The sequence below is a fragment of the Abramis brama genome (genome assembly GCF_963993115.1).
Source record: "Abramis brama genome assembly, chromosome: 12".
Taxonomy (NCBI): Eukaryota; Metazoa; Chordata; class Actinopteri; order Cypriniformes; family Leuciscidae; genus Abramis; species Abramis brama.
Window position 1 is genome coordinate 25,945,820 of NC_139974.1, and position 72,089 is coordinate 26,017,908.

The 72,089-nt window shown below is 38.0% G+C and overlaps 2 protein-coding genes across 2 annotated transcripts; one reads left to right on the forward strand and one right to left on the reverse strand.

Annotated features, from left to right (window-relative positions):
* Positions 1-762: 762 nt before the first annotated feature.
* Positions 763-17,537, forward strand: slc25a32a (solute carrier family 25 member 32a). The gene is made up of 7 exons (XM_084130421.1): positions 763-1,179; positions 2,221-2,371; positions 5,383-5,468; positions 9,045-9,199; positions 12,389-12,502; positions 13,142-13,287; positions 16,587-17,537. The coding sequence occupies exons 1-7, from the start codon at positions 987-989 to the stop codon at positions 16,711-16,713; spliced, it is 972 nt and encodes a 323-aa protein (XP_083986547.1). The 5' UTR covers positions 763-986; the 3' UTR covers positions 16,714-17,537.
* A 2,241-nt stretch (positions 17,538-19,778) lies between these two features.
* On the reverse strand, positions 19,779-29,002 carry cthrc1a (collagen triple helix repeat containing 1a). Its single transcript, XM_084130422.1, has 4 exons — positions 28,621-29,002; positions 25,466-25,684; positions 21,891-22,107; positions 19,779-20,508 (listed from the first exon to the last, which is right to left on the reverse strand). The coding sequence occupies exons 1-4, from the start codon at positions 28,735-28,737 to the stop codon at positions 20,366-20,368; spliced, it is 696 nt and encodes a 231-aa protein (XP_083986548.1). The 5' UTR covers positions 28,738-29,002; the 3' UTR covers positions 19,779-20,365.
* Positions 29,003-72,089: the final 43,087 nt, after the last annotated feature.

Consider the following 72,089-nt stretch of genomic DNA (forward strand, 5'->3'; position numbering starts at 1 on the left):
CCAGACAAGATCTAGTGCAAATGCAGCTGAGACAGAGACAAGACCAAGACCTTCAAGAAATGGTCTCAAGACCTGTCTCAATTACTATAACACTACCACCAGATAGATAGTAATCAATGATCACTGACAATGGTTTTATAAGCAAAAGAGATGTACAGGTATAAAGACATTAATTCTCTTAACATGAGGTTCAAATACGGGATGCTTTTGTTTTAAATGAGTTCATCTGGTTATTTGCTACTTTTTCTTCTCTCCATTATCATCAATTAAGAAAAGTAATTTAATTTTCAACTTAAATTCATATGTAGCCTACCCTACAATTTAAAGCATAATTGTAGCCTATGTATTTATAACTCATTTTAAACATTGAATCATAATCCTTTAGGTCAGAACGCGGTCACAGGAAACATACATTTTTATTTCAGATTTATTTGTTTGTTTTTGGTTTTCATTTATTAATCATTCATTTATGAGTAACTTAGCCTATACTAGGCTATAGGTGTCGTATTAGAATAAAATACAAAACCGTATGTAGAGTACATTTACATATAAACATATAAATAGTAGGTTGTAATAAATATAGTGTAATAAGTCGTCGTTAAATATAGTCGCTCACGCTTAATCTCAAAACAAAGCACACATGTACAGATTTGTAGAGCCTGTGGAGTGGTCTGATCTTTGAATCACGTCATGTGACATGTGATGGAGATCCGCTGCTGCGATGCGTGTTGCTCCGCCCATTTATATGCGTCATCACGCTCTGTTATTTACCTTCTCTCACTGTGTAGAGGAGAGGAGGTCAGACGTTGAAAGAAATGATAGCGCACAGTAATGGCCCAGCGGTGGCTATTGAATTTAATAGGGGAATTGGTTACTTGACGACGTTTTTTCTTTAATAACGGGGTTAGTGTGTCGCTGTCTGCACGTACATTGTTTTTACTGCCTCTTGCGCACGCAGGGTGTCCGTCTTTAGTACGTAAACAAACATGACTGCTACCATTTCCAGGCAGAGAAATGCTGCAGTCGCTGCAGACTCTGGTTCTTCTTTTTCAATTACAGCAAGCCTCCTGCGACTCTCTAAACACATCAAATACGAAAATCTTGCAGCTGGACTCAGTGGGGGTGTTATTTCCACAATGGTGTTACACCCCCTGGATCTGATCAAAATCAGGTTTGCAGGTAACGTTAAGTAACGTACGTTCTCCTTATATAAAATTGCAGAGTGTGTCTCAAAACCTATAGAGCTGCCTATCTAGACAGCATGTTAGGGCATCATTAGGTGAATGCATTATTGGAAAAAAATACACTGTCTAGAAAAGCTTTTTAATTAAATTACAAAATGACACAACAACTGGTTATATGTTATAACAGAGCACATTCAGTAAATGAAAATAATATATTTAATTGATGAAATGTAATATAAATGTGTACATTTTTGGTCATTATTATTTCTACAAGTTTTAGGAACAGAGAACAAGGCACTTGCTTTTTCACTGAATAATAAAATTAATTCTTTTAAAATTAGATTATTAATGTTCCATCACTATTACAATTATTTCTAATAAATGAATGAAACATTTAGAATGTTAAGTTGGCATTAAATGGAACTTGCGATAGACTTTTCCCTATTGATCCATATATCTGAGTGAAATAGCTTAACAAGAAAAAATACAGGGCGGGACTAGATTTTGGATGGGGAATTGATTGGATCATTTTGGTTTGTTATTGCTGTGATCTCATGTGAGTGGCAGGTTGTCCCGCCCCCACATCGATAAACACGTCAGAGAAGAGATGTTGTCGCAATAGGGAGGGGAAGTTATTTTTATTAAACATTATGGAGACGTATGAATAAAAAAAATAAAAAAATGATGTGCACAGATCATTTATTTATAATAAATACTGCAGTATTCCAAAACAAGAATTGTCAATTTTGATTTCATGGTTACTTAACCCAGTTGTGCTTGTCATCAAAAAAGTGTTACTATACAAACATTATAGGAATAAACGAGCTGTTGATCCAGTTTCACAATCTCCCAAAAAAAGCATGCTCATGCTCAGTAGGTTTTGAGACAAAACACTAGAAAAACAAACACAGAGGCCACAACACATGTAGTTGTACTTTTGCACTGGCCTCAGTGCCTTTTTGAGGATATTTTTAGATAACATTGAAGCAGAAGTGGGAGTGTGTTATCCCCCCCCACTGTTTCTTACTCTTTCCAGTAAGTGATGGTTTGAAAATGCGACCCCAATACGATGGCATGGTGCACTGCATGAAGACTATCTGGAAGCTGGAAGGAATTAGAGGTCTCTATCAGGGTGTGACCCCCAACATCTGGGGGGCTGGGGCATCATGGGGCCTGTACTTCCTCTTGTAAGTAGTCGAAGTTGTGTTAAAAGGGAAGCACAGAATGGAATTTCCTGTTTAAATCTACTTCTAACTTCTGTATTCACTACCATTCAAATGCTTGAGTCAGTACCATTTAAAAAAAAAAAAGGAGTTAGTACCTTTATTCAGCAAAGATGCTTTGAATGGATCCAGAGTGACAGTAAAGATATTTATAATGCTACAAAAGATTTCTATTTCAAATGCTGTTGTTTTAAACTTTCTATTCCTCAAAGAATCCTGAAAAAACATATTGCATTTTCCACAAAAATATTATTAAACTGTTTTCAACACTGGTATCCAAATCATCATATTAGAAGGATTTCTGAAAGAACATGTGACACAGACGACTGGAGTAATGATGCTGAAAATTCTGCTTTGCCATCACAGGATATTGATATTATATTTGAATAATATTTCACAAGATTACTGTGTTGCTGTATTTTAATCAAATAAATGCTGCCTTGGTGAGCATGAGAGGCTTTAAAAACCTTTTAAAAAAAATTCAAATCCAAATCAAAACTTTAGATCAGTAGTGTAAACGGCATTGATATTGACTTATTTTCACCCCAAAAAATAAATAAAAATAGAAGTGAACTTTTTTTAAAAAAGCCATCAGGTTCACAGGCCAAAAAAAGAAGCAGCCAACAGTGCTTTGTCAGTTGATACTGTACGAGTTATGAAGATACTCCACAAAGTTATCTGACCTAATTACAGATCAGGATCTCTAGCAAACAAAGTGTGCATATGCCAGAACATTATATGGGTAGCAACACTGAAATATAAGTAGCAAGAGCCTTGTTGATTTGTTCTTTGTCCTTCAAAATCAGTTGAAAAGTACGCTCTAATATTAAGAGGAACTTTTCTCCTGTCAAGGTGTGTAAGAAAAATTAAGCAAGGTCATATTTCTCAGGAGGTAAAATCAGGCGATCTGACCATAAAAATAAATCTGAAAAGATTTAACTGCACAATCTTATATCCAGTGTAATCGGGTCCTTCTCAGCCCGGTCCGAGGGGCTTCAAAGTAGGGTCTTCTGGTGTGGGAGGCGGGCGCGCTAACAAGGATACTAAAGACCGTTTCCAGCACCAGTCACTAGAGCGCCTCTTGAGATCAGGGGAGTGAGGTTTACACGCACAGCTCTTATGTGCTCTTATGGCCTATGTCCGTTACACTCATCCACCTAAACCTCACTCCCATTCAGGTCACGGCACCAAATGTAACCTGTCCTACTCAACCCACTCCGAGCGGGATTCCAACCGGGGTCTCTGGTGTAGGGCTGTTGCGATAACCGCAATATTGTAGTACCACGCTACTGACAAGCCAACCACGGAGGAATGCAAGTAACCGCAGCAACCGCGATATTCACGTGTTTTCTTTTTTCATAAGGCTATACCCTTCTTGTTTTGAACTTTGTGTGTATTGAATGTTAAATAAGTTAATAATGATAACAAGACTGTTTATCATGGTGATTTGTACAGAGGCTTCATGGATTTGCACTTAAGCCTAAACAGACAGTGAATGAGAGAGATCGACTGAGCGCGTGCGATTACCTGCGTCTGTCTTTGAGGTTAAGTCATATATATTCGTGAAAAGGTTGCCGTGTCCAAGGAAAGTGAAATATTTGTCGTATCGCCCTTTTAACGGTTAAGGGTATTTATCATAAATGGTGTCAGCGGCATTCCACAGCGCAAGGAAGCCGAAAAAATATATATATATATATATATATTTCAGTGAGTCACACATTGAATCAATGCCATTGGTCTCTATTAAGTGAAGCATCAGCTTCAGCGTTACCCATGCAACGCATTGCTGGTTAGCTGAGCCTTGAAAAGTAGAGCTCAAAGTTAAAAATAATTAATACCTTGTTTCATTACATCTATCTTTTAATGAATCAGCGTTTTTGAACGTGTTCGTTGAATGAACGGTTTAATGACTCACTCAAAGACAATGCGTTGCCGTAACAATGTACTGCGTGCTGAGTGACAGCATTTCAATGCGCAGAGACTCTGTTTAGTTTCGGTTACATTAGTTACTGAAAATCTGCATGCTAAACACATCGTAACACTTATTTATATAGCAACAAATAAATATAAATAAATCCAAATAAATAAATGGCGATAATACCGCGCTATTGAGGCACTCAAAATTACAGCAAGGAAAATTCCTTCACCGCGACAGCCCTACTCTGGCGTTGGAGGCGGGCGTAAAGACCGCAGCCTCTTGTATCAGTCGCTAGAGCGCCTCTTGAGATCGGGGGAGTCAGGTTTACATGCACAGCTCTTACTGGCCTACGTCTGTTACACTCACCCCCTTAAACCTCACTCCCATCTGGGTCACGGGACCAAATGTAACCTGTCCTACTCGCCCATCTCCGAGTGGGATTCGAACCGGGGTCTCCGGCGTGGGAGGTGGGCGCTAAAGACCACAGCCTCTAGCATCATTCGCTAGAGCGCCTCTTGAGATCAGGGGAGTGAGGTTTACACACACAGCTCTTACTGGCCTTAGTCAGTTACACTCACCCACCTAAACTTTACTCCCATCCGGGTCACGGTACCAAATTTAGCCGGTCCCACTCAACCCACTCTGAGCTGGATTTGAACAGGGGTCTCAGGCATGGGAGGCGGGCGCTAAAGACAGCAGCCTCTAGTATCAGTCGCTAGAGCGGCTCTTGAGATCAGGGGAGTGAGGTTTACACGCACAGCTCTTACTGGCCTATGTCCGTTACACTCACCCCCCTAAACCTCACTCCCATCCAGGTCACGGCACCAGCAGGGGTTTAAATACAGCAGCATGGACCCAAAAATAAAAATTAAATGATGTGATTATTTACTCAAGTCATACAGGGAGTAAATTCCTCTTCCATGAATCCCCATGGGGATTCAATAACAATTATATAAAGGATGCTCATTTTACAGCATTGTAATGCACTGTACAATAGATATCCATGTGCTTTATGGCTCTCAGGAATTTAATGTGGTCCTTTTTCATCTTCCCACAGTTATAATGCTATTAAAGCGTACACACAGGAGGGACGGCAAACAGAGCTGAGTGCTGGCGAACACCTGGTGTCTGCAGCGGAGGCGGGTCAGTATGAGAAAAGAGCCACCTGTGAGCTTGACAAAACTAAACACAGCTAAATCTGTAGCTCAGTTATGAGACTGGAACAACTGGAATGTCAGAGGCCTTGGAGACTGTGTGTTCTTCTGTGCAAGCTGGCTCGTTCCTTTTATGGCTGTTATATCCCGTTCCTTTTGGCTGTGCCTTCCACTCTGTAACTACCAACTGTGAAATGAGTATGCTCCGTATATTAAAATATATACCAGGCTATATATCAAACCCAGACACTTTCTTAATTATAACTTGATTTTTACACAATGATAAGAAAACAAACAGGATGGAAATACCTGTAATTTGCTACTGCTCATTTACATCTCCTGAGGGCATCAAGTTCATTTTAATGCAAAATAACTTCAAGTTCGATATTGTGTTAACCACTTTTTAAAAAATGTTTTTTGGTAATGTGGATCAGTTTTCATTTTTATTTTTAACAGGATGGAATATTTTATTGACATAAACCAGATAATACCATAAATCTTTAAATCCACTTCTTCCTCGAGGATGTTGTCATTAAGGAAGGAAATGTTCCAAAATACTAACATATTGTGGACATATACACTCACCTAAAGGATTATTAGGAACACCTGTTCAATTTCTCATTAATGCAATTATCTAATCAACCAATCACATGGCAGTTGCTTCAATGCATTTAGGGGTGCGGTCCTGGTCAAGACAATCTCCTGAACTCCAAACTGAATGTCAGAATGGGAAAGAAAGGTGATTTAAGCAATTTTGAGCGTGGCATGGTTGTTTGTGCCAGACGGGCCGGTCTGAGTATTTCACAATCTGTTCAGTTACTGGGATTTTCACTCACAACCTTTTCTAGGGTTTACAAAGAATGGTGTGAAAAGGGAAAAACATCCAGTATGCGGCAGTCCTGTGGGCGAAAATGCCTTGTTGATGCTAGAGGTCAGAGGAGAATGGGCCGACTGATTCAAGCTGATAGAAGAGCAACTTTGACTGAAATAACCACTCTTTACAACCGAGGTATGCAGCAAAGCATTTGCGAAGCCACAACACACACAACCTTGAGGCGGATGGGCTACAACAGCAGAAGACCCCACCGGGTACCACTCATCTCCACTACAAATAGGAAAAAGAGGCTACAATTTGCACGAGCTCACCAAAATTGGACAGTTGAAGACTGGAAAAATGTTGCCTGGTCTGATGAGTCTCGATTTCTGTTGAGACATTCAGATGGTAGAGTCAGAATTTGGCGTAAACAGAATGAGAACATGGATCCATCATGCCTTATTACCACTGTGCAGGCTGGTGGTGGTGGTGTAATGGTGTGGGGATGTTTTCTTGGCACACTTTAGGCCCCTTAGTGCCAATTGGGCATCGTTTAAATGCCACGGCCTACCTGAGTATTGTTTCTGACCATGTCCATCCCTTTATGACCACCATGTACCCATCCTCTGATGGCTACTTCCAGCAGGATAATGCACCATGCCACAAAGCTCGAATCATTTCAAATTGGTTTCTTGAACATGACAATGAGTTCACTGTACTAAAATGGCCCCCACAGTCACCAGATCTCAACCCAATAGAGCATCTTTGGGATGTGGTGGAACGGGAGCTTCGTGCCCTGGATGTGCATCCCACAAATCTCCATCAACTGCAAGATGCTATCCTGTCAATATGGGCCAACATTTCTAAAGAATGCTTTCAGCACCTTGTTGAATCAATGCCACGTAGAATTAAGGCAGTTCTAAAGGCGAAAGGGGGTCAAACACAGTATTAGTATGGTGTTCCTAATAATCCTTTAGGTGAGTGTACATTAATAGCCAACTTAAAACAATATTCCCAAAAACTTTAGAGAAAGGGAAAATATTAAGAAGAAATTAATATTTCTTAATTTACCCTTTGCTAAGCTCTGCCTTGAAAAACGTGCTTGACCAATCCTACCTAAGCAAATGTTGCTTAGTTGCAATTAAACCGTTTGGGGTGAGTAAGCTTTTGTTGTTGTTTTGAAAAAAAATCAATACTTAACACTTTTATTCAGCAAGGATGCATTAAATTGACAGTAAAGGCATTGATGATGTTACAAAAGATTTGTATTTCAAATAAATGCTAATATTTTGAACATTTGTACTGACATATATTAGTAATTTAATAATTATTAGTAGTTATTAATAATTTAATTAAAACGAGTGAACAAATTATTAATTCCTGGTCACAGTATAAATATTTTTTTGTCCACATGTTATGTGCTAGGCTGCATAGTGTTTTTTTATTATTATTATTTATTATTAATAAATGCAGCCTTGGTGAGCATTAGAGACTTCTATCAAAAATCGTTTAAAAAAATCTTACCAACCCCAAACATTTAACGTTAGTTATAATTAAATATAATTCATATAATTATGAATGTGTGTTTGGATGGTTTTAAACCCAGTTTTACAAAAATTATCCTCAAGTATGGTAAAGTGTTGTTGCCAGGTCACTAACTTAAACTTAACATTAATTAAATCACGTATTGATTCAGGGAACAGCAGAGGAAATAGTAACTTAAGAGTTCAGAGTAGCATAGTAAACTACGTTCTCTTCACTCACACTAACGTTATCAGCTTTCAGTTGAGACTTCTCTGTTTTCAGTTGACTGAAGAATTGGCCTTGATTCTGATTTGCAGTCTCTGCAGATTTTAATCACATTAATGCGGCATTTGATTTCTTTGAAGAAATATGGTAAAAATGCTTTGCAATGCCACAGTTCATTCCAGCCCATGCAAGAATAATATGCAGTCAGTTTTGCCACATGAGCAATTTTACTGAAAATAATGCTGTTTCAGATAAATCTTCAAAGCCTTCATATCGTCTGTAAAGTGTGTCTTAGCGACTTTCCTTTAAAGTTAAACTGTATGTTGAATTAATTGTAGGGAAACCTGTTTCGGCCTCAGATTAAAAAACAGTAATTGCAACTTTATTTCAGGTAATTGCAACTTTGTATCTTGTAGTTGGGACTTTATATCTTGTAATTGGGACTTTATATCTCTTAATGTGATTTTATTTCCTATTTTAAACTTGCCTTATAATTATCTTGACTCACAATTAGTTTTTACTTGAAGGTTGGAATGGGCTTTAATATTTGATCCTGTATATTAAGATACACATAATGGGGATATGAAAATATATTACATAACAGGAATGACCAACCTCAAAACTGTTTTCTATGTGGATATGTTGAAACTGACAAAAAAAAATGTGGAAAATAGAGAGGCAGCAAAACTGTGGTCTCGGCTCAGGAAGTGAAACAATCATTCTTTTCCCCATTGCACACCAAAGAGTATTGAGGGAGAAAATAGTCCTACAATATCAGTACAATACAATGTTATCACTAACTAATAGGAAGTTAGCACACTTCAACTTTCACAATATTACCAAAACACATTCTAAATCAACCTCAGCCTGCATAAAATAATACGGGTCTGAATTATTATTCTGATTGGTCTCTTTTACACGTAAAAAGATCTCATACAGAGCACTAACAACGAATGACTTCGTTAAATGTTGGTGTGAAGGTCCCCTGTTCCATGTTTCCAGGCATTCTGACGCTTTGCCTCACCAACCCGGTCTGGGTGACAAAGACCCGGCTGGTGCTGCAGTACAATGCAGACCCGTCACGGAAGCAGTACAAGGGAATGATGGACGCCCTCGTGAAAATATACCGTCACGAGGGTATCCCAGGACTATACAGGGTACATCTACAGATTTTAAACTAACCTGAGATCCTGTTACAGGTGTAATAGAGCTTTCATGTGTGCTAATCTCAAGATTAAAGTCAACATGAAATCAAAATGTTACTGTCTTAAACCAGAGGTGTAAAGAGTACCTGAAAACCATACTTGAGTAAAAGTACAGATACTAAAAAATACTGAAAATAACTCCGTTACAAGTTACAAGTCACCAATTCCAATACGACTTAAAGGGATAGTTCGCCCAAAAATGAAAATTATGTCATCATTTACTCACCCTCAAGTTGTTTCAAACCTGTATGAATTTCTTTTTTCTGCTGAACACAAAAGAAGATATTTTGAAAAATGTTGGTAACCAAACAGTTGATGGACCCCATTGACTTCCATAGTATTTTTTTTTCCTACTATGGAAGTCAATGGGGTCCATCAACTGTTTGGTTACCGACATTTTTCAAAATATCTTCTTTTGTGTTCAGTAGAAAAAAGAAATTCATACAGGTTTGAAACAACTTGAGGGTGAGTAAATTATGACAGAATTTTCTTTTTTGGGCGAACTATCCCTTTAAGTAAAAGTCTTACACCCGGTTTTACAGACAAAGCTTAAGCCTAGTCCCAGACTAAAATGCATGTTTGAGTTGTTTGAAAGCAACATGCACTGACGTATCTTAAAATAAGTCAGTGCCATTGTTTTGTCACAAGATGCACACCAGTAATATTTTGTTTCTAAGGGATGTTTATAAAAGCTACTTAAATGTCCTAATTGAACTAAGGCCTAATCCTGGCTTAGTCTAAGCCCTGTCTGTGAAACCTCAAAATTGCAATAAATCAAGGTTGACACAACAGCCTCTTAAGCATCTACAAACACTCAATCTCAGTCAAGCTCAAGTGCTCAAAAAGAGAATAAGTAAACCAACATCCTTCAAAAAGGTCTCTTCAATATAACGGATAAATAAAATAATGTCAAAAGCCTACTTGCACTGGACACTGGTTTTGGCCTCATCGCCGGCTGCAGGCACGTCCTCATCTCATTTATAAAACACAACTATGCACAAGATATAGTATCTTCAATGCCCTGTGTATGGCTATATCACTTCTTTTTTAGCAGAAATAAACTGTAAAATATAACAAGTAATTGCATTCCTCATCACAAATGTATTGGAGTAAAGAGTACATGAAGAGTTCAGATGCAAAAACCTCTAAGTGCCATCTGAAATTTTCTTCTAGAATGATCATTTTTATCAAGATCGTATATTTAAGTTCAGTAATTTCACTTAAATGACAATTAATAGGTCATTTTCATTGCCATTTAAGTTAAATAACAACTTAAATATACAAGCTTGATAAAAATGATCATTCTAGAAGAAAATTTCAGATGGCACTTAGAGGCTTTTGCATCTGAACTCTTCACATATACTTATTAAAAAATATAATCAAGTAGAGAGTAAAAGTTGCTAATATCTTAGATACTCAGTAAAAGTAGCCAAAAAGAAGTGATGGTTAAAGTGTGCTGCCGAATGTAGTGACACGCATTTAAATTAAAAGATACTTTAGCATCATTTGTATTGAAACTTGGGTTACACTTTATTTTAAGGTTACTTAGTTACATTGTACTTATTCAAATAAGTACTGAGTAATATTAAATAACTACATGTACTTACTATAGAGTTACAGTTAGTGTTTAGTTTAGGGTTAGTTATTTGTAATTATCCACAATTTATTACTATAGTACATGTAGTAACGTGTAACTACGTCTCCTCAAAATAAAGTGTTACTGAAACGTGTATCATATGTTTTCAAATACATTTGTAATAATACTTTTGTGATGATGAGGTTGCAATTTAGTACATTTAAAATACAGTAACTTTAAATTAAATTTTGAATTACACTCTGCAGTTAAAATTATAATCAAGTATTTTACATGTGCTTTAGTATGTTAGTCAACACATCAAAATAAGTGTACTTTAAAGCACGGCAAAAATATTAAATCATAATGATTTATAATGTACTTTTAAGTAAAACTTTTAATTTGACATTAATACAAAGACTTGTTATATGTACAGTGCTATGCATAAGTTTAGACACCCATGCTAAAGTTGACTAAAAAGAGGAATAAAAAATCATCTTTTGGAAATTGAACTTAATGCCTTAATTAAAAAAATTAGGAAAAATCCAACCTTTAAGGACACCAATTTTCTTCGTGAATGAATAATGTATCGTAAATAAATAAATGTTCTTCCTTAAAATACAGGGTGCATAAGTCTGGACACCCCTATGTTAAATTCCCATAGAGGCAGGCAGATTTTTATTTTTATAGGCCAGTTACTTCATGGATCCAGGATACTATGCATCCTGATAAAGTTCCCTTGGCCTTTGGAATTAAAATAGCCCCACATCATCACATAGCCTTCACCATACCTAGAGATTGGCATGGAGTACTTTCCATAAGATCATCTCTCAATGCAAATCAAACCAGCTATTAGGCTAACTGACCTAAAACCATGCCAATCTCTAGGTATGGTGAAGGCATTAAGTTCAATTTCCAAAAGATGATTTTTTTATTCCTCTTTTTAGTCAACTTTAGCATGGGTGTCTACTTAAGTGTGTTAGGAAAACAGTCATGAAAGTGCACTCTCTTTAAGTACACTTAAGTGGCCTTTTATTTCATTAATATTATATTATCTGCAAGTCCAGTTTTTAAATTATACGTTTTGAAGCGCTTGAAGTGTGCATTCAATACAATTCAGCGCACTTCTTTTTCATGTGCAAAGAAAAACGTTTTTTTCTTAGTGTTTGTTTAATAACTTGGTCCCCTATTTTATTGAATATCATGTTTACTCTGATATAGTCACATTATGGACTTAAATGAGTTTCATGTTGACTTTAAAATAGTGGAGTGATCCATCCTGTTACTCTCTAACATTGTAGTTCTTTGTAGGGCCACAAGAGAGTGTGATTGAACTATATTTGAAGGATTGATACAGCTCTTAATCGGTGGTTCAAGTTAGCCCTAAATACAGTATATGCTAAAATCTTTGTGAGACACGCCAAATTGTCCTAACATTATTACATATTGAAGTGAAGTTCACTCTAGTTTAATTCTAGTCTAGTTTAGTTGCTCTTAAACTATGAGGGAACTGTGTGATTGTGGTTTTTTATGTTTGTGAGCCTCATTTTGTTGTTCTGCCACTGCAGGGTTTTGTGCCTGGGCTGGTGGGGACTTCCCATGCTGCATTGCAGTTTATGACCTATGAATGGCTAAAAAGAGAGCAGAACATATATAAGAAGATGCCGTCTGAATCCCTGCTGGTGAGGAAATAAAACCAGCCTTATGTTTTCAGGATACACTAAGAGGAACAGCATTGCATGACTTTCATATCTCAAATCTTTGTTTTTCTATACCTGTGGTAGATTTTGTTTGTAAGTACTGCCCAATTTCGACAGGAAAGGGTCATACGACTGTAAATTGTACAGTGCATTATGTACACACGCCGTTTTTGACCAATAAATTGAAATGGTCCAGTCCTTCATGATAACTAGAAATAAAAACATATTATAAATGAATGTTATAAATATTGCTAAAGCAATTTATAGCTGATTTAAATATTTTTGAGTCAAACAAAATATACATTATATATATTTCCATGACTTTTTCAGGTTTAAATATATAACGTATAAAATGTAACATTTTCAGACCTGGAAATCTTTTTAGAATAATAACGGCTAATAAAATCCCAAACTCTTGAGCTCCACCAGTGTCTTGAACTATAAATTCATTCATTTTATAAGGCAAAAAGGCACCAAATACAAAGAATGACCCGCACGATTATGTGGCTTTTGACTGTATTGTAACCTTTAAAAAGAGAGGTTTATGTGAACTGGAACCAGTAATGATCTTTGTTTCATGGATGTGAGTCAGTCTCTCCTTCCTGTCTGTCTCTGCTTCAGTCTCCACTGGAATACATCACCATGGCAGCCATTTCCAAAATATTTGCTGTAGCAGTGACCTACCCATATCAGGTGGTGCGCGCTCGCCTGCAGGACCAGCACAACAACTACAGTGGAATCGTGGATGTCATCAGGAGAACATGGAGGTATGAAATCACATGGCACATAAACGCTCTTCAAACTCCATCACAGAGCATTTAGAGATTGCCTTTACCAATATGCCCTGCCTCATCTCAGAAAAAAACATGTAACATAAAATTAAATTAAATTGGATCAATTCATTCTGAAAAAAATCTTTCACAATTCATTTGAATCCCTGCTGATGAGGAAATTAAATCAGCCTTATGTTTTCAGGATAGGAGGAGGGACAGCACAGCATGACTTCTATATTTTAAAACATTTTTGGTAACACTTTACAATAAGGTTCATTAGTTAACATTAGTTGATGTATTAACTAACATGAACTAACAATGAGCAATACATTACAGTATTTATTAATCTTTGTTAATGTTAGTTAATAAAAATCCAGCTGTTCATTGTTTGTTCATGTTAGTTCACGGTGTATTAACTAATGCTAACAAATAATAATAATAAATGCTGTAGAAGTATTGTTCATTCTTTGTTCATGTTAACTAAGGTAGTTAACTAATGTTAACTAATGAACCTTATTGTAAAGTGTTACCACTTTTTCAATACCTCTGGTAGAATTTGCAGCTTATTTTGGCCAAGTATGGCCTAATTTTGAAAGGATAAGCATATGACTGAAATTGTACTGTACAGTATCATGTATGCCCACTGTTTTTGACCAATAAATCGAAATGTTCCAGTCCTTCATGAGGTTTCACTTTAGTTTAGGGTCCAATTCTCACTATTAACTAGTTGCTTATTTGTATACATATTACTTGGATATTGGCTATTTATTAGTACTTATAAAGCAATTATTAATGCCATTAACCCCATTTATATTCAATATAGACATAATGACGAATTTAATTAAATGTTTAATACATTGTTTTGACATGTTGACATGTTTTTGACTCTCCATTATTAAATAAAGTAGGGTTAAAAAAAATATATTTATCTACAGTGAGGAAAATAAGTATTTGAACACCCTGCTATTTTGCAAGTTCTCCCACTTAGAAATCATGGAGGGGTCTGAAATTGTCATCGTAGGTGCATGTCCACTGTGAGAGACATAATCTAAAAAAATAAATAATCCAGAAATCACAATATATGATTTTTTGAACTAGATATATGAACTATTTATTTGTATGATACAGCTGCAAATAAGTATTTGAACACCTGAGAAAATCAATGTTAATATTTGGTACAGTAGCCTTTGTTTGCAATTACAGAGGTCAAACGTTTCCTGTAGTTTTTCACCAGGTTTGCACACACTGCAGGAGGGATTTTGGCCCACTCCTCCACACAGATCTTCTCTAGATCAGTCAGGTTTCTGGGCTGTCGCTGAGAAACACGGAGTTTGAGCTCCCTCCAAAGATTCTCTATTGGGTTTAGGTCTGGAGACTGGCTAGGCCACGCCAGAACCTTGATATGCTTCTTACAGAGCAACTCCTTGGTTATCCTGGCTGTGTGCTTCGGGTCATTGTCATGTTGGAAGACCCAGCCTCGACCCATCTTCAATGCTCTAACTGAGGGAAGGAGGTTGTTCCCCAAAATCTCGCAATACATGGCCCCGGTCATCCTCTCCTTAATACAGTGCAGTCGCCCTGTCCCATGTGCAGAAAAACACCCCCAAAGCATGATGCTACCACCCCCATGCTTCACAGTAGGGATGGTGTTCTTGGGATGGTACTCATCATTCTTCTTCCTCCAAACACGTTTAGTGGAATTATGACCAAAAAGTTCTATTTTGGTCTCATCTGACCACATGACTTTCTCCCATGACTCCTCTGGATCATCCAAATGGTCATTGGCAAACTTAAGACGGGCCTTGACATGTGCTGGTTTAAGCAGGGGAACCTTCCGTGCCATGCATGATTTCAAACCATGACGTCTTAGTGTATTACCAACAGTAACCTTGGAAACGGTGGTCCCAGCTCTTTTCAGGTCATTGACCAGCTCCTCCCGTGTAGTTCTGGGCTGATTTCTCACCTTTCTTAGGATCATTGAGACCCCATGAGGTGAGATCTTGCATGGAGCCCCAGTCCGAGGGAGATTGACAGTCATGTTTAGCTTCTTCCATTTTCTAATGATTGCTCCAACAGTGGACCTTTTTTCACCAAGCTGCTTGGCAATTTCCCCGTAGCCCTTTCCAGCCTTGTGGAGGTGTACAATTTTGTCTCTAGTGTCTTTGGACAGCTCTTTGGTCTTGGCCATGTTAGTAGTTGGATTCTTACTGATTGTATGGGGTGGACAGGTGTCTTTATGCAGCTAACGACCTCAAACAGGTGCATCTAATTTAGGATAATAAATGGAATGGAGGTGGACATTTTAAAGGCAGACTAACAGGTCTTTGAGGGTCAGAATTCTAGCTGATAGACAGGTGTTCAAATATATATTGTGATTTCTGGATTTTTTTTTTTTAGATTATGTCTCTCACAGTGGACATGCACCTACGATGACAATTTCAGACCCCTCCATGATTTCTAAGTGGGAGAACTTGCAAAATAGCATGGTGTTCAAATACTTATTTTCCTCACTGTATAGTACCATTCAAAGTTTGGGTTCAGTAAGATTTTTTTTAATGTTTTTGAAAGAAGTCTCTTATGCTCACCAAGGCTGCATTTATTTGATCACAAAAACAGTAAAAAAAAGTAATAATAATAATAAGACTGTGAAATATTACTATAATAAAAAAAATAAAAAAATAAAAAAAACCTTTCATTGATAAATTGAAAGTTTAAAAGATATATTTGAAATAGATTTTTTTTAACATTATAAGTGTCTTTACTGTCACTTTTGGTGAATTTAATGCATCATTCCTGAATAAAAGTATTAATTTCTCTTAAAACAAAAATCTTTTGGATGGTAGTGTATATGTCTCATTCTTTTTTTGTGCTAGATTAATACTTTGTTGACAGTGATTTCTAAAAGTCAGTGATTTTTAAGAGTATCCATGATAAAGACGATAAAGTAAATAAAGTATGAGAAAATCTTTTTTTAAATCTAGTTTAAAATACATGTGCCAAGTTCATAGAAATGTATTCATTTTGGTTTCTTCTAATTTTGAAAAAGAACATTTATTGACTCCAAAAATGTCATGTGGTGTAATCATTAAATTAAAATGATATTTTTCTTACAGCTTGAGTACATGTGAGAATACACATCTTAATGTGTATACTATGCATATGTATAATATGACTTTGATTTGGCATAGAACTATTTTTATATGTCATTTCTAATAACAATAATAATATCAATTGATCATTTTAAATAAATACAAGGGATTTAGCAAAACATGTTTGTGTTTGTCTCTCTCTAGCAACGAGGGGATCGAGGGCTTTTACAAAGGGATGATCCCCAACTTGGTGCGAGTCATTCCAGCGTGCTGCATCACCTTCTTGGTGTTCGAAAATGTGTCACGCTTACTTTTGGGCGAATATCACTAAACCTTCAGGAGTCACATGCGGGACCAAAACAACACAATATGCCAGGACTATGTATATGTGTTAGAGACGAGCAGGAATATGAAACATTTCCTGTTTAACTCTGAACTCAACAAAACTAGAATTTAGCGTGTGCACTGAATGAAAAAAAGAAAGTAGAGGTGCATATATATGAGATTTAAGAGTTGTTGTTTTGTCGAGTTTATTGAGAGAATTCATATTTGTCTCACAGATGTGTAAATATTGAACCACGAAAAAGTGTAATTTCAAGATTTGAATTGATTTCAAGTAGTCAATGGCAAGAACTGGTCTTGGAAAAGTGGATTCAAGCCATCCTGTGACAATGCAACCAAACACAGTGTTCACCAAACACAAAACTTAAGATGTTTGTCTTTTTTTACGATATTTTCACTAAACAGCTGCTATATTTGCTGAGCTATGCGAGAGAATGAACCCATTTACCTTTACCCATAAGCAGATCTCCGCTGGCTATAGTCCCTGGGTTGAAACTCAGTGGGCATGCTCAGGAAATGATGTAACGCTACAGGATAATGGCACACAGGCCTGGGAGAAACCGATACTTTGCTGGAGGACAGGAGCAGATTTTAACCAGATGTGTGTATGTAGATGACATCTACTGGAAGAGAGGAACGGTTTAACTGGAATGAAAGAAGAAATGTGAAAGAAAGAACTGTGTTAAGTAGCAACTGAGAGGCCATAGTGTATGTATATAGAAATGTGCTATTGTCAATGACGCACAAAGAAGAGCTGATGTATGTACAAGCCATTTTTACACATCTAATAAAGGAATATATGTAACAGACAAAGGACCCTGAGCTAATTGTACACACTATGTTTTTAATAAGAACCAACAGTGATCCTATAAACTATTTGGATACTTCTAAACTTTTTGGGCTTTTGACTTTTTTTAAAATGTCTTAATGTCATTGCATTCATTGCAAAATATCAAACCAATTGCAATTTACTCTCAAATACTGCTGGTGCAATCTGCCGTTGTGAAGAAGTGTGCTTGGTTGTATTGAATGTGCACTTGTAGTGTACTTAAAGAGATTATTAGACTATTAAGTACACTTGCACTTTGTAATAATGCCAAATTAATAGGTTTCATTTAAAATACATTTTAATGTAATTTACATGAAAATGTTAGTTCAGGCAAGAATAGTGAATAGAAGTAGATAGAATAAGAAAATAAGTAAATGCTGTATTAGTACTCAATTCAAGCGTGTAGAAATGAAAGCGTAAATATCAACGTTATAAAATTAAGTAAAGTTACTCAACTTTTCTGATTCTGGTGTTCCCATCATGCACTGGGCCTTGAATAATTAATTAGGTTGATTTTTCACTGTTTTCCAGCTGTATTTACACAGTTTTATCATTGCTTTTGTTGTTAGGATTTGTAACTTGCCATTTTGTGACATTTGGAGTTCATTTTCTACTCAAAATGACACATTCAAACACAAAAACGATCCATCAAATGTTACCATCATTGTCTACCAAGTAAAAGCGCAACCTCTGGTCCGTAGATATGGTGTCTCACACAATATCTATTGTATTAATTACTTAGATGTTTCTAAGTAAAGCATATACTTTAAAAGTGTGGTTCAATTCAATGTTATATTGTTTGAGTGAAATGTATTACAAAGGAAACTTCAACTAAATTGTTTTTACTAAACCTTTTATTAGCAAAGTTACTTATTTCCTTTGTTACTTTCTTAGTTAAGTAGAGTTTACTTAATTCCATATGTGAAATTTAAAAAAAAAATGCATGCAAAAACTAAAGAAAAATTAAGTACATTTTACTTATTGTTTTTTTTTCCGGTGTTCAGTGTTTTTTTGTGTGTGTGTGGTTTTTTTGCACTGATTTTCAATCATTTGGTGTTTTTTAGTTAATGTATCAATCAAGTCAGGTCTCAAGTGCACACTGGTGTCACAGCAGATTTACTCCATCATTAACTATCAACATGATCCACTAAACTTTGAAAACCACAGTGTCAAAGACAATACTAATTGTCTTTTTTTTTTGCCATCTTTAATGCAATGACTAATGCAATGACAGTCACTGACGCATTTCTAAGTTACTATAACGTTGTGGGTCAGTGTATCTTAACCTGCACTCTGATTTCTCTTTTATATTGAATTCTCAGCAGAACAACAGCTGCAAAACTACTTCAAAACCACACCAGACATTCCAAGCCTTAGTCATGCTACACAGTGCAGTTCACTGCATTTTCCCATCTACACCCCATTTTATGTGGTGCTTTTTGCTTTTTTTCATCAGATTTTTAAGCTAATTATCAAGCATTTGGTCTCAACTAGTTTTATTAACAAGCAGTTTAATGTATAAATGTGTTTTATTTTTTCAACATGTACTGTACGTATATGTGGAAAAAATGTGTATTAATGAGCAATATATTTTTACAGCAGTTAATAAAAATGTTCATATTCATGTTAGTTCACAGTGCATTAGCTAATGTCAAGTGATACAACTTTGGGTCTTAAAATGTATTAGTAAATGTTGAGATTAACATTAACTAAGAATAATAAATGCTGTAGAAGTGCAGTTCATTGTTACTTCATGTTAACTAATGTAGTTAACTAATGTTAACAAATGAAAACTTATTGTAAAGTGTTACCTTGGTTTTTAACATTTTTGAAAGAAGGCCCTTATGTTGCATTTATTTGATCAAGAATACATTAAAAACAGTAATATTGTGAAATATTGTTATAATAAAAAATAATATTAAATATCATAAAATGTAATTTATTCATGTGATGGCAAAGCTGATTTTTCAGCATCATTACTCCAGTCTTCAGTGTCACATGATCCTTCAGAAATCATTCTAATATTCTGAGTTGATATTTCTTATTGATCAATATTAAAAATAGGTGTGCTGCTTCAAATTTTTGTGGAAACCATAGAACATTTTTCATTATTATTTGTTTTTTTTTATCAATTTAATGCATCCTTGCTGAATAAAAGTATTAATTTCTGTAAAAAACAACTTTTGAAAAGTAGTATAGTACATTAAATAAATTGAGATTTGTTTCCACATTAAATTTTTTAATAATGAGGTGAAACATGACCCTGACTTTTCTTCATAGTTTTTGGTCATTAAAAAAAAAACAAAAAAAACAATGGATACAAAAATATGATGAGTTCTAGTCATACAGGCACAAAGAAGACCACTAAATAAATATTAGCAAAGCAAGGAACATCTTTGTTGGACTCTCTACATAAAAAAATGATGGCAATAACATGGTACAGTGATGACATCTTAGAGTAACAACATGGTACTGTTTCAATACCATATTCATTTACCATGATATTCACATAGTACAAGGTCCTTTTTCATCATTCAAATTTGTATCATGGTATTGTCCAAAGAACCATAGTACTAACATGATACTTATTTCTCTCTAATTGTCTGTACTATCTAAACTGAGCATACTGAATCCTTCTTAACTGAGCCGGAGAATCATAATCTAATACACGAGAGTTGCACAGACTCAAAGCAACACTATTAGCTTTAATTTGTCCAATTTCTATGAGGAAGGTCCTTTCTGTGAAAGGAACATGATGTGGCTGTCTTCTATTGCCATGGTGACAGCGACAGTGATCAGTTAGAAGGGATGCTCATTTTGGAAGCTCTTCAATGATCACCCTGGACACAGAGTTCCATCCTGTAGATGCGTCACCACGAGGGTAGTCGGCACAAGTGCCCACCCATATCCCAACATCCACCAGACCAGCCTGGATCCCATCACAGAGCCCCTCGACTGGCAGAAAAAACACAAGCAGTTGTTACAGAGGCGGACACAAATTTCTCTTGCATTTTTTTTGTCTTTAGTATTTATTTTTAATATTAATCAATTATATAAGCATAATGATTAAACATAATATTAAACCTAATTATAAACACACAAACACATATAGCACAAAAATTATTTAAGGAAAAAACTTATTTGAACTTACTAAAGAATAGATATTTTTTAAGTATTTTAACAAGTCACAATTTTTTTTAATTAAAATCACAGGTTAAATAGTGCTGTCAAGTTATTTACAAATAATGAATATCACACGTTGTATATATCCATCCAAACCGTTTTTAATTGGGATTAGAGAGAATTTCAACAAGACTCACAATTTTTATATTTTTTTATTTGTGATGTCTGTTAGGGCATATATTTCACTAGAATTGTTTTTGTGTGTGTGTGTGTGTGTGTGTGTGTGTGTGTGTGTGTGTGTGTGTGTGTGTGTGTGTGTGTGTGTGTGTGTGTGTGCGTGCGTGTCTGTGTGCACTGTGCAGTGTTCAGTTTTGTAAAATGAATTAAAATCGCTGTATATAGATAAGATGTATGCTGAGATGTGAGCTGGCGAGAAACCACAAAGAGCTCTCAAATTCCTCTGGTCTCTCTGTAATTGCAGCATAGATGGTTACGAAAACTGCCAAACTGCCTTCGACCACACAAAAGAATACTCAAAGGAATCCATGTGACAAAGAAATCTGCATGAGAGTCTTTTTCTGCGTTCAAAAATATGAAATGTGTACAATAGTGGATTATGGTTATGAAAGAATGGTATTTCAAACAGAATAGTTTTTTTTTTTAAACAGTTTGTGATCATTAGAAAGTGTCAGTCATGTGATTAATGAACGTGGTTAAAAAAATGAGTTTTAAATAAACAAATTCTTGTAAATACACAATATATGTGGAGTGTATGTTTTAATGGAATGTATATTTTGGTGGTGTAGCATCCATTTTATGTTTGCTATGTGCCATATTTTGGAAACCACAAAGCCATAAATAGATGTGAAATGTATATCTGCATAATTACAGAGTGTCTGAATCACTCATGCAGCCATAAACAAGTATAATGTTTAAAAATATTTTTATAACATCAAGCTTTTTATTTGAAAATTTAAGGGAATTAATTCATATATATTTAAGTAGTTAATTATAAGATCCAATATGAAATATGTTATTAATAATTTTATTGGCAACATTTTACAATATTTTAACATGTTAAGTTTCTTTTTAAGTGTCTAAGCAGTGTTTATCTTATTTGTCTATGTAAAATTTGTATTGACAAAAAATAAAAAATGACCTTATCTTGCAGATCAGATAAAACGTAAAGGATGCAGATAGTTTGTAAATGATACCTGTGGACGTCCTGTGTATGTTTATGGTGGAGTTGAGTTCAGGGCTGCCCTGGTCCAGGTAAATGATGGATTCTATGGGTAACGGTCCAGTGCATTCTGCCCCATTAAAGGTGAAGTACCAGCGCTGACAGCAGGCCGTCTTACACTTAAGCCTGAGCGAACCGCTGAACAGCACACGCAGAGCACTGTCTGGACGCTGCTTGGTGAATGTGCACTCCTGTGACAGAGAAATCAAGTCATTTTCCATTGTTAAATCACTGAATGAATGTCTGAAGAGGCAACCTATACAGTTGTGTTCAAAATAATAGCAGTCCAACATCACTAACCAGATCAATCACTGTTTTTGGTAGAAATTATAGGTTTCATGGTCCCTTTAACACATTCTGTTGACTATAAGTAGCGTCGCACCTACATGTCTACTAACTCTCATTAGAGTGTTAGTAGAGTATTAGTAGACTGGTAGGGTTAGGGTTAGAATAAGTTGACATGTAGTTGCAAAGTTACTTATAGTCAGTAGAATGTCTGTTGGAGGAGCATCACAATAAAGAGTTAGTAGATATTAAGCAGACACTCTACTAATACTCTAATGAAAGTTAGTTGACATGTAGTTGTAAAGCTACTTATAGTCAACAGAATGTTCAAAAGGGACCATCAAAATAAATTGTTACCAAATTATATTTCTACAAGGCAAATAATTTACTAGTAGGTGTAGAAGAGTAATAGAAAAACAACAGACCCAACAGTCATGACATGCATGCTGCTTATTCTGTGTAATTGAATCATAAGCTGAAAGGGGCGTGTTCAAAATAATAGCAGTGTGGAGTTCAATTAGTGAGGTTATTCATTCTGAAAAAACTGGTGTCAAACAAGTAGCCCTTATTTAAGGACAACGGGAGTACTGTACTGTACATGGTGGTTATAGTGCATTTCTCTCTGAAAATCAGAGTAAAAAGGCCATTCCAGACATTGTTATGAAGAACAGCACACTTTGATTAAAAAGTTGATTGGAGAGGGTCAAATATATAAAGAAGTGCAGAAAATGATAGGCTGCTCAGCTAAAATGATATCAAATGCTTTAAAATGGCAACCAAAACCAGAAAGAAAACTACCATTCGAATGGATCGAAGAATAGATAAAATGGCGCAGAATCAGCCAATGATCAGCTCCAGGGTGATCAAAGAAGATCTAAAGTTACCTGTGAGTACTGTTACAATTAGAAGACACCTATGTGAAGCCAAGCAATCGGCAAGAAGCCCCCGCAAAGTCCCACTGTTGAAACAATGACGTGCTAAAGAGGGTACAATTTGCCAAAGAACACATTGACTGGCCTAAAGAGAAATGGCGCAATATTTTGTGGACTGGTTAAAGCAAGATTGTTCTTTTTGGGTCTAGGGGCCGTAGAAAGTTTGTCAGACGACCCCCAAACAATGAATTCAAGCCACAGTACAGTGAAGCATGATGGCACAAGCATCATGATATGGGGATGTTTCTCATACTATGGTGTTGCGCCTATTTATCACATACAACAGATCATGTATCAGTTTGAGTACATCAAAATACTTAAAGAGGTCATGTTGCCTTATGCCGAAGAGGGAATGCCCTTGAAATGTGTGTTTCAATAAGAAAACGACCCCAAACACACCAGTAAGCAAGCAGCATCTTGGTTCCAGACCAACAAGATTAACATTATGGAGTGGCCAGCCCAATCCCCGGACCTTAATCCAACAGAAAACTTGTGGGGTGACATCAAAAATGCTGTTTTTGAGGCAAAAACCAAGAAATGCTGAAGAATTGTGGTATGTAGTGCAATCGTCCTGGGCTGGAATACCCGTTCACAGGTGCCAGAAGTTGGTCGACTCCAGGCAACACAGATGTGAAGCAGTTCTAAATATTAGTTCAGTGATTCACAAGAAAGCTAAATCTTCAAGCATTTTTCAGTATATACAGTAAATGTTTGACTTTGTAAAGAAAAATGCGTGTATTGAAATAAAAGTTATTATAAGGATTTTGAGCTTTACACACTAATTTAAACACACTGCTATTATTTTGAACACAACTGTATATGTCTATAATATAATATGTGTTATAGACTATTTTGGTTTGGCAACAATAGAGTGCTGCATGTATTAATGTAGGCTAAATCTCGGAAACAAATTTCAATTTACCACTTCCTGTTCCAGCGCCTTGAAGTCAATGGTTTTTTTAATGGATTTTTGGTAAAATGCCTGAAATGAGGTCTGTGTTTAATCCAAACTCAACATATTTTCACATGTTAGTCCATGACATAAAATACATCAGTAACACATCACTTGTAATTTTTTACAACTTTTACAGTACTTGTCTCGATAAAGGCAGTTGCTAACAAGTGTCTAAATGGGACTACAGAGGTTGTCTGGGACATTAAAACATCATCATGCTAGTCTGCTTTCACAGCCTTATTATATTTATGCAAACTATTCTAACTCAACTATGCTATTCTAAAATGTTTTTAAAGAAAGTCTGAAAGAGCTGTCGGAAGCTTAGTGATGGTGACGCTGAAGTCATGTGAATGTAGTGTGGTTTGTTTATTTTACTTTTAACTTCTGGTGATTGTATTTCAAAATCCCTCCAAAATGTATTCATTTGTGAAGATTATCATGATGAATCATAAACTTTTGTTGGTCACATTGGCTTTTGAATTATTGCAGACAATAAGCAATGAAAAAATCCTGTTGGGTTTTTGTTAGGGATGAGCTTGTTAAGCGCATTCCTTTTTCATGGACATCAGTGCATGGAAAGTTTGCAGTTCACTCAGATGTCAATGGGAAAGAAAGTAAAACAAGGCATGTATTATTAACGTTAACTGATGGGAGAGAGAGAGAGAGAGAGAGAGAGAGAGAGAGAGAGAGAGAGAGAGAGAGAGAGAGAGAGAGAGAGAGAGAGAGAGAGAGAGAGAGAGAGAGAGAGAGAGAGAGAGAGAGAGAGAGAGAGAGATGTATTGGGTAACTCTTTACAGTAAGGTCCCATCAGTTAATGTTAGTTAATGAATTATGCATTAGTAAATATTGAAATTAACATTAAATAAGATTAATAAACGCTTTAGAAGTATTTTTCATTGTTAGTTCATGTTAACCAGTGTACATGGTTAACAAATGGAACCTTATTGTTATTGTCAAGTTAATTATTTATGTTTTAAACTATTTATTAGCTCAAGAAAACCTTATGGTTTTTCAAACATATTGGTGGTCATTTGTTTGTTTTTTTGTTGATATACTCACACATTGATTATTGATTATTTATTCATTTTACCATCGAAATGTGACAGTCGTAAGCTTAAAGTTTGGCTGGCATAGCCCTGTTAGCCCCTTCTTATAGCTTTTTCACTAGCGAAGGTTTTCTGTTAATGTTATCGCAGGGCCATCAGCCAATCAGTGTTGTGATGATGTCATTTCCTGAGGCTCCAGAGTCATTAGTCACATACCATTTATGACTGGTTCAAAACAACATGGCAGCAAAACTGAGCACCCATGAGCAAAGTACATTCAGAGAATATAAAGGGAGCTGAATAGCTCTTCCTTTAAGAACATAATACTTACAGCTATTTTGCCTAGATCAATGCCGTAGTTTAATGAATTCCAAGCACACTGTTTGAAGTTAGGTTTCCAGGGATCATCAAACCTTTCTGTCACACACTCTCCCTTCTCGCCTTTAAGTCCATCTCTCCCAGGGATTCCTGGTGTTCCTGGAATGCCATTTATCCCCGGGTTCCCATCCCTGCCTTGCACTCCAGGTACACCCTGCATGCATGGCTGGTACTAATGACAAAAACATGAAGAAAAGAGGCATGGAACTATTTCAGTACTTTTCAGAGTCTTTTGGCTTGTTAATGAGGATGACAGTGATTCACCATGATGCACAGTCTGCTGTGGGTGGGAGAGCACCATGACCCTATTCTTGAAGACGGATACATTTGTGCCGAAATGGCAAAAACAATGAAAACATAAAATTGGATGAAGAACTTGTGTTAAATCCCCTGACCACAGTCACAGCCTGTTCACTTGATTCAAAGGGATAGTTCACCCAAAAATTACATTTTGTTATCATTTACTCAACCTCAAGTTGTTCCAAACCTGTATGAAATTCTTTCTTCTGCTGAACACAAAAGAAGACATTTTAAAGAGAAAGTCTATAACCAAACAGTTGATAGACCCCATTGACTTCCATAGTATTATTATTTTTTGCATACTATAGAAGTCATTGGGGCCCATCAACTGTTTGATTACTGACATTCTTCAAAATAACTTGAGTGTGAGTAAATGATGACAGAATTTTTATTTTTGGTTGAACTATCCCTTTAAGCTCTTACACAAGACATGAATATTTACAGGTATTCTGGCAGACTTTTGAAAATTTGGAGGATTTTTTCTTACACTGTAATCATATATTGCTGTTTGTTGAAATAATAACAATAAAATATCTGAATTAAGGCCTGTTCACACCAAAAACAATAACTATAAAGATAACTATAACAATAGCTATATTAGCATCCACACCAATGGACAATAACTTCTGTCTATTATAAGTTGTATGCAGTTAAGCTGTCTGCCGCTTTAAATGTTCAAGCTCCTTAAAATCAGGTGGATTCTGATTGGCTATAAATGTTTGTATCATCCATGAGCTAGAAAAAAAAAGTGCCTTTTTTTTTTATATAGTTGTGAAGTGGACTCTATTCTTATAAATGGTAGATGGTAATTCTGCTATTCTTATAAATTTTTATCATTGGTTATCGTCCTTGGTTTGAACTGGCCTTTAGTCTTTGTCAGATTTCTTGAGTTTTCATCCAGTGAGTAAATTGAATCCACTTTCTTGGGGTTTTTCAATAATGACAGTTCTCTATTGCCTTGTGGTGGTTTTTACAGACCAAGGCCAATTCTCACAGGTTTTATGGAATCATATGTATACACCAGTGGGACATAAAAAATCCAAATGAGTCTTAGTGGTGTGGTTTGTTTGCATCCGCTGATAAGAATGTGGAAAGTTTTGTGTTTGGTTAGATATTACTCGTTTGCGTTTTAAAGTTAGCCAACCAAAAGCATTTCAAAATTCACCAAGAAGTGTACTAAATGCAAAGGTCATCTTGATCACACTTGGCCATTGTGGAAATGAACATAATTTCAATATAAGCATCTGTCACCACTTTACCAAAGTCACTGCTCCAGCAGCTGAATGAATTAGATTAAATTAAATTAATTGAGTGAAACTCTTACCAGTGAATAAAGATAGGTTGATCTTGATTTGCAATTTTTAATTTATTTATTTATTCATTCATTCATTACATTTTGGACTGTTCAGTTCAGCAATTACACAGTATTCAGTATATTGTTATCACTGTTTTATTATATTATTATTATCATCATCATCTTATTATTAATTTGACTTTATTTATTTGCATATAGCCAAAGGTTTTCACTTGAAAGGTTTGTGTGTGGTTTGCAGACTACTGTTGGTCCATTAACCGTTATACATATTTTCATACATTCAGTAGGCTAGATTAAACTGTGTTCACGAAACAAATCTACCGCATGTAGCATTTTCTATAAAGAGTCACTTGAGGGTATGGCCATCGAGTAGTCAGAATTTTGCCGGATCTATTTGTTTCAATGAAACAGTTCAAAAAGCTGGTTGTTTTGAGACGATTTTTTTGACCGTTGATGTTTAATTACAGACAATAATTTTAGATTAGGTTAGGCCTACATATCATGCGTCAGCTGAGCTCTTGAGTTGTTTATGGGTACAACACGTCAACCACTTCTGGCTCCCATTCAAAGTTCTTACAGTCGAGTTCTTACAAACGCTTTGCGAAACGATTGAACTGAATGAATTCCGAATCAATAATGTAAACTTGGGTTAGTTAGTGATTCAAACATCACTACAAAGCCAACCCAGACAGCAACATTGCGTAGGCCCAGATTCCGGACCACATCTGGTACATGTGGATTCCATGCGTAGGCCTACCAGATGTGGGCCGGATCTGGACCAACACTATGTTGCTGTCTGGGAAGCCATTGTTCATTGTCATTGGGCTCTGTGTGTGCGTGTGTGTGTGTGTGTGTGTGTGTGTTTGTCTTGGTTTATATTACATTTTGGGGACCAAATGAAAAACCTGAGACCACCTAATGTATTAATAAACATACTAAATCATATTTTTTTGAAAATGTAAAAATGCAGAAAATTATCTGTGATGGGTAGGTAGGGGTAGGGGTAGGGGTAGGGAATAGAAGATACAGTTTGCAAAGTATAAAAATCATTACGTCTATGGTGAGTCCCCGAAACCGTGTGTGTGTGTGTGTGTGTGTCTGTGTGTTAGAGCAAAAAAAAAGCAACACGATACTAATTACCATAAATTATTTAATTATAAACATATTATCTGAATCCATTAATAGGCTGAATTCTGCCTTTCCCCATGAGCTTTAGCTTTTATTGAAATTTTCAATCAAACGTAATCAAACTAATCAAGTAACGGAGAAAAGAAAATCAAATTACAAGGGGGAAAAAGCCACTTTAACAATGACAATAATTTAGTATTTTATCCAAATGAAGTAGCTACTTCCATCTTGGCGAATCAGCCTGACTATTTGAAACACATTTTAAAAATTACAAGAGGGGGACACTAAAATATTTATCATGGTACGATGCATCTTCCCTATCTTTGACCTGGGTTTGCATTTCTTTAAAACGTATCTTAGCCTACCTTGTCAGTAAACTCCGCGTCTCTTTGCCGGGCGCTCCTTTCTTTAGCTTTTTCGGCGAAACAGAATGTCAAAGTTATCCAAAAGCAAATGAGAAGCTGAAGCAGTATTTTAACCATTATTGCTAAACTGCAGAGGTTTACAGTGTGCGCGCGCCTGCTCTGATCCAACTGTTGCCAACTAATAACTTTTTCTAAGAGAAGGAGACTATTCTGTCTTCCTGCAGGGGGCGCGTGACAACGAAGAAAGATCTATAGATCAGTGTTCAAACCTCGGGACTTGTATCATTGGAGATAGATATGTTGGCTATACTTAGATTTCGAGGATTAATATGAATGAAAATCCGCCCAAATAATCTCTGTTTTATGCATAGCTTCATCGTCTAATCACAAACGACTGTGATTGATCCTTCCAGACCAGCGATGAGAAAACTAACATGTACCACGTGGCAACACACCTAATGGCAAATAGCTCACTGACTCCACCCACCCATTGCTCAGATGTTAAGATCAAACAGCATTAGCCTATATCTATTCACACTGTAGTGTGACGACAGTAGTAGCATACTAGGCCTATTGGCTATCTATCACTATTTGCACTTGTGGAAACAATATGCTTGGTACAAACAACATCTACTTCTATTTACACCCAGTGTAAATAGCATCCTTTTTTCTTTTTTTTTACACAAAATGTAAATCTGACCATTCAGAATAAGTTAATTTATTTTAATTTTAACAGGAAGTGATTTAAAAATGTAACCTGGTTGTATCAAGTCATATAGCCAACATACACACATGAAAGTCATTAAGTATCAACCTAAAACCAGTACTTTAAAGTTTAGTATGTTTTTGAGGTAATAAAATGGCTTTGGTCTCTTAGGGTGACTTGTGAAACTCTTGTGTATGAGACTTTTCTGATTGGCTATTATGATTTAAAATATCACTCTTTAAGGTAAAAAAAAAAAAAAAATGAATAGTTGTTCCTGAACAAGTAGTCTATTCATTCAGTGAGGGGCCGTACGTTTCTTTTCCCTCTCTTGACCTGGAGGCACCACAGAGACAGGAACTGTAGGGGGTCTCAGACCACAGCTGAGGTATTTCCCTGTCAACATCCCGTAAGCCCGCCTCGTGCCATATGAAAACACAGACATTAGCCATATTAATAATGCTAACTGAGGAAATGGCAAACATTTGCCTCCAAGAGAATTCTGTCTCAATTTAGCCTTGAGATGTGACCATTAGAGAAATTTCAGTTAAATTTCAAACTTTCACTTCCAACCCAAGCAGCTTTCTGTTGCATATCTTATGTCCTGTAACTGGTCATTATTTAAAATTTTAAGCAAATGTAATAACTTTAATGCCTTTACTAGCTATTGTTATGTTGTTATTGTTAACTAAAACTTGCATAAAAACATTAAAGCTGAAATAAAATATAAACATTACATGAAAAAACTTACAATTAAAAAACTTAAAAAGTAGAAATGTTGCATTGCCAACTAATGTAAGATAAGTTGAAGTACATAAATAGACATTTAGAGAAAAAAAATGATACAGGGTTTACTATCCTTGTGAGGACGTGTGACACACACACACCAAAATATGGTGTAGACACACACACACTCACAAAACAGTTTTCAAGAATTAATGTTTTGTTACTCTTTTCTATAAGTATATCTCATTACTATTTTTTGAGGTAGATCATTAAATTTAAATGAACAATTTAACAGTTTAAATGACTAGTACCACTATATCTATTTCTACATGAACACAGAGAAAGGAACCAGTAGATGGCAGAAGTGCTTTATTATAAAACTCATCCTGTTCAAAAATGGCACACATCCACACCACTTATAAATTGCACTTTCAACGTGATAACTGTAACATCTCAGTAAGAAATCAAAAGTTAGGAGCAAAGCATACTACACCTGTACAGGCAACACTTCATTTAGACAAGTACATTGTTGTTTTATTATTATGGCTTTAAGACTGCATCACCTCCGCTAACAAAAATTCCCATTAAGTTATGAAACTTATTTCTGAATGATCTCTGAACGATCAAAATGTGCAATTTATTACATATTTAAAAAAATAAATAAAATAAAATCTTTCTTATAAAAATGTTACAGGAATATTCCATTTTTATCATTTTGCAAACATTATGAGAACGTTATGGAAATATAACCTTTTTTTTTTTATAGTAATAGTGTACTAACCATGTTTTTTGGCGCATTGATTACCAGTTTGTTTTACTACAAATACCATGGTTAAACTATGGTTAGTATAGCAAAACCATGGTTAATTAATGTGGTTACCATATAACCATAGTATTTTGGTTTTATTTGCAGTAAAACCATGGTGCATTTTCATAAGGGTTATTCTTTTAATGTTCTCTGAACTTTCTGGGGAAAAAATTTTTGTAACATTTAAAAAAGACATTTCAGAACACAATGTTCCATGAGCAATGTATAAATGACGTTTTTGCGCTAACATTTTGGGAACATCATGAAAGACTAGATAACTTTTTCTGTTAGCATTGCTGAATATTTGTTCATAACTTTGAGAGAATCTTGCCAGAAAGTTCTGAGAACGTTCCCTGTTAGCTGGGCTATTGCGCATATTTGTTGGATCTGACCAACAGAAAGCAACCACCCTAGCATAATGGTGTTGACTTATGCATTGGCAAACACCACTCATATTCTTTCTCAGAAAATAAAAAAAATCTGCTTTATAAATCACACTGCACATGAGCTATTAGTATGTATCGTGTGGTGTGTCCATGTGTCTAGCTCTATGAGCCAAACCTCTCCTGTCCACTGAATGACTCACAATAGGCAATTACAGAGTGGGAAGCCATTGCTTAAGAAAAGTACAGCCTTGTTGTAATATTGTTCTTATGCAACAAGTAGAGAACAGACAACTACATACTTTGCATTTAAATCAAAGGCACCCATTTTAGACAGCTTGTTAGTCTAATTACAAGCAAATACAGCCACCCTTACTTCAGTCTGCTGAAATTCAAAGCGACTTGGTTTGTTTAATTCAACGAAGGGGAAGCACAATAAGGATAATTAGAAAGTAAAAACAAAATGACATTAGTTCTTTTGTTATCACAGAGGAGAGGTGGAAAGTCTATCACTAGAGCAGAGTTTGTTAATTTGAGTAAATAGAATTACCGTAAAAAGAAATTAGAGGCAATTAAATAAGACAAAGCTCCTAGCGGCCTTTTTTTATTGTTCTTTTTTAATTAATATGATCAGTGCACTTATTTAGAGTTTGTTTGTTTCCAAACTCCTGCTGAGATTAAACCCTTTCAAGTCATTCGGAACTTCTCATATAATTGTGTTTTCCATGGAGAGGATTGACAACACAATTATAAGATGTTGATGACGTTGAAAATGCCATTTTATGCTGTTAGCCTAGTCTTACTTTGTTCTGCTCAGTGCAAAAGCATAGATAAAGTAAGGATTTTAACCATTAGAGACAATATTGTGGTGAACGTCTCAGGTTACTTGACTGTAACCCTGTTCCCTGAAAAAGTGGGAACGAAATGCTGTGTTGAGCACTATGTGAAATACATCTTTGTATGACCAGCTGGACCCCTCACAGTTGTGTAGTTTGTGCTCACAAACACGCGAAAGGTCTCAAAGATGAGCTTGTGATATTGACTCAAGGACGTGTGAGCCAGGAGTAGCCTGAGCATCCAAACTATAAAATCTTATGACTATGTGCAAATAAGACCAACACATCAAAAACCTGCTGCAGGGGGCACCCCCAGCCAAAGCTTGGGTGGAAGCAACCCCCCTAGTAGAATGAACCCTAATGCCTCAGGGCGAAGCTTGACCATGTGCCTCATAGGGAAGGACAATGGCATCCCTCACCCAATGTGAGATTGTTTGTTTGGTGGCAGCCGCCCCCTGTTACGGCCTCCATGACAAACAAATAGTTGCTCTGACCTACGCCACTGGCTAGTGCAGTGAACATAAGTCTGAAGAGCACAGACTTGGCACAGTCGTTGAGGTTTCTCCTGATCTTGCGTTGTGAACGGTGGAAGGCAGAAGGCTTCAAGAGTGACCAGATTTATGGTCGAGAAAGAAACCTTAGGCAAGTAGTCAGGATGAGGATGCAAAATTGCTTTCACCATCCCAGGGGCAAAGTATAAGCAGGATGGTGAGATAGACAGCGCCTGCAAATCCCCAATTATTTTTAGGGAGGTGGTAGCCGAAAGAAAAAACATTTTTATATATCATATTATTCATAAATAATAATAATAAAAAAATCGCCCACAGCTCTCCTTCTCTTAACACTACAAAGACAGTTCACCTATCAAAATAAACCACATAACATCTAGAATAAATGTATATCAATGCGCATTTCCCGCCAGTCCTGTGTAAACTACAATGGCAAGCAAGTTTTTTTAAAGATTTTTTTTAAGGTTTTTTTATCCAACGTTATCGTGAGATGCGGAGCGGAGCACGAGAACAATGGAGTCTGAAGTAGCTGCTCGCTTAAAAGATCTTGCTCGCCTCTCAATCGTCCAATTTCAAAACGATTTTCACAGAATGAATTTTGAGTTCGTAAGCTTTTGAATGAATCTATGATGATTACTAAAATATGTGATATGAAAATAAGGCAATAAAAAAAGAGAGCCAATCGTCCCGCTAGCAGGACGTGACAGTTAGTTAAACCTGTTTTTCTCAAAATTCCATTCCTGAAAATCATAGCGATCAGCCGACTTCAGATAACCATAACTTTTGTTAACGACAAACGATGAAAGAAATAAAAAAACAGATTCGGAAAGGGCTTGAAAACACCTTTAATATGGTATCAAAACCTGTAATAAGTAAAAAAAAATTATAAAAGGTTTTCCCAGATCGCATCACATATAGTCGAGCTGACGAGCCGCAGCTAGCGCTGATAAGATGATCAGTCACAATCAGTAGACACACCCACATGCACACACAGGGAGAGAGAATGAATCAATGAATCCATGGACCGTAACAGTTTCAGGATATTAACATTTGAATTCTCTCTTGTGAAATTAGCATCACCATTCGAGTCTCACCTCAGTATCATCCTACTCTACATCTCTTTCTCTTGACCCCACCTTCCACAGTTCCTCCTCTCTCTCATGCTGAGATCCCCTGAAATTTTATGTGTTTAATGTGAACAATTATCATACAACACTATACATGTTTGGTATCATTTGAAATGTCTCAGTGCGACTGGTACAAAGGTATCATCCCCACAGAAATAAACCAAAAGGTAATAAGGTGTTTAAGTCTTAGCAAATGTTTCCATGTGAAAGGAGTTTCTGCTTCGGTCTGAGTATATAAAGAAATGTCTCAAGAGGCTCAGGGCGATTTGTAATGAGATCGGCCCGTAATGCTGTGTCTTTCAGACACTCAGCATTATGTATTTATTACAGCATTGTACATCTTTTACTCTTTATCTCTGAGCATTTGATGTCATTGTATTGATTATCTTTGAACTGATTATGTAATTGGCATGACACATTTACCTGACATAATAAATTGTTACATTTGGATTTATTCTGACTTACTCTGAAATTAATAACTTTAGTAGATTACATTGTATCCATTGTTACTGCAAAGCTGCGTCAGATTAGTCCAGTTTTGAATGGAGCATAGGGCACACCAACTGCAATTTTAGAGTTCCGACTAATATTTGGCACTAATTCAAGTGTACTTGGGATGCAAAGACAAAAAGCTAATTTCCGTTTAGGACAGCGAAATGCTGCTTGACCAACCTAAATAGGGTGAGTCTTACCTCTGTTTAATGTAATGTTACTTTAGTTAAGTGTACGAGGGAAACCATGGCTTGACCAAACCAAAGCTATAATCAGAGAAGTAATATTGGTCGACTTATATATATAGTAGTGGTCATAACCTCTGTCTAAAGACAATGTTACTTAAATTCAGGTGTATACAACCAAGGGGGCTATACAAAATATCGACCGTCTAAGATATTAGCCAATTACCTCTGTTTAGTGACCCAAAACTGACGAGTTTGTGATCGTGGGCCCACATCATATGTACGGCCTGTGAGGACCCTGTGCGACTTTGGCACCCGAGTGAACGAGGATAATAAGAGTGAAGAGTTAAATAGAATAATCAAATGTGCTGCTAAACTATTAACCCTAACCCCTAACCCTAACCCTAACTAATTGGCAGTCTAACATAAATTTGAGGTTTTGATAATAGGAAATCAGATAAAAGCTTAATTGGAATCAAATTACTTTGCCACGCGGAAAAGACAGTAACACGCAGTAAACCTTCACCCACTTATCGAAACTGTTGTTGGACCGATTGGGCAGGCCTTACAAACAGTAATTGATTGGATCATAGTGTTTTGTTATTGCTGAGATCTAATGTGAGAGAGTTTGTCCTGTCCTCGTGTCAGAATATACATCATCACAGAAGAGAAGGGATGTTGTTGTGTTACGAAATTGCTGAGACTTGGTGAAAGATCCAAATGCAGTCTCATTTCAGAATAATACATAAGAGTAGTCAAGAACAGGCAACGGGTCAAAAACACATAATAGTCAGAATAATCCATATGACATGCAGAGTCCAAGAAACAGGCAAACAGGTTGTTACGACCGCGGCCATAACACAAGAGAGGACACAGACAACTCAGCTTGTACAATAGGGGTTTATTAACAAAATAACAGACATAACGATAGGAAAATGAACCGGGGTAAGACACAACAAGAGAGTGCACAGAACCGCCGCCGAACACCCCGCCCGCCACGCAGGTTTGGCCGCTTAGACTTCTTATGCCAAACATACAGGATCCACAGGTGCTGGCAATCAGTCCCTAATAAAACAAAGACACACATACTCGCCCCCTAGAGGACAAACCGATCATAACATGGAACAAATGAAACAAATTAATCACAAATACATAAATATGTAACACAGGTAATCAGGCAAATGAGGCAATCCAGGAAACAGGCAGAAGATAAAAAACAAAAAACAGGAAACCAAATTACAAACGCTCAATTGCAGTGGTAATACCAACAAGACTTCGGAAATTGTGAGTGCATGAGACGGCACTCCTCTTGACTCCTTTATCTCATCATGAACTATACTACCCATAACCCATTGCCTAGACTCATTATGGTTTAATTACTTCCACCTATGTGTCACAGGGCACTCCAACTGGTGGATGTAACATAGCCCCCCCTTTGAGGAGCAGATTCCAGATGCTCCAAAAACAAAAAGAAAAATCCAGGAGGGTGGTGGAGCGGAATGAGGGAGGGATGGAGGGCCAGGTCCGTGGAGTGGAAGCAGGACTGGAGACTGAGGTGGATCAGCAACAGGTTAGAAACGTCTTTCTTTGGCCCATACTGGAGAGGCAGGGAGTTCATAGACTGCCTCAATGACTGTGTTAGGGCAGACTACGAGTTCAAAGGAGAATTTACAAAATGGATGCTGCCGCCTTGGGAGGCTCTGTAGCGGTCACCGCTGGCTCAGGAGGAGCTGTAGCAGTGTGTGTGGCCCAAATACATAAAATAGCAACTGATATTAATGGAAATGCAGCCGATGGCTGTAAGACTTCTAGGACCACCTGACTTAGATGTGTTGAGACCAAATGACTTGGGACCACTGGATTCAAGTATGCTGAGACCAGAGAACTTGGGACCACTGGACTTGGATGCACTAAGACCACCAGGATGCCGGCCGCTCGGACCAACATCAGCGGTGGGTCCGCCACACTGGACGCCAGTGGGACAACCGTGGTTGCTTTGAGTTCGGTGGTCGTGACAACTGTACACTCTGGCATGGCTGCCATGACGGCTGGAGCTGGTGACAAGCAGCCCCCCACCAAAAAATACTTTTTGTCCATATAGTCTTGCAAACTATAATTAATTGCCCCTCCAGGGAGCCATGACTTTATAGGCTCATAGCCTATTGAGTCCATAGCTCATATATCCATATTGGTATCTGATGAGACAACATACAAAACCAGTGGACACATTGATGGACAGGTCTCTCTGATGGAGATGCAGTAACTGGTTGAGTGGGTCCATGATTGGTCTGGGTCTCAGTCGGCTGCTGCATCTGTACATGGCGAAATCTCCTGTTATGAAACTGCTCTGAGACTTGGTAAAAGATCCAAATGCTAGGGATGGCTGACACGAAACTGCCTTTTCTTCTTCTTCTTTCTTTATTTATAAAGGACAATTTAATACAACAACGGTTGCTCAAAGTGCTGTAAAAAGGAAAAGCTTTAGCATAAGTTCTGCCGGGAAGACTCAATTGTTACGTCACTTATTACCTTCTTATCTATCCAATCATGTTCTAATACTTGTAGTATAAAAGATCGGTACTTACACGTCTGAGTTCGCAGATGCTGACGCCTACATTCACCTCCATCCTCCCCACCACCACCAGGATGGTCCCTTCCCCTCCATCCTCCCCACCACCACCAGGATAGTCCCTTCCCATACCTCCCAGGGGGTCGGCTGCGCCCCTGCCTTCGTCTTCAGGCAGAAAATGCAGATTCCGTACCCTTGGATTGCGAGCTACGGACGGGGCCTACGCCAAATAACTTTATATAATAATTTCTGTCAGGACCACTACCGTCAAATACGATTGACAATTAGCATACAGTTTGGATTGGCGGTATGGTTCCGTTCTGGACGAGAACTCCCTGCGCATCCATGCAGCCTAGCATGGATAAGAGCAGGGAGAGCAGAAATAACCCCCCTTGGGGTAAACAGAACAGAACCAACATGAATGTTTGCAAATATATTTAATTCAAGATTTTAAGTACAACATAATTCGAGAATTTATTCTGATTCAAGGGGAATCAGAATGCCAAATCCTGACTGGGCGAGAGGAGGAGCTGGGGATGGAGGAGGGTAATTAGCTCCTGAGAAACGTGATAGCTGCTGATAATACTGAAGGAACTTATATGTATACGGTGATAGGCGTCAAATTCCTATAGGTAGATGTGGATCAGCTGAGAGTCAGCTGATGCGAGCTTGACTAACGTGACCTGCCAGAACTAACGCTACGCTTGATATTTGCTTGCTGGGCTGTTAATAAATGTAGACTTGTTACGGTATTTTGCCTCCCGAGTCTTTCTGGAAGAACTTAAATAAAGTACTAATCATACAAAGAACAAATAGTACAACAATAACATACATTCAAATACATAGACGTTTTTTTGACGCTTTGTTGAGATCCCGAAGCATAGATGTTTCGAAACACTGCTCCGAAGTGCGATTCAAAACACCCATGTCACGTGACTATGTCTAAATGAAGCTTCGGCGATATAGTGAAATTTATAGTGCGATTTGGTTAGTTATATTTAGGCTAGATTTCAGTGTATATTGACTGATAGGCTAGAGACAGTGACAGATAGGATAGATATAGTGTAGTGAGTGACATTAATATATAGACAGACAAACATATAACTACGTTGTGTGGTGAAGGTTGTTACAGCGTTGTCACAATGTTGACACTGAACCACCGTTCAGGGCCACATACTTAAGGTTGTGTCTAGGGTGACTGGACAACCACTGGATGACATGTGTACTCGCCCCTGCCCTGAAGCATAAAAATCAGCCTTTTAAATTTCAACCACCCCTTGGCCCGTCTCATTCTTCATCGAGCAATGATATACCAGAGAATCACGTTTAATTTACCTCAGCTAAATAAGATACGTAATTATTCAAACAAAACCTACAACTTCCTTGTCTAATGTGACATGTATTTGTTCAGTCTAACTGAAGGGACAGAATAACGTTAGCTGATAATTCATGGAGTTTGAATCTTGCGCCGCCCTACAACTTACTTCCGCTCAATTTTTATTTTCCTTCAGTACTCCGGTTGGGTTTTCGGTATATTCGTGGGTTTTCTCAGGCCAAATTTTTACCGGTCCAATCAGCGAGCAGAAGGAGAGGCTGAGAATGATGACGTTGAGGTCATGCTCTAGTTTGTTACGTCACGACCAAACGTTATCGATTGGTTGTGGCAGATTCAGAGTGGCTTTGGGCAGATCCAATAGTTTTAAACTTCAATAGAGTACCCGCCTTCAAGGAAGTTAACGCTTGTCAATGGAGAGTGGCCAGTACAAATGAAATGTACGAGTCTGGTAGGACCAGGCTACCTCTAATTCTTACCGTTAGGAAAAGTGTTGAACATCTTCTGGTCAGGTATGACAAATATTTGAACTTTATGCCAAAGTTATAACCCATAATGAAGCCAAAATTACTTTAATGATGAGTAATTCACATTTCAGCACTCCTTGAAAAGACAGCGACCTAGCGCGTAACTTACTTGTTGCACGTTAATTTTAATTTTAAATTTTTTTGGAAACGCACAGAGAAAAAAAATTTTTTGTAACCGCTCGCACACCTAGTTTTTCCTTTTGATTTGTCTGCTATTTAGTGTCATTCGTTTCTTTGCTCCTCTGGATTTGCTGATGTTTCCTGGACTGATTCTGGTTACCGAACTTTATCGCCCGGCTTTCGACTACCCTCCCGTCTCCATGTACAGAACCCGGTTTTGTTCAATGTTCTTTGCTTTTTGTATTTTATTTATTGTACTTAAAGGGATACTTCAGGATTTAGCTTTAAGCTTTGTATTAGTAGAAAACCTGTAGTATTTTCGAATTACCGTGCTTTCCACCCTCATATCCCCCTGAGACAAGAGATTTATGTATTTTTTGTCTGGAAAAAATCCTCCGATGACGCTAAATGATGATTTTTGCGTCATCGGAGGATTTTTTCCAGACAAAAAATACATAAATCTCTTGTAGGATATTTTGATAGGATATTTTGGCCAGAGGCTAAAGACTACAGCCAGTAGTAGGGGCTGTCCTGCATGTTTTCAACCCGCCCATAGAGGGTGGGATCTCACTCACAGAATGTACACATAGTGTCAGCCATCTTTCTTTGGAAGCTAAGCTAGCAGGCTCTTGTTCTGTGGAGAAAGCTGAGTAGTAGGGGTTACCATCCTCTTTTTCCCGGACATGTCCGGCCGTCAAGATCGTCCAAAATGTCCGGGATTCGGCTTTTGCTTTCTGCAGTCGCCATTCATTGTTTACATGCACACCTTTTGTTTCAATCTAACTGAATTCATTCCGATTCATTCACAGCCTCTCATCGTTCTCCCGCGGCTCTCAGCCTCATCCTGCTCGCCACAATAAACATAATGAATGGCGACTGTAGAACGCAAAAGCCGAATCCCAGACATTTTTGGCGATCTCGAAATCCCGGTCAGACTCGTCACAGAGACTAGTAGCCTAGCCTTGTTGTTTTAAACTGCGCTCTCTTACGATAGGCGTGGCTTGGGAGTGGCCTCCTAGGGCAGCGAAGCAAGTGCATTCTGGGAGTTGTTGTCTTTCATCCACATAAGCCAAAATTTTCTGGCTTTTCTCAGTCTAGAAAGCTCCAAATTCAAAAATAATTTCACATTTCTTCTACATTAATGACCCATTTTAAATACACATTCATCTTTCCAGAGGTGAAGTATTTTTGAGTATTTTTCCAGAGGTGAAGTTGCACTCGGCCAGACTGAGACACAACACACCGGAGAAAGCATCACACAACATGCTGGAAACTCAGGTAAACTCCCACTGCAACGTTACAATAATAGGCTACTTTTATCATTATTGCCACTGCAAGCACCACTTCACATTTTCTTCAGGAAATGTACATTCTAGGTTTGTAGATAAGGTTTCTCCATGATTCAAATGCCCTGCCGATGTTGATCCGTGTTTTCACCCGAAGTTCATCTGATTCACGTCTGGCCTTACGAGCTTCAGCAGAAAAAACTTTTTTTTGTTTTTTATCAATATGTGGAGTTTGTGTTGGAGTCTGTGTTGTGCTGGGAGCAGGTCGTTTCTTAGTGTTATCAGACATGTCATAAGTTGCATAAGTCATAAGTCCATGTCATAAGTTGCAGTGTCGTCACTGTTGACTGCAAAGTCAGTAGACGAGGCGAGAGGCTCGGGAGCGCGCATGCAGGTCACGTCACTGGATTTCACGGTAAATCCGACCCGGCACCTTCACATAAAAATAAGAATACTTGCTTTCCGAGGTAATAGCAAAACCCGCAAAGTGGATCATTTTAATGTGAGATTACAACCCCTTCACACACAGGCAATAAAAAAGGATTCATTTTAGTAGAAAAACTACATATAGCACCTTTAAAAGAAATTTGTATATTTATTATTTGTATTATTTATTTTGTTTTTTCTTTTTTTCACGAATTACTTTTGGAAGTGCAATTTGATTCCCATATGGAATTTTAATAAAGTTGAATTAACGTAACCTTCTGACATTTTTCTCTTCAGAGTGTACACTTGCAGGGGTTAATTATAATTAATTTACTGTTAGGCCCATTAAATAATAATAATAAGGATAAACAATATTTAAAATGTATATAATTATCTAACATCTGACTAATTAAAAAATGAACCTCAAAACATAACATGCTAAATGGGGGATATCTATATAGCATAAAGAAAATAAATTGTCAGAACGTCGTCTAGCAGTTGCTGATTTGTCACGAAACAACGTTCCTACAGCCCTGTCTGTGTCTTACAATTCGATGTTGTTACAATGTTGCACGTAGACAGCGACGCTGACATAGTAGAAATTCAATGTGCCACAGACGTTGCCACAACCGGTGGCGGCTGGTGAAAAATATCTTAGGTGGGGCTGTGCCATATTCAGTCAGTTTCAATAGTTTGGCAATCATGGGAGCCAGGTCTTCTAGCGTTGTGGCTCCCAGGTTGTGGAATGCTCTTCCTCAAGACATCCAAGCATCCACCCTTCTCATAAAAAATAAAATAAATAAATAAATTTAAATCACATTTTTTTTCTCTGAATATTACTCCTCAGCTCACAGTCTATAAATTCTACCTTATTATGTTGTTTGTTTGAATCCCTATTTGTTTTTATCTTTAACCTAACTTTGTAAGTGACCTCTGTATTACTTTCAGCCGTCTACAGTCACACCTTTTTCAGTAAGGGACAACACTTGCCCCCTTAAATCGATAATTCCAGTGCATTTTTTACCTTTACAAATACCTTTATAAAATTTAAAAAATTTATAAAAGATTTCAATAAAGAAAGGTTCAATAGAGATATAAAGAAATGATTGTAAAAACTAAGTGATGCTTTTAAATATTAAATTAAATCCGCCAGTAGGTGGCAGTAAGTCACTGTCTTTATGAGTGAGTCATTCATTCAGTAACGAAGCAAATGGCTGTAATTATCAGGGGGGCAATGTTCCGGTAAACATTGAAGCTTCCCCGGGCGCCGCCATTGATTAGCAGATCTGATAACCATCACCTGCTGTTAGCATTCCATTGACTCCCATTCATTTTGGCGTCACTTTGACAGCGAATAACTTTACATCTGAGGCGTTTAAAGACTCCATTTGTCCATTATTTATTTCTAAAGAAACACGAAAATGTATAAAAGGCTCCATTACCTTGTATCTTACGTTATGGCCCCGTAGAAGCCGTTTTTGTAAAAATAGGCTAACGATTGCGTCATAACCACGTCACTCTCTGTCGCACAGTAGAGATTACGGTATGGACAGGAGGAGAAGCTTGTGGGCATTTGGGGGGACGTGGAGGCAAAATGACAAAATAATTAATCAGAATACTTAGCAAAAGTTTCTCCTGCTCCTAGCTCATGGACAGCTCCTACTCGCACTCTCCGTCTCTGCAAGTTTCGGAAGGGAATGATTCAGATTTCTCTTGGCACAGCTACTAGAAGACAGACGGCTTGCTCACGTCACATCTACGTCGTCAATCTCAGTTTGAGTCTGCGCAGTACGCTCAACCATCAGGAAGTGAGTGCTTCTAATTGACTTCACTTTTCTCCGTTGAAACCTATGGGGTCGCTGTGTCCAGTTTATATACTGTCTATGGTAATTATGAATTAATCATTGACTCACAATTTTTTCAAAGCCAGATTCGTTCACAAACACTGCTGTGGCTTTCGTTGGAGCTATTATTTTGTTGCAAAAAATACGGACAATACCGCGTTTAAAATGAACATCACATAGTATTAATACCTATCGTTTGTTGAACTGTTGTATAAAATCAATGTCACATTTGAAATCGTGGATAGTCGTATAATGTGACCAACATTAAATACAGGAACTCACACAGGGTATGTTTTTGTATCGAAGAGAGTTTGAATCTTAAATCAATCTCTATGCACAGAGATCTGTGTATCTGTCTATATTTGTTCTTCGTGCTAGTATGTGCCAAATACCCACTTTCAAAAAGGTACATGGTCGAGAACGGCAATATAACGCGTTTTACCAAGACAGCATAATCTGAACGTAACCTATGCTCGCTGCTTGTGTGAATGCAGTCAGTTTTGACCGCAGAAGATGAGGTAATTTGATCGGATGTCACGTAGCCTATTTACAGCATTTTACGGTCTAGAAATACAGGCTCAGTTTTAATGTTATTTTAAGGTGGAGTAGAATTAAATGAACGGCTGCAACGGCAAAATTGTGTATATTGTGGGCCCTATAGTGCCCTCTATTGGCCAGCCGCCCCTGCCCACAACGTAGGCTAAATGTGTTTGCTGGGACTCTACAGGTTTTTAAAAAAGTTTAAGTCCATTTGCTAAAAAACATTTTTTTAATAAATAACCCTATAGTCTATGTTACATGATCATATTTTCTGCCATATAAACAGCATAGAAACCATAAAATAATTAGACCACCATTTAATTTACAGCCACTCTTTTGGTATTTTTATAATTAGTATTCACATAGTTGTTACATTCAATTTATTACCACACTTTGATATGTGAATTATATTATCAGAAAACTGAACATTTAGCGTTGCCAGGCTTTATTTGTACTTAATAGATAAAACAATGGCGCACTCAGGTTTATGGCTGCTATAAATTTGACCTGCCACAACAAGATGGCGCTGTTTTCGACACTCTTGATGCTTTGAATCTTTTCCTGGAACAATCAGGGGAAAGCCTCAGTGCTTCATGAGGCTTCATTTGCCCATGCCTAATGCAGAGTCCAAGAGACAGGCAAACGAGGCAATCCAGGAAACAGGCAGAAGATCCAAACCAAAGAAAAAGAAACCAAAATACAAACACTCATAATTGCAGTGGTAACAACAAGACTTCGCAAAGTGTGAGTAGAAACAGTGCTTATATAGGCCAACATTAACAAGCAAATGACACACAGGTGAAAGTAAACAAACCATAATGAGTCCAGGCAATGGGTTATGGGAAATGTAGTCGTGATGAGAATGTAGTCATGATGAGAAAAGTAGGCTAGTCGGGAGGAGTGCCACCTGATGGCGATCATGGGGCACTCCAGCTGGTTGATGTAACCTGTTGCAAGAGGAAGGGGAAGTTATTTTGAATAAAGATATACAAGGGCTTGTGAATAATAAATAAATAAACAACAATAATGATGTGCATAGATAAATCAATATTCATGCACATCATTGCATTAATCCATAAAAAAAGAATTTTGATTTCATGGAGACTTTAATTAGATTTAAGATTTTAGATTGTCCTGTGGATTTAGATAGTTATATTGTATTTATAATGTTGTCTAGTAGTAACACATTTGGGCTTTGCTGTGCTGTGCATTTCCCCGGTTTCTAAATCACATATAAACATAAGGGAACCTGATTCCTGGAAACAGGTAAATGTCCATGGTCTACTAGTTCTTTGGTAAGTTGTAAGGATCACTGTCAAGTTCAACTGCCTTAATTTACTGTCTTACTCCCCTGTGTGCATTTTCCCCTCTTAGCACAAGCGAAGTTGCTAGATGTTTGTATCCAAAATAAACCTATAAATCTATGTTCATCTTGCTGGCAAGTTACAGATATTTTTTCTCATTAATAGCTTAGGAAAGTGTCCTGGAATCATACCAGTCTTGGCACAAATGACTAAAGTTGGACCAAGGATGTGCAGTGCCAAAACTTCTGAATTCAGCAGTGGAAAAATCTAATTATAATTAGGACATAACCACAGTATATACAAGCCCTTAGTCTATTTGGCTTATCTTTCTTATACCTTCTAAAACTTTTTCAAAAATGCATGTGAACTTTTGGATTTGTTTCTCTGCAGAGGCTTTTCTGTCCCTGACATGTGCTTGTTGAGCAATAATCAGATCAGATCATGATTGTATTATCTCAGAGAGTGTGCCAGCTTGGCACATGCTCTGCATTTTACAAACTGCACAAGATTATACAATTTGCTTATATCAGCGCTTGAATCAGACATCATGACGTTATGTAGCAACTTATGTTTTCAAAGCACACAGCAGTTTCACATTTGAGATATGATAATTTATGTTTTGTCATGTCAGATGAACATTAATTAGTCAAAAATCGAAAACCGCAAAAAATTGAAACCTATCCAAATTTACTGAGGGTGCCCATGTCAAATTAGCATCATGGGTTAGACTACAATTTGATAAATGAACAGCTCTATTAAAGCTCCCCGTTGTGTTTGTGTACTCTTTTCTCACATGGAGTGGAGCAGGAAGCATGTTAATCAAGTGTTGAATTTAATTCTCTTGTAAATATGATTAATATAAATACTCATGTTTTATTTTAGGTATATTTGGCATATTAATGTAAGGCTGGAAGCTTACGCTGCTATTTTTGAACCAATAATCGGAACAGGCAGTTGAAGAATGACGTGTATTCAAAAATGTATCTGACTCCAATATAATTAATCTGACTCCATTAAAGTTGTTGTTATTCTTTAACCTCTTATTCTTTAAAGGTAAAGGTCTTTCTTAGAACTGATAGGAAAACGTAGGATTTAACCTGAACGTTTAGATAACAAAAGTTAGCTTTTTGCATAATTAGTGATAAAAGGAAAAATTCTCAAAGCCTTTAAAGCAGGCAAAGTTATTTATTAAGTTACATGTTTAAATATAGGCCTACCGACAGTAGAATGAAACAACATACTGTATAGAAAACTTAGTTGTAACAAATAATGCACTGTTGTGCAGACGAGGCCGTAAAAGCCTTTCTTGAAGTATGAGGTTACGCACCGGTGTGCGGGAGTGGCGGGGTTAAAGCCTTTCTCATAGATCAGCAGTTACCTTTCCTTCTTATACCCTGAGCAAAGTATTGTTAAACATGAGTGGAATACCAACACCGAAACTGACCAACAGGAAACCAAAGATGAGGCAAATGGGCGGTGATCAAGAGGGGGAGAAGAACGTGTTTAACCAATAGTACCTAGATTGTACATTAGAATACTTTAATATCTCTATTAAGTTCACCACCATTCATTTCAGTTTATAAGCTGTCAGATGAGACCAAACATGACATAGTTACATATTAGAACAAACTAGTAAATAAACCGTATTTAGTTGAACACATATGTCCTGTGGTTCAGGCATGTCATTGAGGTGCAAACGACTCTGTCTCTCCTGACAGAACCATCCTGTGCTTGGAGTGTCCCAACAGTACTCAATCAGCATAGTGATGAGGCATTAGCATACTGTGATGATGAAGGCTATTGTGCCACGTTTAATTCACATGTATACCTTTAAAATGCTTTTTGAAGTACTAGGGCAGTAAAGAGTTCTGCCCATATTTGCTCAGCCCTACATGAAGGTGCATGGTGAAATTTTGTGATTCCTCTAGGAATCCATGCAATTGAGAGTTTCACTTTCAAGTCCCAGAAAGGAAGTAAAGACATCATTAAAGTAATCCATGTGACTTTGTGCTTTACAATTTACCAGTTTATTTACAAATTATTTATCTCCAATGCGTGTTCACAAGGGTACCACAACGCATGTGTGCTGTGTTGACGCGAGAGCAGACATTTTTGCATGAATGCGTGTTGGAGATTAATATTTTGTATAATAAATATGGTGAATTATGTTTTTTTTATTATTGCTTTAATGAGGTCTTTTACCACCATTCTGGGGCTTGAAAGTGGTAGTTGTGTCAATTGAAGGGAAGGAAGCTCTCAGATTTCATTCAAAAGATCTTAATTTGTGTTCTGAAAATGAATGAATGTCGTATGGGTTTGGAATGACATAAGGGTGAGTAAATGATGATATAATTTTCATTTTTGGGTGAGCTAACCTCATTTCCTGCAGGTGGTGGAGTAACTTCTAATTAATCGGTTAGAGGTTGAATTAATGTCAAATTACTGCTGTATATAAAGAATATGGCATGAGGACCACTTCGCTATTTTTGTTCTTCGTGGTTTTGCTTTTTTCCATTGTTTGATTTCATCATGGGTTCCCTCTTATGTCACACACACCCAGGCTGCTAGAGCACATGTGCACTCTTCAAAACCTGCGCTTTCATTCTTTTCCATAATTCAGCCAGTTGTCGATATAGTTGAGCACCCTGATGCCCTGGAGCCTCAGCGGTGCTAGAGCTGCATCCATGCAGTAAATGTGCGAGGGGAGTAAGATAGGCCGAACAGAAGAACCCGAAATTGGTACGCCTCGCCCCCGAAAGCGAACCTCAGAAACTTCCTGTGAGATGGAAGGATGGAAATGTGGAAGTATGCGTCCTTTAGATCTATCGTGATAAACCAATCCTCGGATTGAATTTTGAGCCCTCTGCCTGTGTCAGCAGGTCCCTCCTGATGGGAATCTCCCATGGAGGGCTGTCCAGGAGTGATATTATGTCTGAGAACCATACTCGGCCCGGCCACAATGGGGCTACTAACAGTAGACTGACCCCATCGCGACAGACCCTCTCTAGAACTCCCGGGAGCAGAGCGATCAGGGGAAATGCGTACAGACGCAGCCTCGGCCATGTGTGAGGGAGAACCACAGTGGACAATGTGTCGTCTCTCAAGAAGCGAACAGATCCACTTCCACTGGGCCAAACCTCTGACATATTGACTCCACCACCTCGGGGTGGAGTCTCCATTCCCCAGGCCTCAGCCCCTGCCTCGACAGGATGTCTGCTCCCTGATTCTGATCCCCTGGGGTATGTTGCTCTGAGAGAACGAGAGAACGCCAACATTTCCAGGCAATTTATGTGCCAGGAGGAATGATGGTCCTGCCCATAGACCTCTCGTAAAGTGGCCGTCCATGACCGCGCCCCAGCCCGTAAGGAAGGCGTCTGTCGAAACAGCTTTCCGGTGACATGACGCTCCCAGCACGGGACCTTGGGACAGAAACCAAGCTTTTTTTCCACATTGATAGGGAACAAAGGCATCTGCGCGTAACCCTGATCATACAGAACGGTTTCCCCCTCGGGGAAAACCCCTTGATTTTCAATCAACACTGCAGGGCCCTCAAGTGCAGCAGGCCAAATGGAATGACGTTTGGACGCTGCTGCTATGAGCCCTAACACTCTCTGAAAATGTTTCACAGTGATGGCTTGGCCTAGCTTTATCCTGGTCACCATGGCCAGGATGGACTCAATCCGTGCAGGAAACAATTGTGCCCGCATCGTGATCGAGTCCCACACTACTCCCAGGAATGTGGTTCTCTGGGCTGGTGCCAACATGCTCTTTTTCGTGTTGAGTCTCAACCCCAGGCTCTGAATGTGGGCAAGGATGACATCTCAATGCCGAACTGCCAGCTCTTTTGACTGGGCCATAATAAGCCAGTCGTCAATATAATTTAGCACCCTGATACCCTGAAGCCTCAGCGGAGCTAGAGCTGCATCCATACATTTGGTAAATGTCCCAGGGGAGAGAGCTAGGCTGAATGGAAGAAACGGGTAACACTTTATTTTGATGCTCCCTTTTGAACATTCTGTTGACTAGAAGTAACTTTTCAACTACCTGTCAACTAACTCTCATTAGAGTATTAGTAGACTGTCTGCTTAATATCTGCTAACCCTCACAATGATGGTAACAAGCTGTAAGTCCGTAGAATGGACCTACATGTCAACTAACTCTCATTACAGTATTAGATTGTCTGCTTAATATCTGCTAACGCTTTATTGTGATGCTCCCCCAAAAGAAATTCTACTGACTATAAGTAACTTTGCAAGTACATGTCAACTTATTCTAACCCTACCAGTCTACCTATACTCTACTAACACTATAATAAGACTTAAAAGACATGTAAGTGTAACTTTACTTATAGTCAACAGAATGTGTTTAAGAGACCATCAAAATAAAATGAAACCTAAATATGTTCCTTGGTCCATTTATATAGTCTATGTGATAATGAGCTGATGAGTTGAATCAGGTGTGTTTGATTAGGGAGACAAAGAAAACGTGCAGTGTTGGGGGTACTCCAGGGGCACGTTCAAGTTCAAAATGGTGCGCAACGTTTTGCTACGGTTTCCGGGTTGAACGCCATGTTTCCTGGAAACGGCGTGCACCGGTGTGCAAGATACGTTTTCTTTGCACGGGTTTGAGATACGTTTTCTCTTGTTTGGTGGGTGTGTCAGAACTGCAGTCCAATCAGCAGCAACATGTATATAAAGCACGCGGTATTAAAGTGAACTGAACTCGCACAATGGGTTCAAGGAAAGTAATTTACAAATATGTTCGATGCAGCTCGGTATACGCAACAACTGAGGATATTAGAAGACATGTTTGTCATAAGTTTTATTGTAAAAATATAGGATATCAACATAATGATGTACAGTAGTTGTTTATATTTTTAGCTTCATTGCAAGTGTATGACATTTGGTATAGAAATAAACAATGGTAATTAAGTGCTTTTCCTAAAAATGAGAAAGAAAATACAGGGTATTAAAACAGTATGAACTACAAATAAAGTCAGTATGTGAGGCTAAATAGATGTGTTTTAGTCTGAATTAGGAAAGATGTGTGCTCCCATTTCAGTTTCAGCAATCCCTTCACTCGATTGGGATGTTCTCTTTTGTTCTGAGCGGCAAGTGCAGTAACTGTAACATCGGGCATATTTTGTAGTAGCCTATTAAACACATATTTATACCGACTTCATCAGGCTCCGAAAATTCTTCACAAAGAACACAAAGAATGGCCTTCTCAGCTGCCATAGTTGCAACTCTTGCGTCATCAGAACAGTGTGTTCAACGCATCACCGTTTCTGTTTAAAAAACGTTGTGCAACGTTTTGTCGGGGCTGAACGCAGCCCAGGACAGGTTTGGGAACCACTGGTCTACACAATAAAGAATATAAACTTTTAAACAAAGTGTTTAAAAATAACAACAATAATTTGTAATCCAATACTTACATTTAAAAGTATAATCTGGCATTTTCTCTCAAAAAAAATCCAGTCATCACTGGCTTTCACGAAATGTGGTAAAGAGAAACTCTCACAACGAGGAATACTTAAAGGAAACAGGTTTTATTATAAAATACTCCGAAACGGGATTAACGCAAGTAAAAAACACATTAAATCCCGGGACACACCAAGCCGACGGTCGGCCATCGGGCAGTTTTTGTGTGTCGGCCGACAGAGTTTTCTCAGTGTGTTCCGCACGGTTCCGCACAGTCGGCTGAAATCGGCTTTTTTTCAGCCGATTCGATATGTTGAATCGGCATCAGGCCGTCGGTGAGAGAGAGAACTCTGATTGGCTGTTCAGCTTAGGGAACGAGTCAGTGCACGAGAATAATAGCAAAACAACGAGCAAAGAAGTCAAAACGGCACAGATAGAAGGCTGTTCTAATGTTTTGTCATCTTACTTGAGTGTTCCTTGGCGAATATTTTAATATTAACATGAGCGGAGTGGAATAAAGAAAGTGTTTAGTAGGATTGATATTCAAAACGGTAAGCACACACTGCTTTGTTTATGGTTTGTGTATCTGCAGCCTGCAGCGTCAGTTTCCCTTTTTGAATGACGAATATAGATGAATATATCTTCAGAAATAGACAGTTCTCTCATTTACACGCAGGCGCAGAACGTGCATTCTAGCTGACAGTCGGCTATAGTTCTCTCGGTGTGTTCAAGTGTAGCTTTTTTTCCCCGACACAGGCAACGCGAGGCGACAACACAGTCGGCTTTCATCAGCGCTAGTTCTTTGGCGTCGGTTTGGTGTGTTCCAGGCTTTACATTGACAAGAACCAACAATGAACTGGAAGAGACAGGGGGTAAAAATACACAGGGAACGTAACTTGACAGCTGAACGTAATCTGTAACAAAGGAGACTAATTAGCAGGTGATCAAGACTGAACTGAAGCACATGAAACAAACACACAGGAATGAAATGAACATAAGACACAATGAAACTTGTTACACTGGCATGCAATAAATCTTGGGATAGGGTAGGCCTAGGGAAAGAAGGACACATTTGTAGGACATTCATACTAGAAGCCTTCGAATTTGGACAGCCTTTCGTCACACTGCTGTGACTGTTGTGCTTCGAATGCAGCATACGAAAGACTGAAAGACTCTGGATTGAAACACAGCTATTGAGTCAGCATATGTTTATTGCTTAGCTTATGGATTGCCAATTACGGTTAATGTTGACCAACTAGAAACTCCAAGTATCTCTTAAGGAGAAAAAAGCTTAAACTTTTTTTTTAAAGTCTGGTCAAGCTGGAATCACAACTGAGTTTTATGAGCCTTTTGATATTCATCTTCGAATCAGACTAATTTCGCTTGAATTATGTTGTACATTAAATTTTTGAACATTAATTATATCTGCAATACATTTATGTTGGTTCTGTTCTGTTTACCCTAAGGGGGGTTATGCACCCTATGCTAGGCTGCATGGATGGGCAGGGAGTTCTTGTCCAGAACAGAACCATACCGCCAATCCAAACTGTATGCTAATTGTCAATCATCTTTGATGATAGTGGTCCTGACAGAAATGAGACTGCACGAAACGTGAAATAGTTATGAATTGCCATGAGATGGTGTTGGAGGAAACTCAATTTAACAAGCTTATAAAAGCTTACAGAATAAGGTAAGAGAAAGCAATCTCTTGCAAGCAGTGTAAAATGTCCTACATTGCCAGATTGTAACTGGTTTAACTGGAAAGCAACCGTATCAGGACCAAAATCAGATGAAATTAAGATGCTTTGCTCAAGGGCACAATAACAACAGTCAGAAAAAGAGCTCATGGTGGGATTTCCTGTTCATGCGGTGCACTCATGCTCCATACCCACAAGCTCTAGCTTCAGAAGCCAATGCTTTATCAATTAGGGCCATTATTCACTGTCTCCATGCTGTTCTGACGTCCTCTTTTCCATGGCCAATTAGCCAAAACACAATTCCAACACATCACTGTATCCCACAGATTCTTCTCTCACAGACTGTTTTGCCACGGTCCATAAGCTCAGCAGAAACGTCACAGCCTCGACCACGGCCTTAGAATAGTTAATTAGCCCTTCTGTTGTCGAGAGAAATTTTGGCACAGCTAGCCGGGAAGAAACAGAATAGAGGGAGGAAAATGTTAATTCAGCTCTAGACGTTATGTTATGGTGCTTGCTGAGGCTTTGTGCTTTGAAGTATGATTGCTGTAGCTGTCTCACATCCATTAATGGAGCTCAAACTGTGTTCACATTTTTGTTGGGTTTGTGTTTGTCCTTGTAGGAAATGTACTTCTTCCACATCTTTCTTTAGTAAGGTATTTGTTTCATAAAATGTTTTGTGTTGTACTTGTTACAAGAATTGTTGAAAATTCTTTCATCATTTACTTCGTGCAGCTTTTCTCACATAACAGGGTGTGAATTACACAAGTTTTGGTATAGAGAACAGGCCAATGAAGGCTAGAGCACACAGACATTCAAAAGTCAGTTAATACTTTTATTCAGCAAGGATAAAAAAATTTAACAAATATGGCAGTAAATGCATTATAATGTTACCCTGGTAATCCAGAGTTCTCACGAGAGCACAAGTTGAATATGCTCAGCGAGTTACTCTGGTGTCGAATAATGATGCTCATTAAATATGCCCCTCGATCTGAGCTGCACCAATCACATCGGGTTATCTGATATAGGCGGGCCAGAGGCAAGCTAAACAGATGACGACAGCGCTGTGACGTCGAAGTCATTAGTAAACATTGCAAGATGGCTATGGATGAATACCAGTTGTTTGAAATGGCTTTGGCCGCTACAATGAACGAGTTAGACTTGGCTTTTTATCTAAAGCAGGAACAGAAGACGCCGCTCGAAACATTCCTTTGCAAGAAGGACGTTTTTGCTGTTTCGCTGACCGGATACGGTAAGACTATAATCAGAGAATGTCTAATAAGGTTAGCTCCGCTGGTAGCTGGGGTTTATTGTTGTGATTGGTCATAGTGTTATCCAATTGCGTGCAGCGAGATTTTCAAATGCACGCTTGGTGCCGCCCCTCGAGCTGGGCGATTTTCATTAGTCGACGCCAGACCATTCATTTTTTAGATTTAGGTCTGGATTTCCAGGCTATTATAATGTTTGAATGGTTTCTATTTTGAATAAAAACTGTTCTTTTGAACTTTCTGTTCATCAAAGATTCGTGAAAAATTTATCAGTTTCCACAAGCGTTTGAGACACCTAAAAACTAATTATTTTTTAAAGTCCATTTGGTGACACTAGTGGCACATAAGACACAGCTTTAAGATTAAACTGTCAAAAAAATCTGCCAACCATGAAATGCCACTTGTTAACTAAACCAAACACTTTCGCTTTCTACTGATAGCACTATGGAAGAGGATGTTTTTGGATCGTTTGAATGAATGAAGTTCTTTTACAAATAATTTACCTCAGAGGGACATGTAGTTAAGTCTGTGAAAGAAAAGCTATGGACAAAATGCCTACAAAAGACAGAAAAAATTAATCAGTTTGGGGAATAATCAGTCTGGAGCTCAGGTAATGGGCTTAAGGGAAACCATCTGTGTAACATTCAGGGTTAGCACTCAGTCCAGCCCTACATGGTTCTTACAGCATCTTCCATAAAATCAGCAGCTGTTCACGCAAGCTCTCAGCGTGGACAACCATATTATTATACATCATTGATCAAACTCGCATTGAGAGACTAAACAGAGCCAACACTCCTGAGTCCTTCACCATTTAAACTGCCTCATTCAGCTGTGTGAAGAGGGTTTGAGAGTCTTGCAGAACAACTGCTCATTCACAATATTAATTCAATATAAAAACAGTTATATAAAGGGTATATATCCATATACTGATGAGCCAAAACATTATGACCAGTCACAGGTGAAACGAATATCATTGATCATCTCATAACAAGGCCACATATTAAGGTCTGGGTAAAATAGATGGTCAGCAAACAATCAGTTCTCTTAATGTGTTGGATGCAGGAGAAATGTGCGGGAATAAAGATAGACTTTGACAAGGGCCAAATTGTTACGGCTAGGCAACTGGGTTAGAGTATCTCTAAAACGGCAAGGCTTGTGATTGCTCTTGGTCAGCAGTGGTGAGAATTTACCAACAGTGGTCTGAGGAGGGACAAACCAAAAAAACGACGACAGGGTGACCCTGGCGTCCAAATTCTCCAGATCTCAAATCAGTTGAGTATCTGTGGGATATGCTGGACCAACAAATTCAATACATGGTGACTCCATCTCCTAAATGACTTTGAGAAACTGCTGCTAACGTCTTCAGGGGTCTTGTAGAACCAACAGCATATTAGTCATAATGGTGGTCATAATGTTGTGGCTCCTTGGTGTGTGTGTGTGTGTGTGTGTGTGTGTGTGTGTGTGTGTGTGTGTGTGTGTGTGTGTGTGTGTGTGTGTATAAATAGATGGCAAAATGAAACTTGTATCCATATACTGTATATTTGTATTCCCACAAAATGTGGGTGGGGCTTAAACCAGGAGTTTGCCCAAATATATGAAATGCCAATTTTAAATCGACATTAGATGCAATACAAAAGTAAACGGAACGTATTAAATAGGGTATGCACACAGAAACGTCAAAAATGAAATAAACAGAAATAAAATATTAATACAGACCTCTTAAAGGTGACATATTATGCCCCTTTTCACAAGATGTAATATAAATCTATGGTGTCCCCAGAATGTGTCTGTGAAATTTCAGCACAAAATACCCCCCAGATCATTTATTATAGCTTGTCAAATTTGCCCCTTTTTGGGTTTGAACAAAAATGCTCCGTATTTGAGTGTGACCCTTTAAATGCTAATGAGCTGCTCCCCGCCTCTGTTCAGAATAGAATCGATCCTTTACATGAGCTTCGGATACAATAACAAAAAACGCGAGTAATCTCACTAATCCAAAATCTCAGAAATAACCGGTGTAGTGCAGCCTTACAGAGAGACTCAGGAAGAGGTTGCCGCTTTTAGACGCACATACCTGGACGTTTCTGAATGGTTAGTGAATAAATGTAGCTGTTGTGGAGTTTGATTCATATGTTGGGATATCCCGTTGAAAATAAAATTAATCTACTGCTCTCTTGTCTCATCTGAGGCTGAGATGCTAGTGTTCTGTGCTCGTCTGTGCAGCCAACGACAGAACAGTTTGCATGTTTTGCTCAAACTTTTGCCATCGCGTTAGAACTGGTTACACTGTTGTAAATCAAATGGCGGTGCCTTGGGTGGAAATGTGCAGATTAAGGGGCAGTAATATTATAATAAGATCCCCTTCCTACGTCAGAAGGGGAGCGAAATCTGATCGGCTTATTTTTTGACATGCTTGCAGAGAAAGGCTTACCAAAACAAAGTTACTGGGCTGATCAAGAATCTGAGCAAGATCTTGAATAATTATAACCCTGATGAGAAAGGGTTTAACCCTATAGCTTGAAAATTTCAAGTTGGCTGTTGTACATCTTGGCTAGGCTGGTCCACCATCTAGACCAGCACCTGACCATCAAAAAACAGTTTTTTAACCACCATAAGAATACATGCTGGGCTAAACTGCAGAAAAGTACCTTAAATTAATTGAAAGTCTTTGGGATGTGTTGGAGTAGACTTTACAGAGTGCTTGACTCTTGCATTGTCAATACAAGATCTTTACCAAAAATGGATGCACCTCTTGATGGAAATAAATGTTGTGATTATATTTTCAAGACAGTTGTAATGTTGATTTAAAAATCTCAGATGGAATAGTTTAAAGTGCAAGTTTCTCCCTCAGTTCATTCAAGCTGTCTTCTGTCAATTTTCAGTCATATAAACTGACAGATAGCCTCCTCTCTAACAGCCCCCTCCCCTTTCTAGCTCATCCATATTCATACAAAGCATATCATGGAAGTCTATGCACTGTAGCTCACCAGAAAACTGAGCTTTTTGTGCCTGGAATACCACACATTGAGTGCCACATCCTTTTTTGTTGTTGTTTAGTTTTAGGCACATTTTCGCTATAATTTGGTTTTATGCTAAATAAATAAATATTTCAAATTATATATATATAGCTTCTACTAGAATAGGGAAAGATCAAAATCTACATATCTGTTGAAACGTTGCAATAACACAACTGTAAATTTGCATATTAGTCCCCAAAATATGCAGAAAAAAAAGCATTTCCAGCCAAGTCCAGCTAATACGCATGCGCATGCAAGACAGAAAAACAAACAGATGATGTCTCAATAAAACAGGCAATTGGCCATATTGAGCATTACAATTTCACAGATTGGTTTTATATTAGTGAACGTTTCCTCCTTTTATGTCTCTGTTTGCATTCACAGACATATTTTAATCCATGGTAGATGTCAAATATGATCTGATGCCCCTGACACTATTTCAGTGTTGTTCAGAGGCTGACAGAAACTATACGCGAGAGGGACAGGGATGTTTTGGCACCGTTCATGCCAATGAAAGCGAGTCTGGCAATGAAGATACGCATGCTTGCATTTCTCACCCACATCACCTCAGTCTCTCCACTAGCACACTCTCTGTTAACACTGTTAAATTTGCCAACAAAGACCACTGAAGCAGAACAGCATAATGAATCATAGCCTACATAAGATTAACATTGTGTTGACGAGTAGCTGACTATTATCTGGACTAGTACAGACACAATTAAAAAGGGGGCACTTGGGAGCATATATAAACATAACAAATGATTTATCTGTGCAGATTATTATTATTGAATTTTAAATCCCCCTGTAGTCAATCATTTTATCTCTTAAAAAACTCATCTCTGATCACCAAAATGTCATATTTAAACTTTTTTTTTTCCTCTAAAAAAATTTCTTCATGCCTTAAAATAGCTTGAATGTAACTTTACACCCTTGCTTCATTTAGTATAATCGGATCCATGGATATGTTAATTAGCCCCGTCTCAACTCACTCACACCAGCTTAGAGACCCACTCGGTCAACGTGCTGAGGTAAACGCTGCAAAATGGTATCGCTCTTTACAACGTCGGACACATAAAAGTACCAAAAAGTATACTTTATTGTATTTGAAATATATTCCCTTTTTCAATAGTACATTGCAAATATACTAACAAAATGTTTACACAGGCATATACTTAAAGTATACTAAGTATACTTGAAGTTGTTCCACTTTAGTACACACAAAAGTACACTAAATACACTTAAAGTTATGCTTTACTACAATTTAATTACAACTAAAATATACATGTACTTTGTACAAAATTAGTTTTTTCAAAATAGCACACTTCAAGTTAACTAATCATTAACACACTTGAAGTATACTAAATTAGTCTGGCTGCAAGTATACAGTACTTAGCATTTATTTTTATTTTTTTACTATGTTATCAAACAGCTGTCAGCTAATAATGTGTAGATAATGTTACAACCATGTTCCTGTTCGTCATTTCAGAATCAGACAGCTGCCTTCTGGGATCAACATCCTTAGAAACGCTTTGAACAACTTAGAATGTCAGTGGAGAAAGGCATAGGGCCCTATTTTAACAATCTAAGCACATGGTCTTAAGCGCACAATCTGCATCAACTTTTGCTAGTTTAACGACAGGAAAAATGGTCGGCGTGCCCGGCGCATGGTCTAAAGGGTGGTCCCTATTCTCCTAATGAGTAATGGGTGTGTTTTGGGTTTAACGTGCAATAAACCAATCAGAGTCTCATCTCCCATTCCCTTTAAAAGCCAGTTGCGCTCGCGCCATGGCGGATTGCTGTTTACATGGCGGAATTTGCAAGCAGAAAGACTGAATGCTTCTCTAGCAAGGAAAGGAATCAGCTCGTGCGTGAGGTTAAAGTGCGCAAGCAGGCCATCTACGGGACAAGCAGGATTCCACCATATCTTTATGTACACAATTATAATCTTTTACATTGTAATCATTTTATTTTTAAAAGTTGGCATGTTTGTGTGCTGCTGCCCTGTGTGTGTAATAAGTAGAGTGTACGCATGTTGTGCACCTGTCTATAGGCTCACATTACTAATGTGCCCATTAAATAAAAAAATAATAATACTGCATCATTGACTTTAGACCTTAGTCTATTTCAGTTGCAACGCGCCAACAATGCGCCTGCACACACCTCATTTTCAGACCAGCATGCCCTTGGGCGCATGAATAGGTGCAAATGCATTTGCTATTTAAATAATGTGGCACAGGACGTGAAAATGACAGCGTCAGACTGAAACTAGCAAAAAACACTTTAATCAAAATACTATAACTTCCCTACCTCTTGCAGCGACATAACTTTTCTTCTCTGATGACGTGTTTAACTGCGTGAGGGCAGAACAACCTGTCACTTACATGAGATCACAGCAATAGCAATCAACAATGATACAATGTTCCAATAAATTCCTGATGGACAAAATCAAGTCTTCCCTACATTTTTTTCTTTTATTTTTATTTACTCGGATACACATTACAATAGGGAAGAAAAGTTTGGAAAAGATGCAATTTCCTTTTCAGGCTTATTTTAAGTAATTTTCTAATTGTATACATTTAATTTTTCAATTAAAATAATGTAAATGTAATATAGAAAATCTGTTTATAATTTATAACAATTAGGCATATTGTGTTGTATATTTTGTCCGTTTACACCTGCTGTCACAGTCATGTTCTGTTTCTGTTTAATGTTTTTACCATTTGCCTACCTGTTTGAGTTCTCATTAGTCTCCTTGGTTATTCTGTTCAGGTGTGTCCCAATTAGTTCCCCTTGTTTTCCTCTTGTATTTATACCCTGAGTTTCAGTAGAATAATGATAGATTCAATTAATCTAGAATTTTGGTAGCCATTTATTTAGTTTGATAAAACGCTTAATGTGTGACATGAACTACCATCTTTGTTTCTGAAGGTCCAATCGCCTTACAAAACAAAGATATTTGGGATTTCAATTCAGCAATATTTTTCAATTTGAAATGTTTTGTTCAGACAAATGTGTTTGACTAATTGGAACAATATTTTGGGGAATTATGTTGTTTTAACATTAAGTTTTATGTAGTAATTGACATTTCTTACAAGGAAAGTTCCTATGTAAACTGGAAAATATGTAGTTGTCCTTTATACACTGTAGGCCAATGTGTTTTTTTTGTTTTTTTTACTGTTTGTTTGCTTAAAGGTGCATTGTTCTTTCTTACTTTTGTGAAACATTAAAGAAGATATTCTGAGAAATGAATGTCCATACAATGAAAGTCATGAGGTCCAATGTTGTTTGGACCTCAACATTCTTCAAAATATTTTATTTTATGATCCACATAAGAAAGAAAGTCATTCAGGTTTGGTACGACGTGAGGGCGAGTATGACAGAATGTACATTTTTGGGTGAGCTATGAATATCTATGGCTTTAGCTCAAGGAAAACTAATGAAGTGAAATTCTCATGAAGCTATCCATTAGTTAAAACAAATTTGCACACAATTTCTGTACTTTTCGAAACAGCACCTCGGATGGCTTTTTGTTTTGAGCATCGGCACACTCAATGCAGCGTGTTGTAAATTTCTAATGCTCCTTCACCTGCAATCAACAGTAAGGTACAAATGTGGTCTTATCCAATTTTCGACCATGTTCTCAGTCAGGGATAATGGCAGTGGAGGAGTAAATTACTATGTTTATCTGCTCTGATGGAATAACTGCCCACGCTCTGCAACTGTAGGCAAGACTTTTTTTATTGTTAGCATGACCTCATCCTTGTAGAGAAAATTGAATTCTGTCCTATAAATGAATTTTGTTTATAATGCCTTGCTATGTTTTGTCACAAATGCCAAGTTCACTGTTTACTCTGTGTAATGGGGTGGCAATTTCAGTGTGCATACAGCTGCGCTGGTATGTGGATATTTACAAGGAAATCCTAGCTAAATTACTTTCTTATCTCTGTGGGCTTCTTTTTATAGTTGAAAGCCACTATGGGACGAAGTCTAGTGAGGTAATACTAAGTGCTCAGAGTATTCAGACAACTGGGTATGATGGCAGAGCCCTTGAAGTGGGCACTTTGGAATGAGCTGTTCATTTATGTTGCTGTTTGGAACACACTTGGCGAAGGGAGCAATGACAGACAACATATATTCCTCATTATCTTCACCTAGGGTATTCTCATGACAATGCAGCACGGTGTCCTTCAGCTGTTCTTACAACAGAATTTTCTTATTATTGCTGTTAACATAACTGGATATATGTATATGTATATATATATATATATATATATATATATATATATATATATATATATATATATATATATATATATATATGTATGTATGTATGTGTGTGTGTGTGTGAGAGAGAGAGTGTATTTCTCTGCTCTCAACTTTAAATCTGCCGTCTCATCTTTGGACCCTGCATTACCTAACGCATTTCTTATCTATGAAACTTATTTAAACAACATGACAAAAATGTGTGAAACAACTTGAATTGCTTTGTTTGTAAGTTAACTCGAACTCTCCCGCCACTTAGCTTTAAAATGAATCACGAGTATTCGCTGGGTCACTTGACCATAAATGATAAAGTGACTTCCTTGAAATGACCATTGCGTGTACCCTTCGCCAACGGCCTTGTGGAAGGACCCTTCGTGAAGGGATCCAGTTGTTCACTTTCGTTTGGAACGCCCCTACAAATACAAGCTTCCCGAAGTGCCCTTCAAGGGTGCAAAAATGCGTTTTGGAATTTGCCCTGCATGTTCATAAGCAGTCTATAAGGCACGTAGGCATACTGCTTCTTTACAAATTACATTACTACAATAACTACTGGCCTGACATGCATAATACAGTATTTTTAGTTGTTTTCGCAGATCCGTGTCAACAGGGATCGTTTTGAAAATGCTGTCGTCTGTACACAAAAATGCAAAGTTTCCCTTACTCTGCTATGTTTTCTAAGCTTGGAGCAGGTGTTTCTGGAGTTTCACCTTGGATTATAGATGTTTGCACAAACAAATGAAAAGGGTATGAGTAGGCTGACAGCTTATTGGTGCAAGTAAATGAAATGGCAGTTTTATGCTTGTGATAACTTTGAAAGCACATTTCAGTTCTGAGAATAAGCAAGCAGGTGTTGGTCGTTTGGGGTGTCATGGTCAGGGGGATACGAATGTCATGATATCATAATGAAGAAATAACATAAGAACATCTTAAGTCATTTGACATAATCTTTATTTCATTACAAAAATATTTTAACAAAACTGATTCACTAATTAATATTTGAAAAACATTTTTTTGCCAAATCAAAGTAGTGATATTTTTATGAACTTTTTACCTTGACCAATATATTTCAAATTTTAAATAATATTTATTATAAAAAAGATGCACTCTGTCACAGCCACGCCCACACTGAGCTGTCCCCCATCTGCCACACTCCGCTCTAGGTCACCAGATTTCTAATCATACACACCTGTGATTTCATTATCTCTCAATCATGGACTATATAAACCCATGCGTTACTCACCACCAGTGCCTGGTCTTGTCCATACTCCTGTGAGCAGACTCGCAGACGTCTTCCTGTTCCAGATCCTTACCTGATATTATGTTCATGTTGTTCTCCATGTGGGATTACCTCTGTGCACTCCTGTTTGGACTGTTTATTCCAGTGCTGTGTTCTCTCCCTTTCTCATGCTCTCTACTGTAAGAAATTGTAGTCTGCCTCAACCCAGATTCCACTCCAAAGTATGATTTGGAGAATGAGCTCATCCCCAAAATGGCTTAATTTTCATAGAGACATTTTGCCCTGGTTTCAGTAATATTAGAACAGTACCACCGGAATGATATTCAATCAGTTATAACGTGGGAGCAGCAGCAGGACATCATGAACCATCTTGTGACAAAGAGTTTGTGATAGTGATTACCAGTCAGATTAGGGTACAACAGGGCTAAAGGCACATGTAGCAACTCATAATGTAATAACTGCACATAAAGTAATAGGTATTACATTATTGTAACAAAATGCTCATAATGTAATAATTTTCTCAAAACGTAATAAAATCTTGAGGTTATAATGTAATATTTTTTACATTATGAGAAATTTATATTAGCTTTATTAGTTTCGTTTTCATAGACTTTTAGTTTTTCATTGATCACGTCTTACTTTTTTTGAGTTTTCCCACCACTCATCTGTTTCCATGGACACTAATCCTCATCACAACTGTTCGTCACTATTAGGGGCTGTTTACACAACACCATTTTCAACTAAAAACGTAAAACTTTTTATGCGTTTTGGCTGTTCGTTTACACGACAACAGCATTTTGGGTGCCTGAAAACGCAAACTTTTGAAAACGCGCTGTTCCTTCCTTCCATCTGCGGGAGGCTCACGCAAAGTCTCCGCGGTCGAGGGGTATGGTGGGCTGGGATTTGGGTCTGGCTGTGTCATGGATCTCATACCAATGCGTTCATAAAGTTTAGCATTTTATATCACAGTACTGTATTTAAGTCAATGGCAAAATATGGGATATGGGAAAATTAGATATTAGTCGGCATAACGCCTTGAATCTAACGAGACCACTTTGATGATTTTTGGACAAATCGTTCAGTATCTCCGGACCAGTAGGTGGCGCTGCGTCGAAACGCAGCATGCCGCCTCAGGTCATGCTTGTGATGACGTACCAAGTTTTGTCTGAATACGATAAAGCGTTGCGGACATACAGCCTGAAGACTAAAATTTCATCTTTGAATATAATTTCATTATTTTATATTATATATCTGTATTATTATTCTTTATTAGTATTCTTTTTTAGTTGTATTATCTTATGAAGTTTAAAATGCACGAGTTAGACTATAGATTGCATGGACACGTGTTTAAGGAACATATTTTAGACACAAGGAGGGTAGCTGGGAGGATTTTGTTTTCTGCTTAAAGGTATGTGATGATGATGATGATGATGATACTTCAAATGTGTACAGTTGGTATGCTTTTTGCAAGAAAATTAATGTTTCAACTGATGCAATTGTACCATTTGTATACCACTAATGCATTAATGTATACACAGAGGGATAGTGGATTGCGCCATGTGTAAGAATTAGGTATACATTCCATTTTTAAACATAAGCTATATGTTTTTGATACCTTAAAAGGAAGACGAAAGTTGCTCAGTTGTGTATTTAAGCTCAATCTTACTGTACTACAGCAGAGAAACACAGAAACGCATAGACCTGGCATGAATATAGCATCTTCTCAGAGTTTCTCTCCTGACATATAAGAATAAAGTTTTTTCTTGGCAAGATAACTGGTGTCTGGTCCTGTGAATCAAATAATAACGGGGAAAAGGCTTAAATCCAAGTCTACACAGCCTTAACCCTTGTATGGTGTTCATTTTTTATCAAAAGAAAAATGATACGATTAATTATTTTTTCAACCTCAGACTCATTGGCCTCGTCTCATTTTCTGTGAAGAACATATATCTGAACACATTTTCAATGACCACACACTGTACACCCCCCATGTGAGTAAAGGTCCTGTGTACCTTTACTCTGTCCTCCTCCTGTCAGGGCTTGCTGTTTGTGTGTGTGTGTGTTCTTGTATATGGTTTATGAGGACACAAATGTGTATAATGACATGGGTATTACAACGTAAACATGGTTTATGAGGACATCTGTGTCCTCATAAACCAAACGGCTTAAAAAAACATACTAAATGGTGATTTTTGAAATTCAAAAAAGGCCAAAAGTTTTCTGTGATTGGTAGGTTTAGGGGTAGGGTTAGTGTAGGGGGATAGATTATACAGTTTGTACATTAGAAAACCATTACGCCTATGGAGAGTCCCCGTAAACCACATATCCAAGTGAGTGTGTGTGTGTGCGTGCGTGTGTGTGAGTGTGTGCGTGCATGTGAGAGAGAGATTGTGTGTAAGTGTGAGAGAGTATGAGTGCAAAAGTAAGTTTTGTTTCTACCCCTGCCGTTCCCGCACAAGGTTGTAATTCTTAAATGTGATCTAACAAAGGTAAAGGGAAAATATTAACCATATATGCTGTTTATATTGCTTGTGATTGGGATGAAGTAAACATCTGTTGAGTATTTTAACATAAATCGTTTGATTATGTTGAATTAAAAACCCAAAAATGCAGCGGGTCCACCAGACCCACGAACACAAGCTAAATAACAAAAATATGAACGCCACACAAGGGTTAAGTCTGTTTTCGCAAGCGCTACATAAAATTAGTTTGTGCGGTATTCGAGAATGGTTTGACGAATCAACTTGAATTCCATTAAATTTTCGTGAAAATCGGAGCAACCGTCTAGGAGGAGTTCGAAAAAGTAAGTTTTTCTGAGAATTCAAAATGGCGGAAAAATTTCCATGACAGAAAATGATGCACTTTCAGTGCTTGGCCCCTAATTAATAAACACGAAAAAAACCTCAAACAGACATGACAACAGTAATATTATTGCGAATGTTCCTTGGGCGGAGATTTTGTCCTTCTAAAATATCTCTCAATCATACTGAAGCTTCTAATGTGGATTCCTATAAAGCAGATATTGATTTAAACTGATGCTTTTGTAAATTTAAAAGTGATATTGTTGTACTTGCATTGACTTAGTGTTCAGATAAATCAGTCTAGTTGTGTACATTTAGATTTAGATCAACTTGATTTGAATTTTATATTTGATTATACCAAAGAAAATGAAGAGAGGTATTCAGAAGGTAAATATAAACTAGCATCTGCCTCCTTCCCTTTCCCCTCTGACTGAGGTCAGGTGGGATGTGTTAGAGGCTTTCCATCATGCGCTTCCATCAGGTCCTGAAGCTGGACCTATGATGTTGTTTAGCAGTGTTTTATTATTTATATTCCTGCCCTATGATTGGTTCGGTACATGATACTGATTATGAGTGTTTTGGATATTGGGGTTTTAAGTTAAGCGTAGTCAGGACTCCTCTCATTCTAGAGAGCAATTTTTGCTGAGGCCTCCGCTCTCTGAATCCGCCTAGGCTGACACTACTGAGTCATTGGCTCTCAAGAACCTCCTTAATAAAACTAGTTAGGGCTCCTCTCGATTTTGTGAGTTATTATGTTGCCTCTTTTCAGACCTCAGTTTGAGCTGGGCCTCCGATGTGTTTGGCTCTATAGGCCTCCCTGGAGTGACTTCCAGCGGAAGCATATTAGGTCTCTCATTTTAGAGTTATTCTATAGAGACCTCCGCTCCCCAGAGCTCCGCTAGGATAGCAGTATTAGGTTATAGAGCTCCTAAAAAGGAGGCTCAAATCCTTGGTAAGCAGTCTTGGCATAGAACGTAGTTAGGCTTCCGCTCTTTTTAGAGAGTTGTCATGTTGAAGCCTCCACTCTTAGGAACTAGGTATGAACAATGGTGCTATGTTGTGTGGCTCTCTGTAAGTCTCCTTGGCGATCTGCTCTTAAAGGGTTAGTTCACCCAAAAATAAAAAATTCGGTTATTAATTACTCACCCCCATGTTGTTCCAAACCTGGAAGACCTTTGTTCATCTTCAGAACACAAATTAAGATATTTTTTATGAAATCCGAGAGCTTTCTGTCCCTCCATAGACTGGAACGTTGTTACCAATTTCAAGACCCCAAAAGGTAGTAAAGACATCGTTAAAATAGTCCATGTGACTGCAGTGGTTCAATCATAATGTTATTGTAAGGCCCGCTATATTGGTCCAATCTGCCGGTTCGCCAATGTACGGGGAAGGTATCACGTGTTCTGTCCTCACTCATGCAAAGTATTGGATGGTTAAATTTGTAATACATTAATCGTATGTATTTACTCGTTAATTCATCTGACTCCATAAATGAAAGGTTTTAATAATATCTGTGCCTCACTAAAAGTGAGCGAATGTTTGACTATTCCTTTTAACTATTAAATGAACAATATCAAGATTAGTTAGAATAATCACATGTAACAATTTATTATGTCAGGTAAATGTATCATGCCAATTTCATAATCAATTCAAAGATAATCGATACAAAACATCAAATGCTCTGGAATAGAGAGAAGATGCAAACCCAACTTTAAAGGTCCCATGACATGAAATTTTCACTTTCTGAGGTTTTTTAACATTAATATGAGTTCCCCTAGCCTGTATACGGTCCCCAAGTTTCTAGAAATTTCAATCGGTGTAAATCGAGCTTTTGCTATCTTTCTCTGCCTTTGAGAAAATGGAGGCTCATACGCGCTGATCTTGAATCTCCTCTTTAGGACGTCATAAGGAGGAAATGTTACCTCCCCTGTCTCTGCTTTGCCCGCCCAGAGAATATTTTCCGCCCATGAGAAAATGCGCTAGGAAGTAGGAACGCGCGCGCGCGATTTTAGTTTGTCCACGAGAGATATCATGGCTTTTGAGCGAGCGAAGCATAACAATTGCTCAATAATTGGATGTACAAATGAACACCGAAGGGTCAATACAGAGCTGGGCTTGCTGAACGTCTGAAACTAAAGTCTGGATCACTCTCTTTAACTCAGCTACACACACCTCGGACAAGTAAGTCAACTAATATAAGTGTGTTGCTTTACTGTTTATGGTTACCTAGATTGTTACACGTAGAATGTGGCTGTAACATTAGCTATGCAGTTTGTGTGTGTGAATACACACACTGTAACGCGAGTGTTGTACACTTCTTTGTTATTTGGATAACCGTTCTCCTGTTGGTTATATGGCGCGCGCGATATCCGCATTTCAAGATCACAGAGCTTGATGTAATTGTAATAAGATAAATACAGACGTTACAGATCTCTCATGAAAAGGCAACAGTAGGTTCGCGTTAGCTACATGATAATAACTGTAAACCATCCGAATAAAGTACCGCATCCAGACATAATATTTTAAACTAACCATTCAGAAACGTCCTGCTGGAGCCGCTGAGTTGCAACTTCTTCATCCGTTGCTTCTCCATCCGGATCAGATTCTGGGTCAAACTGAAATGCTTGAAAGACTGCGTGTCTTCGTGCCATTGCAATAACAGTTATCCAACGTAAACATGCATGGTACCGTTGCGCAAGATGGTCAAGGCCACACCCACCCTCCACCTTGCGCCGCCTTTCTCCTCCTCATTATCATTTAAGGCTACAGACACAGAAACGGCCCGTCTGAAGGAAGCTCATTCTGGGACTGGCTTGTAGTGGCTATAATTCTGCACCGAGGCTGAATTTTTGGAAAGAGATTTCAGATACAGTACTAGGGACCACTAAGGCCTATATTAAAGCCTACAAAAAGTAGCATGTCATGGGACCTTTAAGAAATACGTGAGGCTAAGAGATCTCTCTCTCAGCCTCACGGGCCAATCTGAAGTACAGAAAAGGCCCCGATCTCCCTGCTGCATTTCATTAAATAGTCAGACCTCTTTCACATGGAAACATGTGCTAACAAAAGAAATTTGCATTCAGAGGTAGCACCTCTTGGGGGTGAGTGACCATTTGTCTTGAGAGACCACCTTCCTTTGTAAGTCAGCTATCCATAAACTCTTAAAACCTTATTACCTTGTGTTTTACTTATTCTGAAATGAGACATTTGTACCAGTCGCACTGTGACATTTTAAACGAGACCAAACATGAAAATACTCTGTGATAATCATTCACATTAAACTATACATTTTCTTGGGAATTCAGGTGAATCATCTGAGCATGAGAGAGAGGGGGTGAGGGGAGAGGGAAAGAGATGTAGATGAAGTTGAATTGGAGGTGAGACTTTCGTCTCGATGGTGCACGAGAGCCAGTTCAAATGGTAATTTCCAGAGAGGTCCTTTTGTCCTCTCAGGGTCTGGTCACCCCCGAAACAGACTGTCCGGAATTTCCTAATTTATCAATTCTTACATTATGAAGCAACAAGAATACTTTTTGTGTGCAAAAAGAAAAGAAAGAAAATAACGACTTTATTCAACAATCTCTTCTGTTCCATGTCAGTCTGCTACGTTGTTCACGTGAGCAACACGACACATGCGTGTGATGCTGACGCAGGAGCTAGCCAAAAATGGGCCGGCGTTCTGACATGTCCTTGTTATCTTCACTGCCTGCCACGTTTAGTATAGCCTTCTCTGTGAGCGACAAGGATTTCACATGTCATAAATGCAGGGAAATAGTCAGGCTGATGGAGTAGATTTCAGAACTAGAGACATGCATCCAAACTTTAATCGAGGATAGTAAGAATGCAAGGGCTCTAGGCACTGCTTTGGATGCAACTAGCTTAGCAAGCCACATACATTGTTCGGTTCCGGTTGTAGAGCCCCCGCAGCAGGGCAACTGGGTCACTGTGAGATGGTATAGTCGCGAGACAAAACGCCTCGGTTACGACTGTAACCTCGGTTCCCTGAAGAGCACAACAAAGACAGAATCACCTGGGACCCAGGAGTGAAGCCCAAAACTAGGTAGTAAACCCGACGAGTGTGTGCGGAAAGGAACAGCCCGCCGCATCACACACCTCTTGTAGGGATACCCCTAATACAAGGCTACAAAGCCACCATACTCCTCCTGCTCCAACGCACCACGGTGGAAACCAATTTGTTTCCTGTGCAGGGAGCTCTAGAGTGATCGTGGCCTCAACAAGCTCAGTTGAGAGACCTAAATCTATGAGTTGGGCCCCCTCAGAGGCCAAACCCAGACTTCCATAACTCTGTTCTCCAGAACTCCCAGAAGTAGAACAATCAGGGAAACGATGTACAGACGCAGTACAGCCATGTCTGCAACTCCATATGAGCTCCACCACCTCGGGGTGGAGTCTTCCTTCCCCGGGCCTCAGCCCCTGCCTCGACAGGATGTCTGCTCCCTGAATCTGGTGCCCAGAGATGTAGAGCCTGGGCCATCATCACCAGGTGATTAAGTGCCAGGTGAGATGGTGACCCGTCCACAGGCACCGAGCGACCATCCATGATCACTCCCCAGCCCGTGAGGGAAGCATCCATCGTAAGTGTTAAGCGACGACAATGAGCTCCCAGCACAGGACCCTGGGACAAGAACCAAGGCTTTTTCCACATGACTATGGTATGTAAGCATCGCCGCGTGACCCTGATCATGCGAAAGGGGTTGCCCCACGGGGAAAACCCTTTTGGTCCTGAGCCACCAAGGCCCAGCAGAGACTGTACTTCCTTTGCCAGCTGAGTAAGTTCAACTTGCCACAGGAGCTGCTGATACAGTTCTACTCTGCAGTCATTGAATCCGTCCTCTGCATTTCTGTAACTGTCTGGTTCAGCTCAAATACCAAATCAGAACTCAGAAGACTACAGCAGATAGTCCAGACTGCTGAGCGAATCACTGATACAACCCTCCCCACTCTCCAAGAACTGTTTGAACTTTTGCCGTCTGGTCGGCGCTACAGCGCACTGAGCAACCGAACAACCAGGCATAGGAACAGTTTCTTCCCCCAGGCAATCCATCTTATGAACAGTTTATGCCCCCACTTGGCAATAAATGTGCAATACACAATCCTATTTATATATTTATTTATTTAACACACCATATTTTTACATGTCCTTGCATTTGTACATAAATACCTGTACATACATTAACCGTCTATTGTATATTTTTGTATATTGTGTATTTAATAATAAAAAAAATATATATATATTATTTCCTATTTACTTTTTCTATTTTTATTATTATTATTATTATCTGTGTCCTGTCACTGTCATTCTGATTGTGCTGTGGAAGCTTCTGTCACCAAATCTAATTCCTCGTATTTGCAAACATACCTTGCAATAAAGCTCTTTCTGATTTCGATTCTGATTCTAATACTGGGTCTCTCCTTTGACTCTAAGCATGTTTATACAGCTGAGTTTTTAGACTGTTTTCTTATAGGATAATGCTTGTGCTTTTCATGTGAGTTTAGTGTTAATCCTCTATAATCGCTGCTGTCATGAGCACATAAAAGGCAGCCAGGTGCTAATTAACATAAGGTGCGATTGAGAGTGGATAATGCCATCACAGGCCCGTAGTGAAAAACAATCATGCTCAGCACATCATGTGCATTCAGGATCATCAAATCAGAACTATCTACTTCTGATTACAATTAATCATTATAACAAGATTTTTCATACCTAAAAATAAGGGAAACCAGCAGTAGTTACAAATAACTAGTGTGATGGCATTAATACAGCACTTTGTGATAAAACATTTTACAGTTTTACACTGTAAAAAAAAATAATTAAAAGTTCTAAATAAAGATTATTGGAGTATGTTTTACTATAAAATACTATTTCATTCTTTCTACTTCAAAATGTAATATTTCATTAAATGTGGTACTCGCAATTTGTGAATATTTTGTATATGTCAATCCTATACCATTTCTATGTATGTGTGTGTGTGTGTCTAAGAGAAAGTTGTGTGTCAATGAGTAACCCGTTCTGTAATATGATCACATATTAAATCTGTAATATTTAAATCCTTTAAGCTGTGCACTTATTTGAGATAGTCGGTTCAAGTGTTGAAATTGCCCCAGCACTGTCCCACTCTAATATATTAATTTAAAGCCTTTCTCTATGTAAATACTGTATATTAATGGTACTTTATTATTTCTGGTGAATATATTCCAAAAGATGGCAGGCAGATGAGGTAATCTTTCAGCTGAGAATAAAAACATAAAATATATTATAGTTGACCATCTACTGCTAGCAGTCACGACGACACACAACTTTTTAAAGACATCTAATCAGTGAAAGTTTTCTGAAGCTATGGCAACCAAAAGATGTGTTTTGTTTTCTTTTTCATATTGTCACTGCAGCTGTAAGGTTTATGTGTAGTCTGTTGAGTTTCATTGTGTTTTGGTTCTGTTTTCCCTGTTCTGGTTTGCTTGTGTTCCCTGTGCTAGTTAGTCTCCATGGTTGTTAATTTAGTACCACACCTGTTCTTTTCCCTTGATTGCTCCCTTGCTTTGGTTCATTCAGTTCTTGATCTGGTATCGTTTGTGTTACGTGGTTGTGATTTATGTGCTACACCCTGTGATTCTCCTGAGTGTTTCGTGTTGGATTTACGATTAAAGACTGTTATGTGATAATCCTTGTCATTTTGTGCTTCATTACAGCCACTCAAGTTTGACAGTAGCAGTGAAGTGGAGGTTCCCTGTGGCGCTTTTGTGTAGAAAGGTCAGTTTTGGTTTTGCGGTAAAGATCTGTTGCCTCTTCTGTTTGGCACACATTAATGAACTAGTGCTCAGACACCTCATGAAATCTCATCATTAATGCTGCTCTGCAGTGCCACAACCCCCCAAACATCAGGGCGCATGTAACTCCACTGTTGACTCTTTGAAGCAGCGATACATGTTGCCATGGGCAACCAAGACCCTGCATGGCTCTACACACTGCCTCGCTCTTACTGGCTGCAGACTTTTGAAAATCAGTCTAAACATGTCACTAATTTGTTTGCTCGTATAGGTCTATTTGTTACACACTGAGCCTCCGACAATAATCAGTTTTCCATTTAGTCCTTGTTTTTTTTTTTTTTTTGTTTTTTTTCTCTATTTAACTCTAGTGTTCTAGAACAGCATTTATTATTTTTTTTCTTTTAACGGATTCAGTCCACCATGTCTTGAAGCTTTCAGTGCGTGCAAAAACACTTCTTTCCTTTCAGAGGTAGGTAGGAGTGTGGTTTGTTAAAGGAATAGATTTTCTTGTTCTCTTCTTCTTTTTTTACTCTAGAAGACATAAATAGATTTTGGTCAGTTCCTGCAAGATCAAAAAAAAAAAAAAAGGCACAAAAGTACAATGAAATGGTTGATACAGTGTGTGCTATATTTCAAGTATTTTGAAGCCATATGACAGATTTTTTTTTGTGAGAAACTCAGCAAAATGTAAATGCACTTACACAGAGAAAACTCTGATGGAGCTTAAATATTTAACATTTGTTTTAAGAGTGTGGAAAGAGCCATATCGTTTTGAAATCAAGCGGAAATACTGCAAGTTAGATTTCTGAAAAGTTTCTACTTAATTGTATTGAATGTGCACTTGCAGTGTAATTCATATCTTAAAAAATATATATATTTTTAAAAAACTGTACTTGCAGATAATATAAATGAGATAAAAGGACACTTCAAGAGAGTACAGTTTCATGTTTTGGTAACACTTTATTTGAAGGGGTGTGCATAAGACTGACATGACAGCTTCATAATCATGACAAGACACATGTCAAGAATATGAAGGAGGTTTTATGCATGTTGTTAATGACAATTGTCATTAAGTGTCATTTGCTCCATTATGTAATTTTTAATGCAAAGATGACACTGTTTGAGATGTCTTTGTTATGATAATTTGACATAAACCAATACATCATAACCTGTCAGTGTCTTTGTCATGACAACTTGACATTACCAAGACAACATAACCTGTCATAAATATGTCAGAAACATGACATAGCAGAGTAATCATC

Bases quoted from the DNA above. Each gene is read 5' to 3' on its own strand.
- slc25a32a (XM_084130421.1), top strand. From the start codon at position 987: ATGACTGCTACCATTTCCAGGCAGAGAAATGCTGCAGTCGCTGCAGAC. The intron at 1,180-2,220 runs GTAACGTTAAGT...TACTCTTTCCAG, and splicing joins GATCAAAATCAGGTTTGCAG to TAAGTGATGGTTTGAAAATG. The intron at 12,503-13,141 runs GTGAGGAAATAA...TCTCTGCTTCAG, and splicing joins TGCCGTCTGAATCCCTGCTG to TCTCCACTGGAATACATCAC.
- cthrc1a (XM_084130422.1), bottom strand. From the start codon at position 28,737: ATGGTTAAAATACTGCTTCAGCTTCTCATTTGCTTTTGGATAACTTTG. The intron at 25,685-28,620 runs GTAGGCTAAGAT...TTTTGTCATTAG, and splicing joins ACGCGGAGTTTACTGACAAG to TACCAGCCATGCATGCAGGG. The intron at 20,509-21,890 runs GTATCATTTACA...TTTTTCTGCCAG, and splicing joins CATACACAGGACGTCCACAG to TCGAGGGGCTCTGTGATGGG.